The 72,089-nt window shown below is 37.0% G+C and overlaps 4 protein-coding genes and 1 pseudogene across 6 annotated transcripts; all 5 read right to left on the bottom strand.

The window, feature by feature from the left end:
• Nucleotides 1–11,529: 11,529 nt before the first annotated feature.
• On the bottom strand, nt 11,530–18,814 carry LOC145788838 (DUF21 domain-containing protein At4g14240-like). Its single transcript, XM_082877459.1, has 4 exons — nt 18,029–18,814; nt 17,209–17,290; nt 16,121–16,189; nt 11,530–12,281 (listed from the first exon to the last, which is right to left on the bottom strand). The coding sequence occupies exons 1-2, from the start codon at nt 18,377–18,379 to the stop codon at nt 17,216–17,218; spliced, it is 426 nt and encodes a 141-aa protein (XP_082733585.1). The 5' UTR covers nt 18,380–18,814; the 3' UTR covers nt 11,530–12,281; nt 16,121–16,189; nt 17,209–17,215.
• MEF18 (mitochondrial editing factor 18) lies at nt 17,762–23,637 on the bottom strand. Of its 2 annotated transcripts, XM_028214930.2 has the most exons (4): nt 19,488–23,622; nt 18,810–18,877; nt 18,454–18,527; nt 17,762–18,359 (listed from the first exon to the last, which is right to left on the bottom strand). In XM_028214930.2, exon 1 carries the CDS (start codon nt 22,456–22,458, stop codon nt 20,347–20,349), a length of 2,112 nt encoding a protein of 703 aa, XP_028070731.2. In that variant the 5' UTR covers nt 22,459–23,622; the 3' UTR covers nt 17,762–18,359; nt 18,454–18,527; nt 18,810–18,877; nt 19,488–20,346. The 2 variants fall into 2 exon arrangements, with proteins under 2 accessions (XP_028070731.2, XP_082733584.1); XM_082877458.1 differs by lacking the exons at nt 18,454–18,527; nt 18,810–18,877 and having other exon boundaries at nt 19,488–23,637.
• A 2,982-nt stretch (nt 23,638–26,619) lies between these two features.
• Nucleotides 26,620–33,142, bottom strand: LOC114273209 (uncharacterized protein At5g19025). 2 transcript variants are annotated; one of them, XM_028214984.2, is made up of 2 exons: nt 32,166–33,142; nt 26,620–26,910 (listed from the first exon to the last, which is right to left on the bottom strand). In XM_028214984.2, exons 1-2 carry the CDS (start codon nt 32,927–32,929, stop codon nt 26,874–26,876), a joined length of 801 nt encoding a protein of 266 aa, XP_028070785.1. In that variant the 5' UTR covers nt 32,930–33,142; the 3' UTR covers nt 26,620–26,873. The 2 variants fall into 2 exon arrangements, with proteins under 2 accessions (XP_028070785.1, XP_028070789.1); XM_028214988.2 differs by having other exon boundaries at nt 32,120–33,109.
• Nucleotides 33,143–38,335: 5,193 nt separating this feature from the next.
• On the bottom strand, nt 38,336–50,076 carry LOC114273197 (Serinc-domain containing serine and sphingolipid biosynthesis protein). The gene is made up of 6 exons (XM_028214975.2): nt 49,782–50,076; nt 47,906–48,142; nt 47,218–47,329; nt 46,959–47,133; nt 39,240–39,477; nt 38,336–39,024 (listed from the first exon to the last, which is right to left on the bottom strand). The coding sequence occupies exons 1-6, from the start codon at nt 49,954–49,956 to the stop codon at nt 38,729–38,731; spliced, it is 1,233 nt and encodes a 410-aa protein (XP_028070776.2). The 5' UTR covers nt 49,957–50,076; the 3' UTR covers nt 38,336–38,728.
• On the bottom strand, nt 42,651–43,761 carry LOC145794961 (pyrophosphate--fructose 6-phosphate 1-phosphotransferase subunit beta pseudogene; annotated as a pseudogene).
• Nucleotides 50,077–72,089: the final 22,013 nt, after the last annotated feature.

Consider the following 72,089-nt stretch of genomic DNA (forward strand, 5'->3'; position numbering starts at 1 on the left):
TGGAAGATTATTACAAAAAATAATAAATAAATAAAAAAAACAATCTGAAAGCAATCAAATTCAAGTCGCCAAACGCATCCAAAACTCTATTATACCACAACCTTCAACTTGAAATCTAAAGACCCCACTTCTACTGGTCAGGATGGAACATTGAGGTTAAGGTGGTTGCCCAATATATAACAAACATGTTAAACAGTATCGATTTCAAATTATGAGAAGATCTAAAACTAGATTTTAAAGTTTTGGACGCAAGGGTGAAAGTTTGGGTGCAAGCCAAACATCAGATTCAGAAGATTGGAAAAAGGGGAGACGATATCAATCCCGATGAGTAGAGGCAGATCTAAAAGAGATGAGGCAGATCTAGTGAGAGTGGATCCATAGAGGCGGGAAATGTGGCAGATCTAGTGGCGATGTGGTGGTGGTAACGCCGATAAAAAGGGTTGAAATGACAAGCTTATAATATTATTAAACAAAAAGACAAAGAAAATGAGAAAAATGATGTGGAATGAGGAGAGAAGAGGCCGGCGGTCGGAACCCGTCCCCACCCCTAATGGCACACTGTAGACACCTCATTTTTTACCGCCCTTAAGACTTGGGCGCCACCGATTGATCACTCGATGATAAAAGTTATGCTATGCAAACGTTCGATTTCTTCAACAAGAAGAGCTCTAAATCCCAACCTTACACCCTATTTTGGACCAAAACTTTTTTAGACCTTAAAACCCTCTCTTTAAAAATATTTTTGAAATGCTTCTACAATGTTCCGAAGCTCGCATTTCGTTAAAATTGCACTTTTCGGTAAACCGAGCAAGGACAAAGTGGAAATAAATGGATGAGAGGTGAACTCTTTCAAAAATATTTAAAATATATTATTTAGAGGCTTGGAGTTGAAGAAAATTGGAGGAAAGGGAAGAAACCTAGTTAGGGAAGAAGTTGGACATAAACCGTTAATAGAGAACCGGGCAGCCTTCACTAAATCAAGTCTATCCTTTTGTACACTTGGACTTAAGTTGTGAGGCCACTACCATTGGAAAATGGACTTCTGGGGCTTCATTTTAGACTCAAGAATCTCCTAAAGCCGAGTCCAGATAAGGGAAATATGGCTGATTAAAGTTAGGCATCCATCCGATTAAGCCAAAACTGAGCGACCTTCACTAAAATAGGCATACCTCTTAGCACACTTAGAATTATGATGTGAGGCCACTTCCATTGGAAAGTAGACTTCTGGGGCTTTAATTTAGGCTCAATAATGACCTACAAAAGAGTCTGGATTAAGGAGATATACTCATTTGAAGTTGGGCTTGGAAGCAGATTTTTGATGGCCGACCGGCCACCACTGAAACTTGTCGGCCAATGGTGAAAAAGCTAGATATTTTTGTGCCAGCTGTCCCCCAAAATCTCCAGCTGTCCAAGGGTTGATATTTTCTACCTAAGGGACTATTTTTCTATATATAAAAGGCTCTCGTCTTGCTTTCAAGGTTAGAAAACATTTAGGAGAGAAATATATTTTGAAAAATATCCTCTCTCTACAATTCTCTCTCTCTTTTGCAACTTGTATAGCCTATGCCCAACACACTAAACCAAACCTAGAGAGCTTCTTGTTGAGGTGATTTGAGCTTGGATTTGAGCTCTTGAAGCACTTGAGAGTGTGGAAATTGGTGGTTTATGGCTTAAGGGTTCACTCCTCTCCAAGAGGTATACTTTCTCTTGCCTTTGTACCATCTTTACACCATTTGTTTTTCATATTTTCTTGTTGTTTTTAAGCTCTTTAAAACCTGTTTTTATGGGTTGAAGCTTGTGGTTTAAGGCTTTTAAAGGTAGAGGGATTAATCACCCTTCTTTGAACCTTGCTCTCTAAGCCTTTCCACTTGTGTTTCCCATTCTTTCATCAACTTTTTTTGAGATTTTTACCATTGATTTCCAGAGGTTTTCAGAGGCCAAAAAAGTGGTTTTGAAGTCTCAAAAATAGAGGGGTTAGCCACCCCTCCTTTGGCTTGTTTACTAGCTTAAATTGCCATGTTTTAGCTTATTGTTTTAGCTACTTTTGTCTTCATTCCAGCATGTTTTCCAACTAATTTTGGGCTATAAAAACTCTGTGTTTTTGGGTTGAAGCTTGGGTCCTAAGGCCATTAAAGGTTAAGGGGTTGATAGCCCTTCTTTGTACCTTGTTATGGAGGCCTTTCCCTTCGTGTTTTCCACCCTTGCATCATCTTTCAGAGCTTTTAAACACTGTTTTTCAGAGCTATTTTAGTGGCTAAAATTTCATTTTGAAGTCCAAAATTGGAGGGGTTAGCCTCCTCTCCTTGTGTCTTGTTTGCATGCTTAGTTAGCCATACATGTTAGCATGTTTTTCTAACTTAACTTAGCTTAAGTCCAGCATGTTTTAGGCTCTGTTTTGACCTATTTTAGCTCTATTTTGGGCTGGTTAGCTTGTTTGAGTCTTGTTTTGCATAATTGTAGTGTTAATTCCTTCACTAGTTTAGTGTTTTAAGGCTTTAACCTTTATTGGTGTGAGTCGGTTGCATGTTTTTAGTGCTTTTATCATTCAATTTCAACACATACAATCTCTGCAACCTCCCTTATTTCTTCACTTTTCATTTGTTTTGAGGGTTGTTTCAACCTTAGGGTTGTTTAAGCTTGAAGTTGAGGCTCATGCTTAATAGTTTAATCCTCTTTTGAGGGTTCATTACCAACGGCATGAAGCTTCCCTCATGCCTTGAACTACCTCTTGATTGACACTTCTTTCACTTTAGAAGACACTTACCAATGGACAAATTGACTAATGAATGGTTTGGTATTTAAAATGAGTAAACAAAATTGGTAAGTAAAAGTGTGCAAGATAAGCATTCTTCGTGTTGCATTGCATATGTTCAAATCGGATGTTAATTTGAACACAAGGAGAATGGAACATTTCATACTCATAGTGATGAAATGTGTCATTTTCCTAGGTCACCATTGTCCTTGATCATGTATGATAGGGTGGTGGTCATTTTGGTTTTGTTTGTGCATTTATTAAACTTGTACAAACTTGGTCCTTTAGCCATCATGCATGGAAATTTCTTGATTAATGGTTTGAGGGCCAAGAGTTTCTCTGCTTTGAGCTTGTGTGATGATAAGGAGGATAAACAGTACAGACAACCTGTGAGAATACACTGTTTTGCTCTCTGTTGTAGCATGAAAATGTGAGCCAGCAGTGGCCAACAGCCACCATCAATGGCCGACCGGCCACCAATGGTAGCCGACCGGCCCTTTGTCCCTTTTGTCGGCCATCAGTGGTTTTTGCACAGTGTGTTCCTGAGGTGGAGCAAAGATGTTCTGGAAGTTAGCAGAATTTTCAGTGATCAAATGTGCAAACAAAGGCTTGCAGCAGCAAAGTAGTGGCTTTTTCGGGTGAAGGATCTAGCATGCATGCATTCCTTGCTTCCCAGGATTAGCTAATTAGTTTAATTAGCAATAGCTTAAATACTTCTTGTAATTAATTAGTTGTAGCTAATTAAGTGTTGTAAATAATTAGTTAGTTTAACTAGTTATTCAATTTCGTTTTGTAATTAGTTAACTAGAATAGTTAATTAGTTTCGAGTTTTGTAATAATTAGTTAGCTTAATTAGTGTAGCTAGTTAGTTAGCTTATTCATTTGGACCCTCCTTCGCAAGGGCGTAATGTTGTAATAAGTGTGCGTGCATATGTGTATGTCTTCCAACCCCACGTCTTTCTCCCTTTTATTTAATCGCTTTTGATGGTTAGATTAGGGTCATGTTTTAATTAGCATATCGCATGCATGCATCCATTCATTCATATTGCATGCACCAAGGCTCGGCGCATCATTCAAACTGCATCGTCATTTCAATACTTCTTTGAATACGTGTTTAATTGCATGTTGTTCAAATCGATTCATATGTCATATTAGTAGCCGAGCCTATTAATTGCATGTGTTGCATTAGGCATTTTGTGTAATGCCCCAACTTCCGGGCTGTTAAATACATACAATAATACAACACAAGTAGGATAGATAACCAAAACATCTTAATATATATATATATATATATACATATAACCAAAGTTAATATCACAGATAATTCGTTTATATTTCATTACAAGATTACCAAAACATTGCCAAACCAAAAGTCAAAAGGATAAAAAAAACTACTAGTTTAAGTCTTCATATAAACCACAGCTCCAACACTTCATCTTATTTGCCTTCGCAATAACCTTCACCATTGTAAACTGCTTCATCACTTGGCATGACATGCCATGAACTTGGAATGCCCAGTAAAAACACATATACCCCCATATCTTCTATCAACCAATCAACCATACACAGAACAAATTGGGTAACATAACATACAATAGTTCTATAAATTAGTAGTTAGACTAAACATCTAGAATCCCCCAAATAGATCCTTCTACCCAACCACAAGGATTGAACACCGGACTATTCAAAACTCTCCCTTTTACTGCTTTGCAGACCTTACCATCTATGTCCATCTCCCAGTTATTTACCGGTCAGTGACATTGATGGACCTCAAAAGGGACAGTCAAGCAAATGGGCTCACTTACACCCAAATCGTGCCTAGGGCTCGCTTACACCCTGAAACCACCACATAGAGTCTGAATACATCTGTGTCAACCTAGGGGCTCGCTTAGACCACTTGAGCAAGACTTAACTCATTTGGTTTTAATCACATCATAATTCATGTCATTCATATATATAAATTATTCCACAACACTAATGTGAACATCACCCATTGCCAACCCCTTATCATTTCCCGTTTATTAGATCTTTTGCCAAGCAAGATAGTCACATTCGGTAATTCGGTAATATAAGAGAGCATGAGAAAAACATAAGAGAGGAAATCTAGCCCATGATAATCATACATAAGTATGGTAAGGCAAGAAAACAACATTAGGCATGCTTTGAAATACTTGGAGACAAATAACACAATAAAACACCATTTTCAGCACTATTCAGTTATGCAGGGCTAACAAGAATTCTTTGGTAAAAATACTTCCAGGTCAAATTAGGGCTGAAATTGCACAGAAACAATAATCAACTTGTCTAGTTTTAGTTCCAATTCTCAGAATTTGCACAGCACCTCCAGAAATTCATTCACAAGCTATATTCGAAAACCTGTCCAGATTTGTCACCCTTTGGGAAAACTAGCTTTCCTCTCAATCTACCCGATGATTTTCACCCAAATAAATTCTGTTGGAAAGAGGATTCAGAATTCTAAATTTTGACAGAAGAACCCACATGAGATGATTTTTCTGGAATTTTATAAAATTGAAAGAAGTGGATTGTTTTTCACAGACTCAGGACCAGATTTTTAAACACAATATCCAAGCCCTAAAATCACACAAGGAGGGGCCAATAAAATTATCACAAGCTCTAAACACACCAAATATCCTACATTAAATTCAGATTTGAGAAATAAATAGGTTTGATATTTCTTTGAAATTAGAGAAGTTGCAGCAGTACATAATTTGACAAATTTGTAAGGCGAAGTCACTAAATCAAGCCTACACTTTTCATACACATCAAAAACCATATTTACCATTAATATGCAACACAAGAGGGAATCTAGACAATAGGATGAGATGGGTGAAAGAATTGGAGAAGACATGGATGGGGTGTATTCTTACCTTGACTCAAGAAGGCACATTTTCTTCCTTTTCTCTTTTTTTTTTTTTCTTCTTCTTTTTCTCTACTTCCCCTAATCACACTCTCCTTCTCTCACCCTCTCCCTAGGCTGCTGAAAATGTGGGTGTGGAATTAAGACAAGGCTCTCAATTTATAGGCCATAAATTCGGGTTAAAAAGACCATTTTACCATCTTGCTTAAAGACTAAGGAAAATAATAAATATCTAGATATTTTTTTTCCCACTAATTTGCTCAAATAAATAATAAAAATATTTATTTAAAGATATTTATTTGCTCAAATAAATAATAAAGGTGCAAAGAACTAATAAATATTCAAATAGGCTAAAACAAATAAAATGTATGAATTAATGTAGAGACTAAGGGTTAAAATAAATAAAAACTAACTGTTAAGGGTATTTTCAAATATAAAAATGGCATTCTAGGATTTAGTTATAATACAAAATAAATACAGAAAAATTATTCTTTCTTGGACCATTTTGTAAAATTTTATGAAATTTGGAACTAAAATGAAATAACCTAAGGCTTAGGGTTTCAAATGTAATTACCAAAAATTAGGGTCTCTACATCTTGTATAGTTAGGATCATGCATTTTTCTAACTAGTTTCTGTCTTGGCTTGGAGTACTCGGTGAATTTTTATGCTTTAGCATACTTGCATGAGTGTGATTGCCATGTTATCATGTCTAGCATGCTTGTCATGAGGCTATGTGCTTAAATGCTAAACTGTTTGAATGCCTGTGGATGAAGGCTTGTTGTTTGAATTGGAACGATTCAACGAATGCGCGTTTTAAGCCCACTTTGTTGTGGCAAATCATGTTTTAAACCCACTATGTTTGGTGGCAAAGCCGCATCTTTAAGCCCACTTGGGATGGCAAATTCAAATCATTTTCGCAAACAAACATGAGTTGAATTGTTCCAAGTTTTTCAAACTAGTCTATACTTGCTTGTGCGCATCACATAGTAAAGCTAGTTTAATAACCGGAACAAGAGCACATAATGTTTATAAAAATGTATATTATGATTAGTAGAGGCCAATCTTTGATCAGGCGGGCAGGGGATGCTCATTTCAGGACCTTCCCCTCTCATACCTAAGTTCCCGAGCCGAGGCAACTTTGGTGATGATGGATACGTGGCCTTTGGCACGAGTCAAGGTTTCCTAAATTTTCCCAAAAAACAAAATATTTAGGTGGCGACTCTGTATCTGACAAAGCAGTCAAATTTTGGCATTATTTGATTTAAAATTGATTTTTCAAAAAGGTTTGTCGGATTTGGACTCTTTGGTGTTTATCAGTTTCACATTGCACTTGTTAGACTAGATTCAGAACCGCGGGAGTCCGAACTGTGAGACCTTCTTTTCAAACCCTTTCCGAAAGGCGAGGCGCGAAAAAGGCGAGTCTACACACACCCAACAAAAAGCTTAGAAAGGGAAGCTTAGAGAGAGATGCCATTCATATTTTTTTAGTTATGATTCAAAAATTGAAATTATATCATTTTTTTAATTATAAAGTGCATATGGTGCACAAATTTTTCCTTTTACATACATACACTTTTGATCATGTTTAAGGTTTGGTTTGGGATAAATTAAAAAAGCCAATTTATTTAAATTACATCATTTACTTTTTAATTTTTTACACATCTATTTGTAATAAATAAAATAAAAATTAAAGAAAATTTTATTAATAACATAGTCATGACATAACGAATTAATAAAATTACAAATTAGACTCCCGAGTCAAGATTTTAACTAAAAAGCTAAAAAATCATATTTTATAATGATTTAAATATGATTTTACATGATGGATTAAGATAAAGAGTAAACGTTTATGATTATCATATTTTTAATCATACTTTATACACCTTTTATGGTGTGGTACATTTAAATTAATTGACATGTGGCACGCACATTAATGAAGCAAATAGGCTTAACATAAATATTTAGATATATTATAGTTACGTCATCTGAAATTTATATAAAATATGGTTTCTTCTTATAGTTTAAAAATTATATCGCATTCTTTTAAGTTTTTAATTGTATAATAATTTTTTTTATTAATAAATTATCAAATTAATTAATAATTTTTAATGATGTTAGAAATATATTTTAATCAACAATTCAAATAATTTTATTATTCTATAAGAGAGTAGTTAAGAATTTCATTATTTCTATTAAATAATTTTTTTGATAACTAAATATTTATCATTTTTAGAACCATAAAAAATTATCTATATTTTAAACAAATTTTAAAAAATATATTTATAATTTATCCAAAATATTATTAACATTCAGCTATCATATTTGTGAGATATCAAAAAATATATGAAATGTCATGAAAGAAGTAGTTATCCTAAGATAAGTTGTTGGTGTCATCCATATATGTACCACTCTGTTTGCACCTATTTTTGCCAGGTTCTGTCAATAGGTGGTCCAGTTAGTGGAGGACACGTGGCCAGAGTCTAGAGTGAATGTCCAGCATCAGAGGATCATGACTAACCGTTGAAAGTGGGTTTTTGCATACGGGTTGGCTATAAGTGATTGAGTAGTTACTAGTAGTGATCATGGAGTTAGTGGGCAGCCTCTCAGAAGGAAGCATGAGACAAAGTAGGAGCTTTTCTCTGTCGAGAGAAGGTTAAAAGAGTTTGTGGGCATGAAATAACTTGAAGAAGAGCCAGATCGACAGACAGAAGTGGAGGATTAATGTATTTGGAAGGCTTAAAAGTCAGGGAGCAGTTGCAGCAGTTACACAGCTGTAGTTGCAGATTGGGGAGATCATGGGGGCGTGTGGAAGAAGAAGTATAAAGGCCAAAGATTGGCAAAAATGTGAAGACATCAACAACAACATAACAACTTAACTTTTAGACTTAGGAGTAGTTGAGTTTGTAGTTTAGGAGTAATATCTATCATTGTAATCTGCACGTGTTAAGTGAGCATAGGTGATTTCAGTATGAAATTGCTTCTGTTTATTTAATCTACCTTGTTACCATCTGTTGATACAACAATTTGAAGTTGTTTCCTTTTATTCAATCTACCTTGTTAAGTTTGTTTTCCTTCTTGTTTACTTTCCTGTCACTGTTTGATCCAGAGAAGTCCTTAGTCTTTTGAGACATTTGAACCAGAATCACGGTTGCTTGATTGTTTCTATTTAAATTGTGTAGTTTGGATTATTGCTTGGTTGTTGTCGACCCAGTCCTAACAGAATTTTTACTAACGCAATCCTATTAATTTGAGAATATTATAACATGTTGAATTAATATTAAAAAATTACAACAATCTCACAGAAGTAATGAATGTATCAAGGAACATCATATCACATAAAGGGTAATGCTATATAAATAGAAATATGTGCAAAATAATATATATATATATATATATATATATGTATATATAGATATATTTTGTTTTGAGATTAAATGTTGACATTTCACTCTAAAACAAAAGAAAATTCTACTATGCACCCTGATAAAGACACATATGATATGCATTCTTATTTTTAGGTTGAATTTAAAATAAATAAATAAATAAATAAATAATGAAATATAAAAGAAAGAAAAATTCTATTATGCACCTTCATGAAATACATATTATATGTATTCTCATTTTTAGGTTGAATTTAAAAATAAAATATTAAATAGAGATATGTTAGGGCATAATTAATACTATTTTAAGTCATAAGAGAAAACTATTTTGATAGTAAACCAAACCATTATGATAGGTCCTAACTAATATTACTTTGCAAAATAACCAAACACCATAATGTGACATAATTAATTTTGATTTGATAATTTGTTAATATTGGACTTTTATCAAGTTTACTTTTGAACTTGAGAGAATTTAAGCAGCAGTAGAGTCCACAACAAGTTTTGTTTCAATAATCTAAATCATTCATTTTTTAGAACTATCCATGTATATTATTTATGAAAAAATTAAATTAATCTAATAATCATAATTTTTTTTTCTTCATTTTGTTGTGTTTGTTTAAAAAAACAAAATAGATAGTTTATTTTTAAAAACATACTTGTCATCTATTTTTTGGAGACAAATGCCATAAAATAAAAAAAAAAATTACAATTATCAAATATACATAAAGAATTTTAAACGGTGGTGCTACATGTACTAATTGGTATATCAATTAGTGTACCAATATATGTTATGATATTATTACTTCAAAATTATAACCTCACCTGTTATACAAATTACAAATACCCAAAACCTTTAAAATTACATCACATCATTTATTAATATACTAATTGATATATCAAGGAATAATGCTAGAGATCTCAAAAGTTTTATCAAATTTTTTACCAAATGTCTCGCATGGGTGTAGGACTCACACCATGTGAGTCTCACACCCATGTGAGATATTTAGTAAAAAAATTAATAAAACTTTTAGAGTCATTAGTATTTTTTTATATCAATTGATACATATAATATTGTTCAATTTTAAAAAATAAACGGTCCGGAAATATTACAAAACCTGCTCTATCTTCTTGAGTGTCTTTGCAGGCAAAATAAATATTGCAAACCAATATAGTTGCACTGAGAAGAGAGTATGATTTAGGGCTGGGCTTCCCTCCGATCCATGATTGGACTAGAGGGTACTATTAGACCCGTGGGGGCCTATTACGGGGCTCGTTTCGATAATTCGAACCATTCAATGTGTAGAACTCGTCGAGTAATATATGCTTGTAAAAAATCACGTTGATTAAATATCGATAGCTATCTTATTGGATCAGATTTTTGTCAACCGTTTATTTTTCACCGTCTATTTTTTTAATACAAAACTGATTTGATCACATAACTGTCGATATCCGATCAACATGATTCTTTATCGACATATAATATTCGACAAGTTCTACACATTCAGATTAGTAAAACAAGACCCATGATAGACCTCTACGAACCAAACAATACCCTCCAAGCCGTGATCAGAGTGGAGGAAGCCCGCCCCTCTAATTTATTAGTTGACCGTCTCTGCGTATGTCAAGGCTTTTTAACCCAAGTTCTATGTGCTAGGTGCAAATGTGAATGATTTCATTTATACTGGCCACATGTCTCACTTATACTTTTTTTTAATTTACAATTATTTTTCTCGTTTCCAATTTATCACATATTCTCTCAAAATCATTTTTGTAAAAGAAAAAATCAAAAACATCTGGGTGCAAAATAAACTACACATACAAGAAACACAATATATATTTACATGGTTTAGTAAGATTATCTACGCTCACACTAGTTCTAGTATATTGAAAGAAGAAAAAAGTACAATGACCCTATTCGATGCAGTTTGTTGGGTTGCTTGCAACCTCCCCCCCCCCCCCTCTCTCTCTCTCTCTCTCTCTAATTATTTTAAGAGTTTGTATCAAATGTTTAGTATAGTTTCACCTTATAACTTATTTTAAGAGTTTGTATCAAATGTTTAGTATAGTTTCACCTTATAACTTATGAGACAAAAATAACTTAAATAAATTAAAAAATTAATTATCTAAAAATTGGAAGAGATATGCTTATACCTACTTGTGTATATATAAGTTCGAATTTATATTAGCAAATTACTGAAATACCCTCAACACAATTTGCCTCTGGGGTACTAGTTCCCTCAGAAAACCCCTACCAACTCACAGCGGATTTGGATCCTTGACCAAGTGCTGAAGTGCACCGTACTAATTAGGCTCCAAAAACTCAACACAATTTTGTCATACCCACTTATGTCTTAAAGCCAAAAACATAATGGGAGAGCAACAACAGAAATTTCAAATGGGTAGGCTTGTACATGGCAATGTGCATAGCTCACCAACTGCTTGAAGCAGCTGAGGTGAAGAAATTGCAAGCCTCTCAAAAGCTGTAAGTAGTTCACTAGGATAGTCAAGCCCAACAAGAACAACAACAAATAGTGATTTTCATTGCAAATTCGTGATTGACGAAGAAGAATACAAGGGGGAAAAATAATTAAAAAAATCAAACAATATTTACTGTCAGTATATAGGACAATTATAGACTCTTTGCAGTAGTAGTGGAAGTTTGCTTCATTTTAACTACTAAAAGCTCTTCTTCTGTCGCGCTTTGTGCTTTTGAGCGCGTTTTTACCAACACTGCTCGGATAACTTCGCCAAAACCCCATCTTCACAGTTAGGGCTGATCTTGAGCTTAATTCTTGTGCCTTCACACACACAAATATAATACATATATATTAATTCAATTATGTTATTGTTTTTTTGATATCTCCTCGACTAAAATTCAATTTTTAACTGTGTTCTGTTTTTAAATGCCAATAAGGTCAAGAATCTAGCAACATTATACTTCTTCAAAGAATAATGTTACAGACCCCAAAAGTTCCATGAAAATTTTGGTAAAAATTTTAGTAGAATTTTTGGGATCATTAGCATTTTTGTTCTTTAAAACTCACTCTCTCTCTCTCTCTCTCTCTCTCCTATGTTGTTTCTTTAAAGGGAATGTTGTGATTCTGGTGTCTCAGTTAGTCACATCCACCACTACCAAGCCCCATTATTGTACTTCTAAAAAAACTTGAAACCTTGCCCTTCTTTCATAAATCACAACATTCCAATGGTTTTGATCTATGAGTTGTCTCCATGTCGCTTCCTCTCCTATCACTTTCCACCAGGCTTGTCCTGTGCCATTCAACAATAACCCTATCAATTCAAATAAAGCTACCGACTTAGAACTCATATATAGAAATCTATCCAGAAAAATAATACGCAATCTAGATTCAACTTTTATGTAATGCAGTCTAACCTTAGAATGAATCTAAATGGCACTTTATTTTTTACTAAATATATTTCTGTGCACGAATCAATCTCTGTCCATAGTGATTATCATATCAGTTAGGCTTCTGATATAACCTCCATCTAATCCATCAAATTAGGTTAGAACCCATACCAGCTGGGTATATATCAGCAGTTCATCCCACAGGTCCACATGGGATTCACACATGCTATAAAAGATCTTATCATTGATTCTAATGCTTTCAAGATAAGATATATATATATATACATTTCTATAGCTACCCCTTCATTGTCATTCTTTAGCATGGCATTGGGACATGGCTAAACCCATGAAGTGGGACCCTTTTGATTGACTTTAGGGCTCATGTAAGGCTCTTATTGAATGTAAAAAGGGGGTCACTCACTCCCCTTTGTGTTGTCCAAAGTTATCTTTGGGAAGAAAAGACGGTGCCCCCAGACAAGATGATGGTGTGGGGTTAGCAGCAATGGAGGGATAAGATTCATGTTTGAGACTGGGCCTGTTTGTTGTAGTTTTTCTTACGCTGAAAATTGATAATTAAAAAGCAGAAACTAAAAACACCCATCTCTTAACTTCTAGATAATCAACTATTTCTATTTAATAAGTTACAAATAGAAACTAAAACACAAAAATTTGATACATATTAAAAAAAAAATCTTAAAAGCAGCTCCAATAAGTTGTACCAAACAAGTACTTAAAATTGCTTTAACATGAGGCAACAATGATAAGTTGCTGGCATCTTGACTGATTGATAGGATATTTAGGTTGAACTTGGAGAGAGAAAATGCCACGTGACATCGAGGCATCGTGGAGATACAAGTGGAGCCCCTTGATAAGGCCTCTAGGTTCACATGTGGATCCAATGTGGCTTGGCAAGTAGAGTCCTTAATAAATTAAGGCTTGGTTCAAGCTAGACTGAAGTGGAATTAGGGACTAAATGGCAAGGATGGTGAGAGATATGCTAAGTGGAAGAGAAGGGTGAGACAACAGAGAGCAAAGCTCTATATCATGAGGGTGTGCATCTCTCTGCTCTTGTGTTGGCACAAGTACTCTTAGAAACTTGTAGTTCGGTTTAGTTTTCGAGTTTTTTATTTTTTGTTTTTAGTAAAGGATCTTTCATAAGTTCTATATTGTACTTACATTTTCATATGTTGGGTTTTGTTAGCTTTTTACATGGTTGTAACCGTACCATGTTTGTAAATTATTGGGGTTTTAGATCAAAACCCAAGGAATGAAAAAAAAAAAGAAGAAAAAAGTATATATATATATGCCTCTACCAATCAATCTCCCCCTCTCATCAATATGTTTTTTGTTTTACTAGCTTGTACACCGTAGTGTAGACATCCCCGCACTTCAAGTGTTTGCATGTAAAGCAAAATTCCATACAATGTTGCATATATGAATGTTAACTTGTTCCCCTCATTTAGCATTTAGAAGCACAAAGGATTTGTCTAGATACCATTAATGAAAAATTTCATAAAAAAAGGTATGCATATTATTATTATTATTAATCTTACTTTCTCTTCTTGTTGGTTAGTTGAATATTTATATTGGTAACAGAGTATTTACTCATGCATAGCAAATAGTTTATATAATAGTGACTCTTCGCAAGTAAGGGATGGACAATTACAGAAGGGTGATGAACAACTACAAAAAAGTGACATATTTGGAAGTCCTCACTTTCAGTTTATAACCCTTCTCTTCAATAAGTCTTAGGTTCAAATCTCAAGGGTTAGACTAATTGTAAAATTTTATTCCTCACTCCCCATAAGATTACCCTTAGGGCTTGGACCCGGTAATTACTTTGTATATGTGGAATGGGGGGACTGCATGTATTGAAGAATTAGTTGGAGAGAAACCTCAAACACCCCGTTAGCAAAAATAATATATATATATAACCCTACTTTGCATTCATGTAGGGTTTGTATTGAATTTCACAAATGGCATAAAATGCAACAAATGACATAAAATGCAACAAATGACAATTGGTTTTTTGTGTTGTGATTTTATATAACTAAAGCGTGTAGTATGATTTCCTAGTATGGTTAGCATTAAGCTTGCTTTTTCTAAATTCACATTGTGCAACCGTAACATAACCAACCTTACAAAAATAGGTGACCATGTCAGACAGCGGGGTCCCACCATGTGTTGAGCAATGGCAGGGCCCCACCATCATCCTATGTGTATGGCCACTTGTACTTTCTACTGTAAGTTTTTTTAACGATTTTTTATTTGTAGAATTACTCTTATACCTCACATCATAATGTCTCTCCAATCTTTCTTTCTCCCCATGTTTCACTAAAAACACGAATGAAGCTTGAAATTTAACAAGCAAATTTTTCTCATCCTCCAAATGCATCCAACATGTTTTTGTGGCATTGAACGTGTAAACCTGTTCTATGCCACTGTAACCCCCAATGGCATTGAACTTTGATATTTAACCATAGAGTCCAAAGCACCCACCGTGAAATTCAGGGGGGGTTAGTTTGCTATCTTCCACACAGTGGGACAAAACACAGGCCTCTAAGAGACAAGGGTGGCCTTCTACAATGTGATAATTTTAACAACTTTTTAAGTCTCTCACCATGGGAGTTTGGTAGGCAGACAAAGCTGATGTGTATGCCTAGTCATCTTTAACAAACTGTGGGACCAAGTCATGCTGTCCCTAGATCCCCCCAATCAGGGTCCAACATCTGTCACCCACCTCATGTTCTCTCTCTCTCTCTCTCTCTCTCTCTCACATAAAACCTCACCCTCCTCTTTCTCTGTATTTATAAGACTAGTGATCCTATGTGCCTTCCTATAGCAATACAACAGCACAACCACATTGAACATGGCCGGACACTCGCTCTCTACATGAATCAGAAAGTTCTGGTCATGGAAATGATGCTTGAGGTATATACGGGAGCTGAGAGCACGCGTCTATATCATATGGAGGTGCACAGTGATTCTTCTTCGTTGGAATGAATAAATTTTGTTAGAGTTGGGTATGATAATTTTCAGTTCTAAGTGTTTAATATAGGCTAGTGGTGCAGCATTCGAATTTTTAGCTGATATAACTAGGGTTTATAAATGTTGGAAAGTGGTAACTAAGGTCGATCCCTTTCTCGTATGTGATTTTTTTTTACATCTCAATTATTGTTCTTATTGTGAAAACAAATCCCTAGTACGAAATACACATTTAGCAACAAGTGTCAGATGTCACTGAGGTTCATCAGAAGATGTTTAAGATTAATGTATATCATCGAAAATAATGTAAATACGATACCTTCGGATTTGGACAAATCTCTCTCTCTCTCTCTCTCTCTCTCTCTCTCTCTCTCTCAATATTTTTCTTTAATCTATTTCTCACACAAGGTTTTATGCCCTCTAGTTCATGCAAACCAAGATCAAGAAGACGATTTCAGCAACATCGATGAGTAAATTTATTCAATATTTGATCAATATAACAACAGTGTGTGCATGCACTTAGGCAAGGAGAAGCTTGAGCACCCGAGATTTATGCTGAGAGACAATGTGAATAGATAAATTGCTCAACAAAATTCCAAAATTTACAACATATAGTACAAGCTTTATTTCATTTTTGCCACATAAAAGAAGTAAAACTCTCCTCAGGTTCATTGGAACCAATGTATTATAAATTAAAACTGTATTGCATATTCATCTCTTGTTATCAAGAAAAGGCTCACAAAGATTCTCTACAAACCTGGTTGGACTTCTATCTTTCCTCCGCAGACTTCTTTGGGGTGGTTAGTCCATGCTTACTTTGGCCTCCCTGAGAAATTTATTATTTGAAACAAAACAGTATTCAGCTACTAGAACTAGTTGACATTATTGAAACAAATTTCATTTGAGAGAAGGTATGGGGAGAGGGAAAAAAAAAAAACCAATCAGGAAACTTTACAAAAAAAAATTCATTCTTTGGAAATTTATTTATGTTTAATCACACTACATTTGTTGATTTTACTTACATGGAACTCACAAGAGTGAAAAGCTGAATTAAATCCCAAAATTTGTTGATTTTTCTAATGGCATATATGCTTGTTCATTTGATAATTGAATCCCAACAACTTAGCTATAAACTTTTCCAGACATTGCAATAACGGGCTTACATTTTTAACTTTTACTCCTGCCCTATTAGTTATAACATTCCACACCTAATAATGTCACTATCTTTATTTACAATTTCTAAACCAATTAATACACAATCCCAACAAGGATATCCTCCAGTCTGAAAAATTGCTGATCCATTCAGAAAACTGTTTAGACACTAAAATAAATTATTGAGGTTGTGTTTGAATCTTAGATTTGAATAGGGTTTTGTGAAGGGAAAAGAAAAGAGACGGAAAATGTGAATGAAATATAATGTAAAATTTATTTCCATTTCTTTTCCCTCCATAAATTCCTACCCAAATTCAAGATCCAAACACAGCCTAAGAGTGCATTTGGTTGCACAAGATTGGAATTGACTTTTAAATATTTGGATTTGAAATTCCATAGAATCAAGATATCATTGTTTGGTCTAACTTTGGAATTGCTTCTTACTTCTTTTTTTAGGTGTTGATGTTCTTGTGATCCTACATACCATCTGGATTTACTTTCTTGTACCAAATGACACCTTAGTTTCATCCCGCTGGGACAAATTAAGTTCTGAAATCCACATTTTACACTACCATATAGAAACTCCCCCATAGAGTTTCAATTTTCAACACTAACATGTATCACATTTTATATGACGATAAAGAACTGCACAAGGGAGATCAAATAAAAGAACTCATAACATAATCCACTTACCGGTCCCTTATGGCCAGTTAACCTCCGAATTGATGGGATACGTGCCATTGATGAAGCAGCCGCAGCTGCAGCCACACGTATCCTGCAACATATAAACAATGTCTCGTGATTCTTTACTTATATTTTCAGAAACTGCCTAAATTCATATTAAATCCTCAAAGGTTAAAATAACTTTTGTGTACATCAACAAATTCATCCATTTCGTCTACAATCTCCTCCTGCATTTGTGAAAAAACCATCACCATTCACTTCACTGTTAACTCAAGAAGCCACACGTGAGCAGAGGCAGCTCAAGCTTATCAGAGGCATTGGGCAAAATTTTTTAATTAGAGCTTTTATAATTTTTACACTGTAATTTTTATTTGTGTGATTATATAATTTTTATTTAAAATTCATAACATTCACAATTAAAACAATTTTATTTATTCTAACTTTTATTTATATGTTTGATCTAAATTACTCAATATCCCTCACAATCAAAATAATTTTGACAATCAATAAATCAAATCATGTAAAACTTCTTACTTTTATGGAAAATAAAAACACAACATACTAAAAAAATTAAATAAATGTATCTATTATTATAACTTTGGCCTTTGGTTTCCAAGAATTATTTGGTTTCTTTTATATACACTATATAGTAAAATTATAATAAGTGGGGACCCTCATATACTCGGGGCCATAGGCGAGCACCTAAATTGCCTACTGCTTGATCCTTGATCCACTACTGCACATGAGAGGAAGTGATGATTCATTGGACTATGATAATTTGCTGCAGAAGTTCTTCAAAGACATCTTCCAAGGTGATGATCCCAATTACCTCACCATCTTCAATATCTTCCGACATATGAGGCAGTCCATTTGTTGATGCATCATTATGGTGAAAAGTCGTATGCCTATTTCCAATGGGAGGCTTTGGAGCCTTCTCAATGTCAACAACAACGCTTGCTGGCTTCTGATCTTGCTTGGATAGCAAAGGAGTAGTTAATTGAGAGTCCCTGGTAGCAACTTTGTTCTCTTCAGCTTTTTCTTTAATAACAGTTGATGGGGAGATTTTATTTTTCCCTTTAGCCCTCACCACAGCTGCCAGATGACTGCCACCCTTTTGAAACTCATTCAATATGTCATATAGAGGCATATCAGCAAGAACCCTAGAGAAAACATTCCGCATATGAACGTGTCAGTTTCAATGCTTAAGTTCTGGAAAAGCATACAAAAGCATGTGTAAGGATGAATAAAGCACACCGTGGAATCCTTCGAATGGAAACAGCACTGACAAGGGTCTCTGTTTCCGGTCATACCGTAAGAAGACTCTTCACCTGATTTCAAAATATATGAAAAAAGTACTTGACAAATGAAACTTACTGATAGTTTTAGGTTACAAAAGCCACCAGTAAAAGTCCAATAATATTTTTTGGATTTCCAGAATAAACAGGAACTCGACTATGACCTCGAGCAAGAACTTTTCCCATTGCTTCCGTGAAATATTAGTTCGAAAAATATTAAAAATGTAATATGCATCTGTACTAGAATTCACTTCTACTGAAATCATGAACTTACGACAAAGGAACGCGACAACAATATCAAGGAGAAACACTAACCAATCCAATTTTGAGTTCACATCCAAGGAAAATGTTGACTCAGTGGGCATCATAGCCTCCTCAGCAGTCTGTTCAAGAAGTGATAGATGGAGTTTGAGTCCATCACTTTCTCAAGATTTCAGATCTAGTAGCAAATATTGTGAAAAAAAAAAATGAAAATGAAAAGGGAAAGGAAATTTGGAGCTTGATGTGCTCCAGAATCAATTGAGAAGCATTGAACAAATTTGAAAAATCATCAGTTTTTCCAAAATGCAGGGGTCAGCTCATTTAATTTGGAATGAAATGCCTGGGTTGAGTTGAGCACAAATTCTGAACACATTGCCTGAAGATTTGCCCCCCCAAAAAAAAAAAATAATAATAATAATAATAGAAAAAGAAAAGGGATACAATGAATTTCAGGGAAGGACTGAATAATAAAAATATTTAGTGAAGTTAGGCTACCAAAACTAGGCTACAAATTCAGTTCAGAAAGTTCATGTTCAGGCCAAAAGAATCACTAGGAAAGTCACTTATATTTTTGCTGATAAAAAAAAGAATAAAAGTCACTTAAATTTTTTAAGCTTTATACTTGACAGAAAATGAATCCAGATGCAATATGGATCATTGTAACTTTTACTACTCTTATTATCTTCATTTTTTGGTTGCAAAGTACTAGAAGACAACAAGGAAAATAATAACCTGACATTTTTCTTAGTTTGAAATGCTGCAATTGCTACTTCCTATGGAGCTTTTGCTTGGGGGGTGGACTCATCCTCGTTGGCATCAAAGCAGCGTCCAAAGATTCTTGGACCGCACATGGAATTTCTAGCAAGTGCCCTTGATGGGAAGATCTCACTTGGTTGTAATTGGGCCACTTGGCGTGCTTATGTGTCCGGGTTTCTGAGCCTGATGGTTGCTTGCACACGTAATTGGGTGTTGGAAGTTGATGTGGAGGTGTTAAAGAGACTGAGCAAAGGGCATAGGCAATGGAATGAGGAGGAGCTTGCACTCTCTTTGCTCGGGGTTGGTGCGTTGGTACAATGCCTGCAGCTGCTGAACTGATCATCGAAAGTGAAATATAGTTCATATTCATTTTTCTTTTAGGTTTTCCTGCCAAAATTTTTTGTAGGTTGGTGATTGTAATTTAGGATGTAGTTGTACATTAGATTTCATATAGGAAAATTTCTCACTTTAGGGAATCAAAAGCTCTGTACAAATGAGCTCCTCAGTTGATGTAATGTGGGGTCTAGTCGCAAATCGGGCATAGATAAGGTTGTAAAATGAATTAAGCTATTCGATAAGTTCATATGCATTATAAAAAATCAAGATTTCTATCATCAAAACATATCCTCCTAATAGTAATCAACAATGTTCAAGACTTTGCACCCATAGTTTAGTATTTGCATGAGAATTATGGACTCTGCACAGTGAAATAGAACTAACATATTGCAGAAGTCTTGTGTTTTCTTCAAAAAAATGTCAATTTTGGCTTTGCGCAAACTTTGAAGTGTGATACAAAACGCAACTGCTATGGTGATATTGGACCTGTTTTTAAGAATCATACGACACCACTGTACCCTAGTGACCGCGTCATTCTCTGGCTTTTCATAGCTTGTCTCACTAAAAATGCATCTTCCCACCTCCCAGCATCTGCATAAATATTGGACAGTAGAACTCTCCCTCCACCGTGCGATGGTTCCACCCTTGCCAAACTCTCTGCTGCCCGTACCCCTATTTCCGCATTGCCATGTGTTCGACATGCTGCCAACAATGTCCCCCATATCACGACATCAGCTTTCATGGGCATACTCCTAATTAATTCTTCAGCTTCTTCTAATCTGCCGGCTCTGCCTAAAAGATCGACCATACAACCATAATGCTTGATGGTTGGTTCTACATCATACAATCTCTTCATGCTCTGAAAATGTTGCTTCCCTGCTTCCACAAGACCAGCATGGCAACAAGCACACAAGACCCCTGTGAATGTGATCGCGTTGAGTTTGATGTTTCGGTTTTGCAAGTCAGAAAAGATTTTAAGAGACAACTCTGCGTGTCCGTGCATTGCCAATCCACCAATAATCGCGTTCCATGGTGAGACAGAAAAGGATTTGTCTCGGATTTGATGGAACACTTCTAGGGCGGTCTTAATGCTCCCACATTTGGCATACATGTCTATGATTGCTGCATTTAGATTGTCATTGAGAGGGATTGAGTTATTCCGTATGTATTCATGTGCCCATCTTCCCTCTTTCAATATGCCCAGAGTAGCAATTGCAGAGAGGACACACACCATTGTGATTTCGTTTGGCTTGACATTGCAAGCTACCATTTCATGAAAGAGTTCTAAAGCAAGATTAGGCTGCTTGCTCTGTGAGTAACCGGAAATCATGGAGCTCCACGAAACAACATCTCTTTCAGGCATGTCATTGAATAATTGTCTCGCCAGATCAATCATTCTGTTTCTTACAAGGCCTGCAATGAGTGCATTCCAAGATGGGACATGGTCCTTGCTGCTTAATTCAAATTGCAACCAAGCGAATTCCACTCTGTGGCAAGCTGCATAAAAATGGATGATCGTCGCCTGCATAAAGTCGTAGCAATCAAAGCCCGTTTTTATAGTTATCCCATGAAATTGTTGACCCTCACCAAATGCCATCAACTTTCCACAAGCCGATATCAAATCCACAATCATAACATCATTTGGACCCAAACCAGTACGTAGCATAGCACGATACAAAGTAAAAGCTTCATCCAACCTTCCTGCTCTAACATACCCGTCAATTATAGTACCCCAACAAACCACATCTCTTGTGGAAATCCTATCAAACAAATCTCGCGCCAAATCAACAAATCCCGCCTTAGAATATCCATTCATCATTACATTCCACGAAACTACATTTGGTTCAGCCATTTCATCAAACAACGTCCTCGCATCCCACAAACTCGAACAAACACAATACATGTGCACCAAGTTAGTCGAAACAAGAACAAACACTTCAAGCCCAAGTTTCTTCACCAATCCATGAAGCATTCGACAGTCCCAAATCCCACCCAAATGCGAATACGCAGAGATTACACTCGACATCATCACCTCATTCGGCATCACAACCTCAAACATCAAATCCCTAAAAACCCCAATTGCTTCACTCCAACAATCATTTTGGGCCAAACCAATGATCATACTCGTATATGAAACACACCCTTTGCAAGGCATTACATCAAACAGTTTACGGGCATCATGGAGGCGGCCAAATTTCACATACCCAACAATCATAATATTACAAGACACAGAATCCAACACAGGACAAGAATCAAACATGTACTGAGCATCAGTCAAGAACCCGAATTTCGCATACATATTGATCAAGCTGTTTTGAATGAACATATTGGAGTTTAGGCCAGATTTCAAGACAAGAGCATGAACTTGCTGGCCTTGAGAGATGGCTAAAAGGGTTGAGCAAGATTTGAGAGTCGATACGATTGCGAGCTCGTAATCGCGGGGTTTCTGGGTCTTTTGGCCATTGAAGAAGGGTCGGAGGTGGTTCTCAGGGTGTTGTGGAGGAGATTTGGGTGTTGCAGTGGAAACCCATTTGGGATTTTGGAGTGAAATTGATGGGAATGAGGTTGTTGAGAAGCGAAAGAGTGATTTGGATCTGATAGCAATGTTCATGAGACGATATCATGAGACCCGTTACGAGGATTGGAATTTGAGGTTCACAACAAACGAATTTTGGAGGGAAAGAAACATAAATAATTTTAATTTAATTGCACATTGCGAGTTTATCTAATGTGTAAATTCAAAGGATAATTGGAGGAACCATCATTTAAAAAGGGAAACGGACCTATAAATCCTAGAAGAGGAAGTCAATCCCATGTTTTATTTTATACACATAGGTGGTGTTTGAGAAGTTTGTGTCTTGGGTTTTTTTTTATTTTTTTTACTAAACGATAAATTTTTTGTAAAATTAAAAAAAAATAAATTCAAACAAAATATTACGTCCAATTCTATAATCATTTTACTTTTTCTCTCACAAACATTACATCCAACCACAAAAAAACCCAACTATCTTTCCAAATATTAAAAAAAATTTCTCCAATAATATCCTATAACTAAAAAACTTTACATAAAAACTCACTTTTCAAACAACCACATAGAAGTCCCATTTGACGTGGGGTGACGGTTTTGCCCATTTGTGGGTGGTGTTATAATTGAAATATTTTATTACTCTAATTTCTGTTTATGATACGTTTGGAAAAGGTGTTCTATAGAATTTTTTTGAGTTTACCACACTTGGTATGGTAGCCCACACTCGAAACCAACCACAACGTTTCAGCCTTCCAAAATTGAAGATTTCAGCACTCGGTATAGTAGCCCACATTCGGAACCAACCCAAACATTCAGCCTTCCAAAATTGAGGATTTCGATAGACCACATTCAAATCCAATCCAAACGTTTGAACCCCCAAAATAAAAAATTCCAAGCACACACCACTAATTTTGTGAGTTTGTTGATTGGGTTTTCATCGAAGCAACATTTTCTTCATTCTCATTTGGGGATTCTGTCAAACAGTTTAGCTCCCAAAGAGAGTGAGGACTCCGACCAGCGTCTTTGATTCAGTGTGTTTGCCGGAGAGGGTTTCTGAACAAGGATTTTCACCGTGGACGTTACATCTTTATGTGTTGACCACATCTACGAGATTCAATATTCTGAAATCATTCGCGTGGGTTTATGGTTTGTGTAAATCGTGTCGTATCGCGATTTTGTCGTCATTGGATCACATATTATGCAATGTACTTGAAGAAACAAATCAATCCCACATCCAAAAAAAAAAAAAAAAGAGCACAAAAATCCCCCTTGAATCCCATGAAATTCACAATGTATCATTGTTGTCATCGGAGCAATGTGTCATTGTTCTTATTTGGGTGTTCTACATTCGATTGGGTCACTATTTTCGTAAACTCTGACTGGGGTTTCTGTTGTCGACGTTGCATCTTAGTGTGGTGACCACAACTATAGGATTCAATATTTCGAAGTCATCCACGTGTGTTTAGGGTTTGTGTTGTATATTTCAATTTGTATATTGTGATTAAATGGTGGCTTTGATTTGTCTTGTTTATTTTGATTTTGCTTCATATTGAGTGTGTTATTGTTTGTGTACCAATGGTGTCACATTAGTCGACCTCCATGGTTGTTTTTCCCTTACATGATTGGTTTTGATGGCTGTGTAAATGTTTGTTATATGTTTGGTAATTTGTGTATTATTTCATGGATATTCATGTGTCACATTGTGCCCACCTGTGTGTGGGATGTGGGAGTGTGGATGGATGAGATTTTGGACGAAGTTGGATTTTATTTTATTTTTTTGATGTGTGTTTTTTGGAGGCAAGTGTGGTCAAGTTAGGTGGCTTTGTCCACATCATTATGATCTGAACAATAATATCGAGTCTAACCTAATCAATGGAATTTAGCCTTGGTTTGGTTTTCTTTCTAGACTAGCCTATGTTTGGCAAGGGCTTTTTCAGGCTTTTTTGGCTATTTTAGTCACAAAAAACAAAATAGGCTATTTTAGCCATAACAAACAAAACATCACATCCAACCTATAATCATTACATTCTTCTCTCACAAAAAAAGTCCAAAAAGCCAAAAAGCCCTTCCCAAACCAAGCTTTTTAGCCCAGGCTAAAATAACTAAAAAAGCTAAAAAGCCAAAAAGCCAACCCACTTCCCAAACGGAGGCTATATAATCATAAAAGGTTAAAAAAAAGTTACAAAATTACAAAAAGATAAAAAAATTACCAAAGTATCAAACTACCCCATATACAAACAAAAAGTCAAAAAAACACCATTCTATACTAAGGGCAATTTTGTCATTCTAAAGTTAAAAAGTCAAAAAAGCCAAACAAGAATACCAAACGACTAAAAAAGTCTCAAGCTAAAAAAGTCAAAAAAATCAAAAAGCCAACTAAAAAAGCCAAAATCAAACGACTCCTTAAAAAATTCTCCAAAACATTTCACCCACGAAGAAAGGGGTAAAAAGTCACTAAATCCACTCCACAAATAACAAATGGGATGTTACGGATCATATTGCCCAAAAAAAAAAAGAGGACTTACCAGTGTATTAAAAGAAAATGAGGATTTCCTTAGACTAAAACTCTCTCAAATGGGATTTTTTAATAATTTTCTCATTTAAATTAGTTTTTTTTTTTATATAAAAAAAATTAAAAATTTGTAATTATTCCATTTTTCAAAATAATCACATTTTTATTCCAATCACATTTTTTTTTTTTTTATCAATACAAATTGTCATTAAGGTAAGAATGCCAAATGACACGAAATTCATTCTAACAAAATAAAAGTTCACATCAAACAAAGAAAAAAAATCTCAAAAAAAAAGCATTAAGGAAAAATTATGAATATATCAAGATGTAAAGCCCGTACTATGAAGTAGACGTCAATCAAAAGAGTTTGACAATAGGACAAGTTTGAGATAAATACATAAACTACATATGCTAAGGGGATAAACAACAATCGAACATCAAAAGAGTTTGACAATAGGACAAGTTTGAGATAAATACATAAACTACATATGCTAAGGGGATAAACAACAATCGAACTACCGATAAAAACCTAACCACAACCAAATACTAAAAATAGAAAACAAAAAAAAAGCAAAAAAATAAAATAAAGTAAACCTTCAAAACGCAAGCAGTGGAAACGCGGCAACAAAAATGCCGGCCAGAGGCAAATTTGGTGGAGAGAGTCGTCGATTATTATACCCTTGACAGTAAAATCTCAATTGCATGGTGAATTCTATAAATTGTATAAAAGTCGGAGATGTGATTTCTACATGAAAAATACAAATTGGAGTCACAAAAAAATTAAAAAGTAAAGACTTGAAACATTTTTTTGTACCTTTTTGAGTTAGTAAATCCTGACAAAATGAGACTATGAGTGGCACCTTTTCTCATATAGCTATTAGCTGGTCATCAATGACTATAATTGAAGTTGACAAGATAATACGAAAATTATTTCCCTCTAAACATGGTATGTCTTTGTTCGTTTTGAATGGTTTTTTATTAAGGTTAAGAATCATGAAAAAAATATCATAATGATGATCATAAAAGATTCTCTACCTTTAGATTATCCATACAATAAAATATCACACACTAATCAAAGGATGAAAAATTATATTTTTCATGATCCCTATCATTATTGTAATTTTTTTTCCAATTTTTTTTTTCTTTTAAGCACACTTTCTGCAAAAAAAATAAAATAAATAATAAATAAATAAAAATTGCATTTGATCGTGACCAACAGGTGTGAATGGTTTTGTTTCATTGAGGTAAAGGTGAAGTGGTGGGTAAAATGGCAGTGGTGGGGGCAACAACAACCGTGGGCATGATGGTGGCACTATGGTTGTAGTGGTGACCACGGTGGCTGCAGCAGCAGTTGTCATAGTTGCAGTGTTGACGGTTGCGTGGTGGTAGTGGGAGATGATGGTTGTCTTGTTTAGGAAAACGTTTTTTACTTCGTAAAAAACATTCTGTCAAAGTTTACTCCTTTTTCATGACAACTGAAAATATTTTCAGCATTAGAATTTAGTCCCATACACCAAACAAATAACTGCCATTAAACAAGAAATTCTGTATTTGAGATCTGTGGGAAGAATATGATTCAAAGTTCAAACCATAAAATGTAATATATACGATGGTAGCACCTAAAAATATATAGAGGAAAAAAATATATGGGCACCGGTGGCGTTATTCCAGTGCAGACTCGGATTAGATCAAGCCTGGGTGCGTATGAAGCTAAAATTTATAACAACATCCAATTTGCTAATTCATATATTTATTTGCAACTAGTCTGGTATATCCTCCCAGAAAAGAGAGAGAATGTCCGATAATGATAAAATGTGATACAAGGACAGTTGTTTTAGACAAAGTTCAAGGATCTAAACTGGTATCTGTAAGATCAAAAGAATTGTTCTGATTAAGATTATAAGTTTTCCAGAAGAAAGAACGTCATGAAATTGAAAGGTAAATGAGACAGTAAAAGGAGAAACATATGTATGAGATCCCCAACAATTCAGCGATGATCACCTCCCCCATGTGGAGCCAGACCCCTGTAGATAAGAACACAATTGAAATGTTACAATCATGCAATGAAAATAAAAGAATTTGATAATATTAATGTTACTTGCTAATAGGATAAATTCATCCATGTACTATGCACAGAATATAATCCCAAGAAAGCATATTGACAGCGCAAATGGACACCAAGGTCTTTAGGAAACAATTTACGCACCAAACACTGTTTGATTGCTTATATAACTTAAAAGCTAATTCACATATTGGTAAGGTCCACACAAGCATTTGTTAGAATACACAACCAAAATATTGGTCAGGTAAGATTCTCCAGGAAGACTGTACTATGTTACATGGACTCAGGTACAAGTGTTGGGTGCCAGGTGTCGGGTGTGGGTGAGGGTGCGGGTGTGTATCTAAAGGTCATGCTCATCAAATTTTAAATTTAAAAGTACACAGACTTGGCAAAAAATAGTCATATTTGTATTATTTTAATCTATTATTTGAGCTAAAATAGTGTGATTTGTATCATACAATGTCAAAAAGACTTGTAGCAATTATATAACAATATGTACATATAATAATAGTTTTAAATAAAAATATATGAGAAATATTCGACACATATCACATACCCTTATCTAAGTATCATGTGTCTAACGCAGGTATTTTATTTATTTTGAAAAGTCCGTGTAACATAGACCATGTATAGTCAATGGCAGGCATGAGGGGTATTTTTCACTAGCAAACCCAACAAACGTATCAGAATAATGTCCAATATAATTCAAGGAATCGAATAGAATTAAGCCACAACAAGGGTCCTAAATGGGAGAAGTTCCCTTGTTCCATAAAACTCTTTCACACACACACACACACACACATGTAATGCCAAAACTCATTTTCCTTTTCATTTCATTTTTAGTTGATAATTTTATATACTAAACTACTCTAAACCGGGAAACAATGCATTGAAAGAAATGGTCATTGTCAACAGATAAGCAAAATCATTAAACTACATGATGCCTATAGATTTCAAAAGACAATTGTTGTACAATAACTAAGCAGATTGTGAACATGGCAACAAAATGTTTAACATCTTAAGGGTAGTTCTAGTAACATGGCCTAATAATCACAGGTATTACCAATAGGATGTCATGGTCCGTCGAAACTCACTATTAGCAACTCTGCCAGTATATAACACAATCAATCAATATTGCACAAAAACAGCATGAACCAACCTCCTCAATTATTTAGCCAATAAAATCTGGCCAGATGTTGAATTTTCACTTGATCATTTACGGGTGAATAATGAATCCACAAGTCGCCTCATTAATTTGATTCAGTGAGATTTTACCAATTAACCCAAATGCATCATGTTTTCCATAGTCACCATTTGCAAAAAGCTAAATAAAATAAAATAATTGCCACAGTAAACCCCAGTCCCAACCTGTTTGTCCTAATCTGCTAAGGTTGGGCCACAAATCCTTTAGATTTGTGGACGAGGAACAAATTTGTGGCCAACCTGCAAAATGCAATTCGAGTGATGGTTTTTCATACATTTCATGGTTTTTCATTGGAGTTATGGCTAAGTTAGGTAGGGATGCATACATATGATCAACTATATCTTCCATTCAATGTGAATCTGGAAACGACCAGAGATTAACCAAAATTCTATAAAGATAAAGGCAAGAGGACTCCAAAACATAACCAATCTAAAGCAAGAGGGGTTGCCAACTACTAGGTTAGGAAGGATCACTGCTGAGTGTGATGCTTCTTTTCACTTTATGCATTGCATATAAATTTTCAAACAACCAGTTTCACACTATTTTACAGAATCGGCAATCTCATGTTCACGCTCCCACTCCATGGTTTGGGCACCTAGGCCCCAACAGCTTTAACTCATCACTCTAAAGAACCATTGCAGTGCATTTGATCGAATGTACTGCCTAATGGCTGACATATTCTGATACCCAACAGGGTTCACACAATAATAGACCATGCACTATTTTCCTTGGCAACCCATGTATAGAAAAAATTACTCACGCATGTCTTCCAAGAAAAACACCTTCAAAATTAAAGTGAGCATTGGCTCGTAAATAAATAAAAAGTAAAAAAACAACCCAAGCCACAAGTGCATTTACAAGAATATGAAAGCTCACCAACTTACCAAAACATGAGGAAAATATTGGAGAAAATGACACTGATAACTTGATAGAGATTTACTCTCTCTCTCTCTCTCTCTCTCTCTCTCTCTCTCTCTCTCTCCATGAACCTCTTTTTTCTGTCACTTTCTTCCCCCTTATCAACTTTTCCAAACTCACCCCATCCCCACCATCAGGCTCTCTGTCAGCCACTCACATCTCTCTCTCTCTCTCTCAAATCCTATCACCGCACAACATCCATAGCCACTGCAACATAATTCCAACCACCTGATGGCTCCCTCTCAGCCATAGCCATTAATCCCAGCCACCATCACAGCCATCCAAACCCCCATTCCAGTTCCACCACCATCCATAACAACCATTACCACCACTCAACCACTCCAACTCTCTCTCCTCTATTCCAGAACCAATACACAACAACACCATCTTCACACAAACATACTATTCCCTCAACAAAGCCAGTTTTGGCAACAATTGAAAAGTGAAGAATAGAGCAAGGGGTAAGATGATGAAAGAGAGAGAGAGAGAGAGAGAGAGAGAGAGAGGGGGGGGAGGGAGGGAGGAGAAGACAGTGGTGGTGATCAAGAATTGACTGATGTCGGACCACTACAAGACCAAAGGGTCTGACAACTTTGATTCTAGGAAAAGGTGATGAACAACGTTGATTCCAATCACTAAAGGATTGTTTGGGATGATCTAAATAAGTGCACTTTTTGACTTTTATGAAATATGGGTTGGGTTTAAAGTGATGTGGTAGAGAGGTGATGTGACTTAAATAAGATGATGTGACTTAAATAGGATAGTAACTTTTTTGGCTTTTTAATTTTTTTAGGTTATGACAAACAAGACCTAAGGGTGTGCTTAGATTCTAGGTTCGGGTAAAGATTTGGAAAGAGAAAGGAAAAGGTGAGATAAAGCCCGTCCTTTAAAGCAATAACTACGATACCTTATTGTCTAATTGATGGTTATAAAAATTGGTCAATCCATTATATCATGTCATTGAGTTCAAGGCATCCTAAGCTCCCCTGCTAAGGAACCAATACAATAATTGGATGGTAACTCATAACCATATCAGCTATAAAGCATCCCCAATCCTAAGCTCCACTACTAAGGAACCAATACAACAATTAGACTGTAACTCATAGCTATATTAGCTATTAAAGCATCTCCAAACCCTCACCTTTAAATTTAATGAAAAAGTGTTAAAAAATCATCTCCTATGAAGCAGCGATACTTCAAAATAAGTGTCGTATCCGTGTCAAACATATCGACACTTCAGGGGCACGTGGACATTTTGGGGATATGTATGGGATACACCACATGACGTGTCTCATTATTTAATTAATTTATTTTTAGGGAACACACAGAGAATACACTAGAGACATGCTAAGTTGTCTTTTCTCCCATTTTATTTAGTGCTTTTGATGAGTATTGAATTTTTTTTTTTCCTTATATTTAAATGCTTAATAGATCATCCATAAATATATATATATATATATATAAACTGTAAGTGTTAACTTAAAAGTGTTTTTTTTTTTATAAAAAAATAAAATAAAATTAGAGTTAATTTTGTTAATATTAATTGTTTGTGGATTTAATATTAATCTAAATAGCAAATAAAAATATATAAAGACATATTTTATTGTCATATTCCCACTGCGTCTGTATCCCCATTTTTTTGAAATCACCGTGTCCGGTGTCCGCATTTGTGTCCGTGTCCACTTCTATGTCTGCATCCACATCCGTATCCGTATCCGTATCCGTATCCGTACTTCTTAGATCATCTCCAATCATTTCATCAAATGTTCATCAAATCAAGGGAGAGCTATTTTTTTCCATCTAATTCAGAAACTCATCAAATTTGAATTTGACGAAAATTTAAAAAGATGAAGCATTGAAGGTGATATTTTTTCATCAAATTTGATGAAAAGGAAACTTTGAGAGAAAAGTTGAATTTTTAAAAATATTTTCATACAAATTGATGAAGGAGTAGGTCATATCAAATCAAACTTTTTACTTAAAATTTAGAATCAAATTAGATGAAAAAATTGGTGAAGAGTTGGAGATACTTTTCTCCTTGTTTTAACCTATGCTTCCAATCAAAGACCAAGAAAATTGATTCTTGTTTTATAATAGCAACAACTATCTTCACATCTCTAGAAGGAGTCGTCTAAATATTTTGCCTATTTGTACAAAATCTCATACAATATTTTTTTATAAGAAACAAAAAAATCATTGTATAAATAAACAAAGGACAAAGTATCCTTCAAACATAGCGAACCTACAGAAACCACCTTGCAGTGCGACTGATAAAATGCAACCCCACAGATCACAAACACTTCATTCATCCCAAACCAAGCATGGTTAAAGGGACACATAAATACCTTTTTCAACTTTGGGAATGTTATGCCTACTCTTGGCTATCTCAATCAACAACTTCCATTTTCACAACTCAGATAACTGATTACTGTTCGGACGGACCTACCATACTCTGACAGAAGTCTGATATCCTTATTGTGACGAACAATGTAGTGTATTGTATATCCATGATTTAAATCTTGTCACAACATCATAAGGGAAAATAGAGAGAGGGCAGGGGGAGAAGAAAAAAAAAGGAAGCTTTTGCTACCCACGACGGACTACTTAGTCAGTGCCTAGTTGCCAAGAGAGCAGGCAAGTATCCGTGAAAGGTTTCCTAGATCAGTCAATAATGCGCAGTTTTTGGACAATCACACCCAATTAAATTAAGATCTGATTCTAGGATTGATCATTATAACAACCAATTAAACAGACCAGAAAAACACTATAAACAACCATGTGGTTGCATCAACTCAAACTGCCATAACCGTAAACATTAAACCCCTAAAATTACAATAAATTCACTCCATCTCAACTATATACAAAACCCAGATTCAATTATCCAGCAGTAATCCTACCAACAAAACCAAACATGCATTCCAAGTAAAGTATTTCCAGCTCTCATCCTTCCTGGGTCAATAATTTAAGCAGAATAGGTAGAAAACTAGCCTAAAACAAGTTAAATTAAAGACATGAAATCAATATATTTAATCAAATCAATTCAACATACATGCAAACATCCACAATTTCCCATATTCAATCAAAATTGAACTCACTTCTTGTGCCGACGCCCCCGTTTCGCCCCCCACCCCTCGAGCTTCGCAATTGGGCATCCACACGGGGCCCGAAACAGCAGCACCGCCCGCCCATTCGGCGGCGCCATCTTCCTCAGCTCAGCCCTCAAGCACTCATAATCAGGGTTCCCTTCACTGCCTCCTTTCCACGGCAGCTCATCGATCTCTCTCACTGCCGTCGCAGCCGATCTCAAACACTCCTCGGTCTGCAGCTGCAAATCGAATTCCATCGCCTTCTTCAACGCTTTACACCTAGGGTTCTCGCACTTCCTCGATCTGTACCCACAACAGATCTCGAAGAAAACAAAGACGAGAATGAAAAAGAGCAAAAACCCAATTAGGTAAATCACCGGAGAGTCGCCGAGGAGGAGGAGGAGGGTGGTGGTGGAGGAGTGAGAGAGAGGAGGGAGGAGGAGAGAGAGGGACTGGAAGATGTAGGAGAAGTAGGAGGTGATGAGAAAAGTTCCGGAGAAGAGGACGAGGATGAGGATGAGAATGTCGAGGGTTGCTGATGGAGAGTGTTTGCAGAGGAGAGAGGAGCAATGGTTGGTGGAGGAAGAGGAGGAGGGGGAGGAGTTAGGGTTAGGGTTTGAATGGTGGTGGGAGGGTTTTTTGTTGTGGTGGTGGTGGTGGTGGAGGGTGGTGTTGATGGTGGTGGGCTTAGAGAGAGAAAGTGAAGAGGAAGAGGAGGAGAGAGAGGAGGAGGGGGCCATGGTGAGAAAGGAGGAGAGGAGGTGATGGCGCATGTTAGTGGGCCTTGATTTGGAGGAGGAAGAGAAAAAAAGGTTGAGGTGTTGTGTGCTTCAGGTGCTATGTGGCTCTTTGACAAGGAAAAAGAGGGATGGGGATGGGATGCGCGTGTTAGCCGGCCAAGCAATGGTGGCGGCGCACGTTAGTGGGACATTTTCTTCTCACTTGAGTGTTAAACAAACCAAATTATTCATGCTTGACTCCACTCTAGTTAAAAACTGATTTGATATTTAATTGTTAGGTAAATAAATTAAATTTAAATTTAATTTTAAGTTCGGTATGTTTTTAAATTAAATTTAAATAATTTATTACTTAACTCAATAAATTTACATATATTATAAAAAAGTTAAATTATTCATTAAAAAATTATTTAAAATTAATTTATTATATAAATAAATTAAATTTAAACATAATTTTAAATTTATTAAGTTATCCAATCAAATTTGAAGTTGATTCACTGGACTGGTCTTTACCTCTATTTCTCACTCTATCTTAATGAAAAAGATAATTTTAGAGAGAAAACAAAAATAAAATAAAATAAAAAGCATAAAATATATGGACGGATTTCTTTATTCTTTATTCCATTTTTTTAATATTTTGTTTGAAATTCAAGGAAAGTGTATAAAGATTTATTCACTTGAGAATTTCACATGTTTTGATTTGTAATTTGATAATTATTCGGCAGTTTTAGAACATTAATCAATTTAACTTATTTAGCACAATAGATAATATATATATATATGAAAAATGTCTCGTAACTCAAATTTTGTGACTCAAAAATGGCTCAAATGGCCAAAACGACGTCGTTTTGGCCATTTGAGCCACTTTTGAGCCACAAAATTTGAGTTACGTGGCATTGTCGTATATATATATATATATATAAAGTTTAGAGTAATGATCCATCCCCCCTTTTTTCCCCCACCCCCTTTGACCCCCTCTCTCTCTCATTGGTCACCTTTGCTTTTTCTTTTTCTTTTTCTTTTTTTTCCTGCTCCACCAATCACCCCCTGCCACGTGGCAAAGGGGGGTGAGGGGGTGACCCCCAAAAGGGGGTCCCAAGCATTATTCTAAAGTTTATTTGTTCTCAATTTTTTCACTAAACTTTTAATTTTTTTTAATAAAAATATATATAACTTATTTAACACATGTCAAACAACCTTTAATAAGTTAATGAGGAACTCTAAATTAATAAAAAAAATTTATGTACTCGATTTAACTTGAAATAAGAGATAATTTAGGATTTTTGCAGACAGATAGCTAAAAATCAAAACTTATTTTGGATCACATCACTTTTTTATTTTTTTTACATATATTTTTCAAAAAAAATGAAAAGGTTAACTTTTAACCAATTCCTTAAAACAATCCTTAAGTTCTATTCCTTTCTTTTCATACCGTCTTAATAATTACCAGCATGGAAAATTTATCCATAAATCCTACTTTGTGGAAAGTTGAACCATTTAGTCCTAAGAGTTTTCTTATGCACCATTTAGTCCCTTTTGTTTAGTAATGTTTGTTGAGTTGATTTTGAGTCTTTTAGAATATACATTAATACCCTTTGTGTGATTCGTTATTCCTAAATGGGGGATTCAGTGTGTTGGATGGGGATTTGGTAGGTGAGTCGTGGTGTTGGAGAATTTATATGTTTCCTGAAAATGTTTTCGACTGATTCACTATTACAACACCCAAACAACTATTTTCACATCCCCACCCATATAATTCCATGTACACGCCATTAACGCCAAATATAAAACATCAACGATTAAATCCCACGCACGTTGACCGGTACGTTCCACAATACTCATTTTGAACATATTAACTGACTTACCATGTACATTATTGTCTGCAAATACACATACACTTGACCAATTTCAATGTTACTCAGTTAAAATTTCACAACACAGCCTTCAACACATTTCAAAACACCACTTTACATGTGTTAATCATTCCCAATATCGTACCAATAACGTTTACACAAAACTCTTAGCAGTCTACACACACAAACACATCAATAATTTTCAACACCAACATCAAACTTCCACATGTATCCCTTTCCCAAGCATACACAGTAACATCATACTCATTACTGTAAACCCTGCCTCCGTTTCGACATACAGTTCCAAACAACAACACATCACCCCCAACCATTTTTGTTACTATCAATCAAACAAGTTTGCAAATCAAAACATAAATATAACACAGCACATACCTCCATTTCGCATTGTCATGCTTAGACGTCTATAGAATTAACGCCTCCAACTATCGACGTTTAATCCATAATACATCTTCACGCATACAACTACGATGTCAATGTCAACAATCCCTCTGCGCTTTTGTCACGACCCAAACCCGCCCCTATGGGTTTAGCACCGTAACCGGCCAGTAATCCGAAATTACCAAAGGCCTGCTTAACAGTAAAACAGGAATACAGAGTACAGGGGCTAGCGAAAGCCAATACAATAAATAAACAATGTCCAATGAGCCTTTCTTCTCATACTTTGAATGGAGCTTATAAAAATGTTGAATTTAGGCAAATCCCTTTTCTTTTTCCCTTTTTTTTTTTTTTGTTTCTTTTTCTTTTTTCCACTAATCGTGCACAAAAGTGTGTTTTCTTCATAATTGACTTTGGTTTGGAAAGTAAGAAAAAAGTTAATTTTTTAACCTTTTTTTTTTTAAATATATATATATATGTAAAATATAATATAACTTAAATAAATTAATAAAGTAATAAATTATTATTTTTTTATTGTCAAAATATATCATTTTTTTTTTTATCAAAGAAAAATGATGTTCTGAAATATCAGCACGGCATCCGTGGGCCCAGGTCGTGGGATAACGGATTGTCAACCTCATTTAACCCTACTTCTGGGAGAGACCTATTATCAAGACACCAGAACTCAACCACACGCCACAAACAAGTCTAAGATTCATTCGGAGTACAAAGTCTAAGTATTAGTGAAACTCAACTACACACTCCTAAAACTTGATCAGAGTACAAAATAAGATCTCGACAAAGAAGCACTAAAATCATTCAATATTTCACTCCCTTTAAAAATTAAACCTGAATCACGCTTGTAATGAATGATACATACCTTCTCAATTGAACCATCAGCCCAGTGGTTGTCAGAATATACCTTCGTTTACTTCTTCCTCTTGTCAATCATCAATTTGGCAATTCTATCATTCCTCGTAGTCAGAATCAAAATTCAAAACGGTTGATTGCACTGGATAAGTACACGTTTATTCTAGAAACAAAAAAAAGCCATCATACCGCTTGTGATTAACCTTCGCAGAGCCTAAAACGACGGTGGTAGTTAAAATAAGAAAAAAAAAATTTAAATTAAAAAATTAATAAAATAAAATAATATATTTAAATTATAATTATTTTTTTTATAAAAATTAAAAAAATTCAATCCAAACGAAATTTTAACTCAAACAACTTCTCAAATGAATCTTTAACAAGTAATATTATGTGGTTGTTTAGAATATATTATATAAGTGTATTTTTTGATTTTTTAAAAAATAAAGAAAAAAGATTTATTTTTAAATAATTTTTTAACTTTTTATGAAAAGATGTGTAATAAAATATTGTAGTAAAATCAAAATGACTATTTCACCTTTTTGACTTTTTAACTTTTTAGATAGTTGAATTTAAAAGGCAAAATAATAATTTTGCTCTAGTGACTTCCCCCACAAGCTACCCTTAAATAGTATAAGATTTTTAACTTTTTAATTTTTTGTCTTTATTAGTTTATCCCAAACATTTAGGAGTGTTTTGAGAAGTTGGTAAAAAGTTAATTTTTTGACTTTTTAATTTTTTTTGTGACTTTTTTGGCAAAAAAAATTAGTTTTTTTGGTGACTTTTTTGGAAAAACTTGGTTTTTACCGAGGTCCCAAATTGCTCCTTAAAATTTTACTAATAATTTTTCTACAATATTTATGTCCGAATACTAGCTTATTTGGTTTTGTTTTTAGAAAATTCTACTATTTTATTTTCTGTATATATATTTTTTATTTTTAATGATTTTTTTAATATTTTAAACAATTTTTTTAATTTTTAGACACACTTAACATAAATACACTTAAAAAGTAAAATATTTGTAAAAAAAAATCTTTAAAAATTCTCTAAATACCAAAAATACAACAACAACAAAAAAAAAACCATAATTCAGTACATTTCTTTATATTTTTGTGTATTTATTAATTTTTTAAAATATTTTTCACAAATATTTTACTATTTAAATACATCTAAGTAAAGTACAGTAAAAAAATTGTTTAAAATTTTAAAAATATTCACTAAAAAAAAACTCGAAAACAAAAAACTCAATTTTTAAAAAACTGAATTCAGAAAATTAAAACCAAACACATTAATTGAAGGTTTAAATATTTTATTTTTTCAACTAATCACATTTGGCCATTTATATTTTTCATAAGATTGTTAATACGTGTAGAATTACTTTAAAATATTAAAGCAAAATCTTATTTTGTTAGGCTTTTAAAAATTCTTAATATTTAACAATAAACATATTTTCAAACTTTTTTTTAAAATTGGTTTGGGTATGTCTTATTTTTAAATTTTTTAATTTATTAAAAAAATAAAAAAAAATGATATGACCTAAATAAATCAATAAATTTTATTTTATTTTATTTTATTTTATTTTGTGTTAAAAAAACAAGCCTAAACCTTGACAATAAACTAAATACATTAATAATTGCGTGGTCTCTGCTCATGATGAGTCCTAGCATGTTGTTTTCAAGTTACGGTATTACCAAAATTTAACCCAATAGTTTATTACTATCTCTTACAGTGCAATTCATAAATAACATTTTATTAAATCTTTTGTGAAAAATATAAAAATGGCATTCATACTATTACAATAAGATAATCAAATTATAATATTTTAACACTTGTGGTGTGTTAAAATTTAATTTTTACATTGCCATTTTAACATCAACTAAGAAATACTTTAATTAATTCAAAATATTTTTCAAGAGACAAGACCTTTCTAGAAGCCCATAAAGTACCAAAATTCTTGAAGTTTATCACAAGTTAACCAGGTTCCTTTCATTATACACAATCTTTACCATATTGCTTAACTTGTGCTTAGGAAATACTCAGATAAACCTTAGAGCCAAGCAATTATTCAGTGTCACTAGTGACATTAACGTGACAATACCACAAACACATTTCTACTTTTGATTTATGTGCCAAACACATCTCCACTCTTTGATTATGTGAGTTCCACCAAAATCACAGATATTAAAGGTGAATCCCATGATGAAAGGCCCATAAAAAAAATGGGCATAAATAGATACCTTCCCTTTTCCAATTTTATGTAGTGCACATTGTCCAAAAAATAAAAAATCAGTTGTAAATAACAGAGAAAATACAAGAACCAAACAACTTGGAATAATTTTTTTGTAGCAGATGCTATTTTATATTCACATCACACCTGACTCATCCACAGAAGGAACCTCTTTTACAAACCAGCTTAATTGCTTCTCACACCATTACTGAAAGATAGAATATTCACACAAGCAAAGATGAGAAGTTCTTACATAACTCAATTTGGTGAAAGACCAAATACTAATAGCTTTTGAAACTACAAGATGTATTATAATCAAGTAATGCTAATAAGAACTCAAACACAGAAAAATATTTAGAAAAATAATATATGATCCAAATTAATTCCAAGTGAGTTGAATTTGGACCATATGCTATTTTTCTTGATATTTTTCTGTGTCTGAGTTCTTGACTTCTAGCATTATTGATGATAATAATCAGTGGTACAGAAAATTCAATTGAACTCACGGTCCGATAAGATCAGAGGAGCTATGAGGGTCCAGACATAGAGCACGGCGGTGACCCACTCGGATACGATACGAACCCAAACCGATGTCCAGCCAACATCGATCAGTTCTGAGCTCTCGTTAGAGCTGGTCCATCCGGAAAGAAGCATGGCTGAATACATGCTAGCCAGAGCAAATATCAAATGGAAGAATGTATATGAGTAACTAACTGGCCGCGACTCTGTCTCATCAGTCTTCTCTTTCCCTTCTTCCACTTCTGAATCAAGAAGGGGTTTCTTCCCACCTGAAGGTGAAGTTTATATTTAGAAACTTATTTCACGCTGTTAGCTTATGTTTTTAGAATCTGTTTTCTAAACTTTTTTTTTTCCATATGGTTTCTCTTCTTTTTTTTTAGTGAAAATAAACACCAGAAAGATATTTTCACCTTAGAAGGAGAAAAATTATATGAAAATGATGAACCTATAACAGACTACTAAGGTTTCTAGGTATTTCAAGTACCTGACTTGGGTGAAGAAGGTGGGGATAGAAAGGTTGTCGAAGATCCTGCACGAACTGCAGAGTAAAGAACTGAGAGAACTGTTGTCAGCATCCCGAGAAGAAGCGTACTTGTGGTTACTGCTGATTTGTTGTGGAGACCGTTGCACACATAATCTCGAGGTTCAGAAGAGAGACCCGTATAACACACATAAGCACAATAAACGGATATAACAGACGCAGGCAAGAGGCTTCCATTCACCTGTTTACAATCATCATCGTAACCCATGTGTAAGTTACAAATTCGAGTTCTATTTCTCAAAAATCAAGGGAAGGGCTTCTCTTTGTTATGAGCTTCTTAAATTTGTCAAATCACCAATTACTTTGCAGCACATCAAAAGCTATGACCATCTTTTAAAAAATGAGCGCTTTAGGAACTAACTGATTTTGTGTTCATGGTTAAAAAAAAAAAGGAAACCAGTGCCAGTTATACATGGTGACATGATGGTAGAGGTGCTTAAAGAAACCCAAAAAGACTTGTACGAGAGAATGCTCAATCTGTTAAGCAGAATCAGCAAACAAAATGAAAATAATAGGTACATACAAGGTCCTAACTGGGATTTATCAGCCAGGAGAGTAGCTTCTCAAAAATTCCACAAACATCGATCGTTACATCACAAACCCATATAATTAAAAAAGTGGCCGTTAATACCAAGAATGTATGAAATTGCATACTGAATATTTTCAGGTAGGGCAATCAATTAGAAATCTACACAAACAAAAGAATCCAAAAATAGTTATAAGCATTAAAAAAGCTATGAAACCCCATTGCATAAGTTCTTTGACAACCCATAATGCGAGCATCGGCACCCACGGGGGCCCAATCCCACCTCTCAAACTTCCTTACTCTTCTTACAGATCAACCACAATCCTTTCCAAGAAAGGAAGTGTACATTCTGCCTGTTTGATTCATATAAACTATCAATGTCTTTCTAAGTCGTCACTTGTCAGAACATATTCCAATCCTCACCTCACATGCAAAGGTAAAAGTAAAACAAAACATGCACCCGCACACCAAAAGAAAAAAGGGGGATAAATACTTAAGACATTACAGAGATCAGATTGTAATCTTATTAGAAAATATTTTGAGTAAACTGTAACAGAGGTTTCCAGTTTTGCAGCAGAGCACCAATTAAATGATATTCCAATAAGTATGGGTACTTCGAAAAACATGCCGTACCCATACCGGCTACTTACCGGCGTATGGTACCTCGTATGGTACTTCTGCACACGAAACATGTACTCAATTTTTTTCTTCTTAATTTTTGGCATACCTAGACGTACCTAGTATATACCTAAACCGTACCGTACCTCAATTAAAACAATATTTTCTTCTACTACAGAGATAAAACTCCTTTCACTAGACTCTTTTTTATTTTTAGTTTTATGCTTGGCATGATTTTAAAATTAAACTATGGTTTGTAAGTTATTTAATATATGTTGAAATATATGTATTATTGATTGCTTTGTTGATGTTTTACAAGATTGATATATTACAATTCCTATACAATCTATATATAGAAGAAAATGTGGTAGTAGGTGTAGTGGAGGTGATAGTGGGTTAGGTGAAGTGGAGTGTGTGGTGAAGTGGAGGTAGGTGAAGTGGAGTGTGTAGTGGAGTAGGTGAAGGTAAAGATGTAGTGGAGGTGATAGTGGGTTAGGTGAAGTGGAGTGTGTAGTGGAGTAGGTGAAGGTAAAGATGGGAAATTCTAACAGCCCCCCGCAAACTCAAGGAGGAGAGAAACTAACCAACTTGAGTTTGGAGAGAGTAACAAAACAAGAAAATACATAAAAATAAAAAAGGATAGGAGACACTGTATGGTCGTGTCAGACCGTTGGTGAAGACACTGTATGGGGTGTCATAACGTTGTAGAGGACACTGTATGGTGGTGTCAGACCGATGTAGAAGACAGTTTATGGGGTCATGTCGGACCGTTGTAGAAGACAGTTTATGGGGTCATGTCGGACCGTTTGTAGAAGACAGTTTATGGGGTCATGTCGGACCGTTGTAGAAGACAGTTTATGGGGTCATGTCGGACCGTTGTAGAAGACAGTTTATGGGGTCATGTCGGACCGTTTGTAGAAGACAGTTTATGGGGTCATGTCGGACCGTTGGAGAAGACAATGTTGTGACAGTTTACGGAGTCTTGCTGGACCCTTGTAGAAACTAACCGGAATCAATGTCGGGACAGTTTACAGAGTCTTGTCGGACCCTTGTAGAAACTAACCGGAATCTATGTCGGGACAGTTTACAGAGTCTTGTCGGACCCATAAAGTAGCTAACCGGAATCAATGTCGGGACAGTTTATAGAGTCTTGTCGGACCCATAAAGGAGCTAACCGGAATCAATGTCGGGACAGTTTACAGAGTCTTGTCGGACCCATAAAGGAGCTAACCGGAATCAATGTCGGGACAGTTTATAGGGTCATGTCGGACCGCTGTAAAAGTGGCACCCTCAAAAGGTGTGCCCAATTTTTTTTTTTTTTTTTTTTTTTTTCAAAAGGCGTGCCATCAAAAGGCGTGCCCACTTTATCAAAAGATGTGCCATGAAAAGGCGTGCCAGTTTGTCGGGCGGCAAGAGGCGCGCGATGCGCGTGGCTGGCCCTGGCTATTTAAAACAAGGTTGAGGCGAAGGCTGTGCATACGAGTCTGAAACCTCTGAACGCTCGGAGAGCTTGTCTCTGCAAATCTTGAAACACCCGGAAACCAACCCTTCTCTGAAACACTTAGCAACTCAAAAAACATGGCCTCTTCTTCCCGTCCAGTTACCCAGAACCTGCTCACGCTCTTTCCAGAACTGAACGAGCCCACAAGAGAAATAACTGGTGCGGTGGCCAGTGAACCGCAACCAAACACCTCTGGTTTTGCTCCATTGAACTTTCCGATGCGGTCGGTGGAGCAAAAAATGGCGATGCAAACTGATATTGAGGCTAATCAGTATACGCTGAAGTCATGCGTGGAAACCATGACGGCGGTCACAAATTTGTCGAACCGGCTGCAGAGTAGGACAAATGAGGTGCAGCATTTACACTCCCAGCTGGCTCTGCTCCAACGCATGTATAAGGATGCGCGAGCAGAGATAAGCGTGCTAAGGACAGAAAACAAGGAGCTGAAGCGGAAGGCCACCGTGATGTTCCGATTTGGAGGACCGCCATATGCGGCAGTGGAGGAGCAGGGAGTAAATGTGCTCGGTGGCGTGGGAAATCCGGAGGCAACACCGGCAAGGGCCGTCCAGGACGGAGGCAAGAAGAAGAGACCGGCGGCAGAGTAGGTCGGTGGGTGGCGGCCTGTAGAAAAGAAAACAAATCTGTTGTTGTTGTGATGGTGATCTTGTGTGGTCTTTTTTTTTTTTTTTTTTTTTTTTTTTTGTGTGTGTTTGTGTTTGTGGTTGTGGTGGAAAATGTGAACCGGGGTAAATTCCTGAGATGAATAAAATATGATTTGTTGTGCAAATTGGTAAAGGTTTTTTTTTTTTTTTTTTTTTTTTTGTGAAATATAAAAAAATAATAATAATAAGATAATGGAAAAAGAAAGATAGAAAAAATAAAATAAATAAAATAAAATAAAAGTAGGGATATGAGAAATATATTATAAAAAATATATATAGAGATATATCTTAAAATAAAAGAAAAGTGTAAAATAAAAGAAGAGTGGTGTTTGGTCAGATATGGGGGTGAGCAAAGAGAATAAAAAAAGAAAGGTTTATATAATATGAGCAAACAGCTTTTGCAGGTGCATCCATTAGTGGTGTCTCCCAAGCCATCATGATAGCCTTGCTATTGGAGTCCATGAGCTTATCCTCACTAAAATAATTCTATCTGCCAAGTAGTCACCATCAGTTGTCTTTGGACATCCAATAACCCGAGTTTTCATATTTTTATTCCTAAAGTTTGCAGCAAGGAGGCAAGCATTTGTGGTTGAGTCATCTCCACCGATGACAACAAACCCATCCTAATCAAGCTTCAATGCTGTTTCTTGAGCTTGCTGAAACTGCTCTGGAGTTTCAATCTTGCCTCTGCCACTGCAGATCATATCAAAGCCGCCCTGATTTCTGTACGGGTAAATGAACTCTGGAGTCAACACCACATATTTGCACTTCATGATTCCAGCTGGTCCACCCCTGAAGCCGTACACCGTGCTTCCTTTGCAACGATCCTGAGGGAAACTCGGACGATTCGCCTGGCACCAACATTGCCGATGGCTGCCCAAATAGGCCAGGAAAGAGCTTCGCGATCTCATCTGGATTGCCGGCGGCGGAGCTAGGGGGGCCATGGACGACCTTGAAGGAACTTTTGAGAACAGAAGGTAGAGGAAGAGAGTGATCGAGACGGCTGTTCTGGCAACGCGAGGAAGGAGTGGGTGCCGACGAAGCCGGCGGCGCCTGTGACGAGGATGGAGAAGCCGGTCTGTTTGAGATTTGATTATGTAACAGGTTAGGGTCCGGCGGGCGGTGAAGGCAAGGTTGCCGCCCGCCGGAAGGTGAAGCTCACCAAGAGCTAACCTATTGCTCTGATACCATGTTGAAATATATGTATTATTGATTGCTTTGTTGATGTTTTACAAGATTGATATATTACAATTCCTATACAATCTATATATAGAAGAAAATGTGGTAGTAGGTGTAGTGGAGGTGATAGTGGGTTAGGTGAAGTGGAGTGTGTGGTGAAGTGGAGGTAGGTGAAGTGGAGTGTGTAGTGGAGTAGGTGAAGGTAAAGATGTAGTGGAGGTGATAGTGGGTTAGGTGAAGTGGAGTGTGTAGTGGAGTAGGTGAAGGTAAAGATGGGAAATTCTAACAATATATTAACATTTAATTTTGATTTATACCTTTACTTTTAGCATTATATATTAATTATAGGTTGGATCTTAACAAATTAAACAATTTAATTAATTTTTGCATTACTCAAAATTAAAAATAAATATTTTTTTACAAGCCGTACCTGTACTCTACTTTTTTTGAATTTTACCGTATGAACGTACCCGTATCGTACCAATACAAGTACTCATACTCGTACCCGTACTTCATAGGATAAGATATCCTTATTTGTGAAATCAGTTCCACACCATACTTTCTGTGTTCTTGTTTTAAAGTATAAAAATAAAACATTTCCATGACACATAAGACATCAAGATAGTTTTTTTTTTTTTTTTTGGATCAACAACAAAGGACTTCATTGATAAATTAAAAAAGTAAGCGAGGATAAAGCATCCTCTTACAAAACCCTAACAAGAAACTCTTAAGCAAAAACCTACATATCACACACTGCCAACCAATCTCTAGCTAACAAAAAAAAGTTTAAATAAAGGATTCCTTGAAACCCAAAAAGAAGTTAAATGGCAAACACTATCCCACAAAGAGTCCATCTCCCGGAACTTATCTTCAAACACCCTCGAGTTTCTTCCCATCCATAGAACCCAAAAAGTTGCAAAGACCGCACAAGACCATAGCATTTTGGCTCTGTTTGATCCTCCAAAAGAGCGAAAGTCAACTTAGAGCATATGCGCACTCCCTTTAGAAGCTACCCACATAACATTCCCCAACAAAAACAATTTGTGCCATAAATTCAAAGCAATTGGGCAATGCAGAAATAAATGATTCACGAATTCCCCATTCTTACAACACAGAATGCACCACTGAGGATTTAGAAAGCAATTAGGCCTCCTTTTCTGCAATGTATCATTTGTCAAAATGCCTCCATGAACCAAGGCCCACATGAACACTTTCATCTTAAGAGGAACACAACCCTTCCAAATTCTTTTATAAAAAGAAAACTGAGGAACATGAGGAATATCGATGATTTTATCAAAAAAAGGCTTACAAGAAAAAATCCCAAATGAATGAAGAGCTCAAACCCTCTTATCCTCCAAAAGAGGAGCCAAAGAGAAATTATCGATTATGGACAACAAAGATGCCAACTGTGAAGTCTCCTTATCATTAAGATTCCTAGAAAAATCAAAATTCTAGGAAATTGGAGCTAAAAGTGAACAGGCCATGGAAGCAATAGAAGAATTATGAGATCGAGTCACTCTATAGAGATGTGAAAAATCAAAAGCAAAAGAAGATTGACCCATCCAAATCCAAACATCCTCCCAAAAACGAACAAGTTTCCCATTGCCCACCCTTACAGAAAGATGACAAGACCAACATGTGTAGATATGAGAAATTAATTTCCAAGGAGCACGACAATTACCCCTCAAAACCACCCATGAATCCCTACCATTGTTTTAAGTCCCATACTTGCTTCTAATAACTGAATGCCATAGTGAATCACTCTCAAGTGGAAATCTCCATAACCATTTACCAAGAAGGGCCATGTTCCTAGTCAAAATATTACCAATGGCCAGACTCCCCTTTTCCTTAGGCAACGAAACTAAGGCCTCGTTTGGGAACAGACTAATTTAGTAACTTTTTGGCTATTTGGCTAAAATAAGAGCTAAAAAAAAACTAATATGCTTGGGATGACTTTTTGATTTTTTACGAAAAGATGTGCAAAAAGTAGAGAGAAAAGAGAATCTTTGACTTTTTGGCATGGGTTGTTGGCTTTTTGACCTTTTTAGTAACTTTTTGACTTTTTGGCTAAATGGGAGGGTTCCCAAACGAGGCCTAAATCTCAATTCACCAGGTGATCCTAAAATCCCTCATCAACTTTTCTAATGCCCTTACCACCTTAACCGGTATCTTGAATAAAGATAAGAAATAAATAAAAATACCACTCAAAACCGTCTAAACCAAAATGTATCTACCCCCGCGTGACAATAAAGCCTTACTCCACCCTTCCAACCTCTTACCAATCTTCTCCACAACAGGATTTCAAAAAGCTTCACTTCTAGGATTACCCCCCAATGGAAGACTTAAATATTTAAACAGAAGTACCTCTATACCACATCCTAAAAGTGATGCCCTATTCTGAAGCAGGTCTTGCTACATATTAATGGCCACCACGCTACTTTTCTCCAAATTAACCTTAAGCCCTGAGATTATCCCAAAAAGTCTCAAAATAGAATAAGACATCAAGATACTAATTAGAGACGAAACATTTGTCAAGGCAAAGCTGGTAACACAAAGGAGAAAGACTATGATAACTCATTCCCTTAGTGATTAAATTACACAGTTCCTATAATTAAGTCCTCATAAAATCTAAAAAACGTGTGACATTTGGGATGCATGAACAACCCATGAGCCTCATGCCAACGCATTGGGATACTAAGCATAGTACACATACCTAAAGAATGATTGTCATCCCATTCACTGTCGTCTTTTAAGTTTTTTGTGCTTCCTTCTTGTCTGACTTGCTATTCATTTCAAAAGTTTATTCAGTTCAGTCATACGGCTCATACCATATCCCTTGGTTTAATTTTTTTTTTTTTTTGGATAAGTATAGCCCTTGGTTTAATCCAACCAAGATCCCTTTAATTCAAAAGAGGAAATTAACAAAAGCAACCCCCCACCAAAAACTAAACATGGTTATGCATCATAGAATTGTTATCAATATTTCGGTCATTTTTCCTTAAGTTTGAGTGGTTGGTTCCTTCAACGGCAACAAGGCAACAAGGCAACAGGATAGTAGAAGACAAACATAATATACACGAAGACATAAAGATCAAAAGCACTAGTTAAATAATGGTTTACAATAATGTCAAGAAATGAAAGCATTGGACCACCAACGAAACAGATGTTTCCATTACCTGTGGATGCAACGCAATAACAGCAAATGCAAACGCAAGAATCATGGTCATGACAAGAAAGAAGACGTTGAGACCACAGTCTTGGCCAGAAGGATCGAACCAAATAAACAGAATTCCTGATAACGTAAATGCTATAATATAGCAAACAACTGATATAGCAAGTAAAGCATAATACCTGAAAGCAAACAAAAGACGGTTATAATAAGTCAAACAAAATCTAGGATAGGGATATTGGTGACATATAACTACTACAACCAACCATTTCTGCTCATTTTTAGCGACCCAAGCATCGTTCCACGAGTGTGTGGCATCTAATAATATGATCACTTGGACCAATAGAAATAAACCCGCTCCAAACTTTGATAGAATGCCTGCAAATAGGGTGATTTTGTAACAACCAATTATGAATTAGTCTTCTGGAAAACAAGTACAATTTTTTACAGTTTCAAATAGAGTTGGAGGAGATGGGTGGGATAGTAAAAAATGAAAATGAGGACAGGACATCATGTGAAAAAGTGAGAGCCAACTGTAGCCACTGATTAAACTATACTTATGGTGAATTATAAGACTTCTAAGATGCCCCAAGCATGTTGCACAAACCATAAGAGGCTACTCCATTCTAGACAGAAATTCCTCCTATGCACAATGACAATCACAACATTGGGTCTCATTTTCCCAATAATCCAATTATCCAATTCTTCCAAAGGGCAATTCCGAATAATAACATGGGAACACTTTTTTTTGTTACTTTGCTAATGCTACATGTGACATACATATATCAAAGATAGTGTCAAAAATGCTCCAACTATCAAGCTTGGAACCAACACAAAAAAAAACAAAAACAAAAACAAAAACAAAAACAAAAACAAAAACAAAAAACAAAAAACAAAAAACCAAAACAATTAAATGCTCCAAAACAAAATGCCATATATGGAGGTAAAGCTGACCATAAATTGTTATGACTTCATTTGGCATGAAAAACATGAGGACGGCGAGCAAAGCCCAAATCACAAGCTTAGCAGTCCATCCACCATGGTGCCAGGAATCACGTCTGTCATTTTGATCCTTCACGCCTATCATCACAAGGGCAAGTATTGCAAAAAACAAAAAATTCCCCAAGCTGACACGAAGAACTGCTTGTATCTGATACCATTCCTTTGATGCAGTTTCGGAAGTGCTTATCCCTGTAAATCAAAACCAAACAAGTTCTTATCTCTAAGCTAGTAGTCATATCTTATTAAATCTAGACAATGTAGTGAATTTTTATTTTTATTTTATGATGTGTAACAAAGTGGACAATTAGATATCTGAAACCTAGAAAAAATTCAAATACAATAAAAACTTATGAAGTGATACAAAAAACGAGATGAGTTAAGTGTCAATAATTTTAAAAGCAGTACTCTTAATTATTTCTTGAAAGACAAATTACACATTTTTGAAACATTTTCCTTTTTGGATCAATAAGGATTTATAAGAGACATCATATATGCGGGTGTATTATTATAATTTTTTTCACTTCTCCCCTTCTTTGTTTCCATATACTCTACTTTGACTGCACATCAACTTTCTTAAGAAAAAAAAAAAAAAAAAGGCTACAAAGGTATCCTGAGACATGTCTAAACATGTGACAAGCATGTCTGTGGAGTGCCCTCAATGTGTCCTGTCAAAAAAGATTCAAAAATTGACACATGGACACGCGTGTCTATGACTTTCAATGTTTAATACATGTTGGATATAGACACATCACCCATTTTGAAGTATTTGTGCATCCTTGGCATTAGAAATTCGAGGACCATGGCCCAGTTTTAACATCCAACCGATAGCGAGCCTTCTCTCTCTCTCTCTCTCTCTCTCTATATATATATATATACACACACACACAAATATAATAGAAATTTGGGGTTTTGATAATTTGTTGACACCCTAATCAATGTTGAGATTTATTATTTATTATTTTTTATTTTTTACGGTTTAAAATTTTGGATATTTAATTTAGGGTTTGAATGGTATGAAATTAGATTTTGAAATAGGGTCACACCGTTGGGGCTTAGTTTTGTTAAATTGTATCTGTGGACTGAACTATTGAGTTTGATGATTTGGGTCTATGTTGTATCAAATTGTGTGTTTATTTTGCCTAATTGTGGTTTCACTTCCATTATCACTTCAAAATATTATACTTTCTTTGATTGTCAATTCGTGGAAAAAATTGGCATATGGTCCTAGGTTTTTCCCACACTAGACAAAAATCAGCTATGTTCTTAATAAAACAAACAGTACAAGCATTGAAGGATAACTTAAACCTTTGGCCCCTGTTTGATTAGCAAGATTAATAGTGAGGGGATTAACAATCCATGAGATTAATGTAAGATTGATTATCCAGTTGGATTAGTGAGATACATATTTCCCTCTGGTCCACGTTTGTTTTGCAATAAATATGGAAATATATAATCACAATTATATGTAAGTTTTGCCGTATTAGGATTAAAAAAATCCGTCAATTTGTTAGATAGAATGATCACTGAAATTTAATCCGAATAATAAAATTTGCAACCAAACAAAAGAATATGAGTCCGGAGATAAATAATCCCAATCCTATGCTATAATTTGCCCAATCAAACAGCCCTTGAATTCTAAGCACTCACAGGGAATACATACACATGAATTGACCAAATGTGAAAAAAAAGATTTAATTTTTCCCCTTGGACAAGAGCCCAAATGATAAAAATACTACTAAATTACAATAAACAGAAGAAACCCAGATCAGAAAACTTATGGCAATCAATCAAATCACACAAGCAATTGAGAAAATGTGAAGAAACTGACATGGGATTTTCTCCAATAGAGGAGCTCCAACTTCTCTGAGGATCCATGAAACGATTAAGGAGAGGCCGAAGACGCCGCAATAAGCGATTCGAGCTGATCGTTTGGAGAGCCCAGAGGCCACCGATGAACAAAGACCGCACGTCAGAGACGCACAGCAAGAACACAAGCACGACATCTCTCTCTGTCTCTCTCTCTCTCTCTAAACTGAAGAACAGAACGAGGTTACTGATGATGATGACAAGAGGAATTGTTGCGTCCTTGTTTGGGTTAATCTAGAAGAAGACTAGAGCCAGTTGATACGTCGTCGTCTACCAAACAATGCCATTTAAATTTTTTATTTTTTATTTTTTATTTTTTTTGTAAATTATACAAATAGCCCATGGAAAATTTTTGAAAAATTCAAATACATACTCCGTGCACGGGTCGGGTTTGACCTTTACTCCCAACCTAACCAAACATGATCTGATTACAATTTTGCAAACCGATCTCAATCGTTTGAAATTTTGAAATCAACTACTCATGTTAATTGACCCTCCGTTTGAAAAGTGGATTGACTTTTTAATTTTTTAATTTTTTGAATTATTTTAACTTGGGCTAAAAAATTTGATTTGGAGAGGATTTTTTGACTTTTTAGCTTTTTTGACTTTTTTTATGAGAGAATAGTGTAATGATTATGGGTTGGATGTGATATTTTATTTGTTGTACCTAAAATAACCTATTTTGTCTTTTGTGACTATTTAACCACAAACTAACTTGCCAAACAACACCTGAGTTGACGGATGAGTTCAGGCCAGTTTCCGAATTGGTGAAACTCAAGGATTTAACATATATATATATAGGCATAATTTTTTTTTAGAGGGTATATACGCTCAGAAATTAAAAATAAAAATTACATATCATATCTGAAGCAAGATCTCAAAAGGAAATCACCAATTGAGATATTAGATTTTGATGAAACCTTCGTTGATATCATTGTTGTCATTATATTGCTTTGTAAAGGAAGATCGGTCCATACTCTTTCACCGTCATTGTTAAGAGTTGGATTCACTTGAATGCAAATGAGTATGGCCAGTTAAGGCGTAAGGGTGAGACAAATGAGATGGAGAAAGGAAGGGAGGGGTGAGAGAAGTCAGAGGGTTGATTGAAGGTAGACAGAGATAGAGAAGGGTTAAAGGTAGGGGTGAGCAGCGAATATATTGATCTGTCAAAACCGATCGAACTAAACCGATCCGCCGCATTTTGGACGGATGCGTGATGACGAGCGGACGGTTGCGGATTGATTTTCTCCAATCCGCCAATTTGGTAGACGAATGGCGGATTTGAGATTCCTTTGGCCGCAACCAAACCGCTAAACCACGAGTATCCTTAATAATTTATAAGACTTTGTGTTTTCAATTTGTTTAAATATTTTGTTTGTGTTTTCAATTGAAAAGGAGTTTAAATATTTTGTTGAAAACAAATTTTCAACTTGAATATATTTTTTGAATTGAAAAAAATAAACGTATTATTTATTTATATTTTTTGGTTTTTAAATCTAACTCTAAAGTAATAAATAGAAAATATGATATATGCTGGTTGGTTTTTGTTTTCAAAAACATATATAAATGTAACAACAGAGATATACAATCTCTACTACTGCTCTGTTCATGGTTTTGGTGGTTTGAATTGTTTTTATATTTTAAGAACCACATATTGTAATACTTTATGTGGATAAGGCATGTTGTGATTGTAATATGTGGATAAGGCATGCAGTGATTGTGATATTCTAAATTTTCAAACTTTCTTTCTTTGGATGAGACATGTAGTAATTGTAATACTTTTTTAAGTCATTGACTGTAATACTTTTTTTTTTTTTTGAGAAAGTGCACAAGTTGAACTATGTTGAAAATTTATAAAATTTCAAACTGCCAAACCGATTCGCATCCATCCGCCAAACCGCCAATCCGCTCAATCCACATCCGCCGGATTGGCGGACGGATGCGGATTGATTTTCTCCAATCTGCCAATCTGGCAGACAGATGGCAGATTGGAGGTTCCGTGGCCGCAACCGACCCGCGCCCACCCCTAGTAAAAGGCGAGAGATAAGAGAAACAAAGTTTTTTATTTTTATTTTTTATGAAAGAAACGAAGAGTTGAGAGTTGTAAAGAGTTAGGAATCTCTCTCTGTGGAGCAATATTACACTTATTTCAATGGCATAGATGAATATTAATAATAGCAATTACAACAACCAATGTCATAAAACCCACTGAGACATGAATGTTAATAATTACAATCACATCAACCAAGATAATGAAACCAACTGTGCCTGTCTTATCTTTTGCTTTATAAAAAACGGTCAGGTCGGTTTCGATAGATGAATACAATCCAAAACGGCCACCGACCATGAACTCGAAAATTTTGATTTGCGTAAACCACTTCCGATCGTTTTGTGAATCAAAATCGACCACAAGCTGTTGAGCTCGGATGGGTCGGACAGGTATGTCGAGTTGTCGTCCACACACAGGCTTACTATTTTCCCGTTGAAAGGATATATCATATACATTTTTAGTTATGTTATTTTTTTCTTTAGTTATAATTAGTTTTTTATTATTTATTTTATAATTATGACATTATTTTAGTTATGAGTTATGAGTTCTTTAGTTATGCCTTATGTTGTGTTTATTTATGAGATTTTTTTTAGTTTTAATTTTTTTTAGATAGGGTAGAAAAATTTTATTGCAAATTTGATAAAAAAAATCAGATCAATCTTGTATAGCGGTACTCAAAGATCTCATAAAGAGATAACAAACTCTCATAAAAGGAAGAATTCTAACCTCCATACAGGAGGAGAAAAACCCTCACATGGGACGGACATAACCTCCACACATAAAGGATTATTATAGCAAATAATAAAAAAATGAAAAAAACAAACTAAAAGCAATCAGATGCAAGTCGCCAATTGCATCCAAAACTCCATTATACCGCAACCTTCAACTTGAAATCTAAAAACCCCACTTCTGCTGGTCAAGATGAAACATTGAGGTTAAGGTGGTTGCCTAATGTGAAACGAACAAGTTAAACAGTAATGATTTTCAGATTGTGAGAAGATCTGAAATCAGATTTTAAAGTTTCGGGCTTGTTGGCTTTTTTGGCTTTCGAAGGTTATTTTTGTAATTGTGAGCATGCCAGCAAGGATCAATCAGTCCTTACAGAATGTTAATTGCCAACCAATTATCAGACGACTGTATTTTAGTTCTTTCAGCCTCAATGAGGAGGACTTTTACTGATAGCTTTATTTAGGAGAATTAAGCAAACAATGATTAAATAAAGAACAATTGTAGCATTTCATTAAGCAAAATGAAAGACTTACAAAGATCTGAATCAGTCTCGTAGAGGTTTACAACAACAAGCTACTTGAAAACTACTCCTATGAACGAAATGCAGTGCAGGAATTTGAAGTACAGAAATGTAAAGAACAAGAAATGTAAAAACTGGAAAAGAAATGAAATAGAATAAAACTGGTTTTCTGGATCTGAGTCTGGGGTTTTTTCTGGGGCCTTCTCTACTATTTATACTTCTCAAGGATAAGTATCGAACTGCACTTCTAATCATCGAACTGCTCCTCCATGATCGCTGATCATATTGCTTTATAGTTAGCTCTACTATGCCAATACTTGCAGTTAGGCTTCCTTCCTGATTTTGAATTTAAATGTGAGTAACTGTTGAGGCCACATCACTTTGCATCTCTTTGCTGATTCAGAACTACGCAGATCTTATGAAAACCAATATTAACTGCCACATGTACGATCACGATCGAAGGTTTGGGTTGTCTTCCCGTATTACCCTCAACATGTCACGTGTTGAATTATAATTGGCTTATACAAAATATGTAGCCAACATTACCCCCCGCACTAATATACCCAATACTTGGTGATATTAGTGGATCAACGTGCATGGGCTTTGCATTCTTCCAGAAATGCAACTGTCATTCATCATTTGCATTAAATTCTCTTTTAATCCTTTGAACATCCTCACCATCCTAGTATTCGAACAGTCTGATACATCTTTTATGACCAAATCAATTCTCTCTTCTATTGATCGATTATACAAAGAGTCATCTGATGATGTTGTTCTTCCTTGAAAGAACCTTCATGCATTGATTAGCCACCTTTACCCACCTCCTTATATTCAAGTCATGGAAGCTTTTGCAAACTATCAACCTTTGGATTACGCACTTGCTACTCATAATTCTCTAACCCAAAGTTTTGCAAAAATGGACATTGGAAGTTCTTCTTCTAACCCACAATCTTCTGCATGGGATGAGGCTGTGGCTTCTTCTTCCTCTAGGGCTTCTGGTTGGAGAAGCTGGTCAAAATCTGAGGCATGTGAGTTAAGGGAGCGAGTTAATCATCACTTTGTCGAGTTCACTGATCCTCTAGAATTCCCTTATGATGCTCGAAGTTCGGTGGTTTATCCTTACGCGCCCATCGACCGTCGACGCAGTTTAGAGGATAATCTACTTATAGCATGGTACACATCCTCCATGCCTACAAAGATAGCACAAGCTACCTGACGCCCAGAAGAAGCACAAGGGTATAACCCATCGTTCTTAGCCCAGAAGGCGAAGCTATGTTCTTCTGACTGGCTTGATTGTGTTAATGCCCCTCAGTTTCCTCCTTCTTTCGAAATGGAAGCTTCTATACCTCCTCCCCCACAAAATCCCGCTGGATGGAGAGACTGAGGCTTACCCTCTCTGCGGACAAGGTTTTTCCTTCTTATAAGCCTCCACCTCCCCTTACTCCAGCTCAGCGAAAGCAAGCCCAACTTCTGCTCGCGGTCTTTTCTCACTTGCCTTTCAATGTTTTTGAAGATGATGCTCATCTTAAGAACTTTCGATGGGCTTGTGATGTTATGACTCGGGGTCACGTTCTCAACCCCATCACCTAAGCAGAACTCTAAATGTTTTTGGACCAACTCCCGTTGCTTCTCCATTGGCACCGAACTTCTGTGGCCACCACCCAATCTTTGAACCAACTTTCATCCCTTCGAGTTCATACCCAGTATAAAGCAGAGAACCTCATCGAAGAATATGACGACTTCAAGAATAAAGACTCTGCGTACTAGGATGACTTGGATATGGACGAGCTAGAACAAGGGTTAAAAGAAACAGCGTTCGAAATAAAGACTAAAGAACTCTTTTATCAAGTGAGAGCACATCAACTTCAGCAGCCAAGCCTGGAGAAAATAGAGGATAGAATAAAAAAAGAACATAAATTTATTGACCATAACTGGACTGAATTCTATGATCTTGTTATTTATTCTATTCCTTACTTTTATGAACTCGAATTTGTACCTAAAGAGGGCCTTTTGATGTAATTGCTTTTGGTTCAATACAGCTAAGACTTTTTTCTTTGTTTGGCATGGTTTGACTTTATCTCTATTTGTCTTTATAAGCAATTTAGGGCTTCGAACTCAACAATCTCATCATTCGAATCTGGATTCAATCATCTCAAATGAAACATTGAAAAACCAATATGAACTTTTTCAATTCATGGAATACAGTTGACAACTTTTGCTAATTTCTATTTAGAATCAGTGCTTCGAATTTAACAATCTTACCCTTTAAAGCTTGTTTAAATCATATCCAACATATGGTCATATGGTTAGTACGATCAATCAGTTTTAAATTGACCATTTTTGCTTCAAACAACAGTCTATACTTTCAAAAATATGGAAGCCCCTCTCAAGGGCTGCACTATTTTAATTCGAAAAAGCAATCTCTTTTTTATTTTACCAAACCAACTATTGGTTTTGATACTTCGAACAACAATTTCTATCCTTAAGGGATCTCAAGTTTTGCTTCGAAGGATTTATTCTCACTAAGAAACCATAAAACAGGTTCTTAATCCTTTTGAAGTAAACAAATATCTAAACATTCTTTCACCGTGAGGCATGGAATGTGCTTCGAAGTAAGCTTTCGACATTCGAAGTCGTTTGTCATTTCATTTTGGCGCCAAAAATTGGCTTCAAAGCCAAATAGTTTATTTCGAAGCTGACATTAGTATTTAAGATGTGTTTCCCTCCAGAAATTATCAATATTCAGGGAAACTCTTCGCATCCGTACTTTTAGTACTTCTTTACGAATTCCATGATATATTTTCAGACACAAAGGTTTTAAAACCCTTTTATTTCGTGCTTTGAATTCACCTATTTGCCTATCACATAAACCCTTCGTCTCTATTGACCTTCATTTTCCTCCTACTCTCTCACGACTTTGTCTTCTGAGAAAATTCTTTTATCAATAGCTTCTTCTTCTCAAAAAATACCGGTTATGGAGTGTGTGAGTTCGTCTGTGACCTTGAAAAGGATTATTGCCGAAGAGTGTGAGAAGTATAAGGCCGGTGAGAAAAGTGCCATTGACGGACGCATCTTCATTCCCCGCCGTCATGAGCAGCAAGAGTATGTGTTTGGGCCTATCTTCAAAGAGATTCATATTGAGCTTCTAGCTCTATATCCACGTCTAGAAGACCATTGTCTCCTTTACGAAAGTGGTCTTGACTGGAGAAACTGGAGGATGAACCGCCCTCATCGTTGCTGGCCCACGGTGAGACCAGAGTGGTAGGAATGGTATGATCAGGTTGTCCCTGATAGGATTCTGGACCTTCAAGAGCTCTGCCTTTTCAACGCCCTCTAATTATCCAGGTTCACTATCTCAGAGGACCCTTTCTTAATACTTGCTGCCCTTTGCTTTTGGAATTCTGCCTTTAATTTCTTTCAATTTAGATGTGGGATGATGGCCCCTACTGTTCTTGATATTTGTCATCTATTAGGATTGTCCCCCATTGGAACCCCCTTTGGACCAGATTATCCTGACCTACCAACCCCTTTTTCCCTCCTCTCTCTTAACTCATCCTATAGTGACTTTGTCAAGGTTGAGAATAAAAGGGAGGGCCCTGTGACTGATAGGGAATTCTTTTGTTTCATATTGTATTGGCTTTGCAAATTCCTTTTCTGCACCTCTTCTCAAAGAATTATATCTAGATTTGCCCCTCTTGCCAAAACCCTTGTTTTACAGAAAAATGTGGCCTTAGCTCCATACGTTCTAGGTCACGTATACAGAGTCTGTTATCTTTTTTGTGAGAAACCTTTGGATGCTAAGAAAGAAGGTCCATTTTGGATACTTTAGCTTTGGCTTTTTGCATATTTTACTAAACTACAATCGAAATGCCTTAAGTTTTTTGAGCCAAATCCTACTACTCATGGCATGAGGCTAGCCAGCGTTTCATTCTATCCTTCTACCTTTGTTTTTTACTTCTCTTTCTTCCACCAACTTGCAACTTCCTTTCCTTCCCATAACTTTCGTCTTTTCGAACCTACTACCATTGGCCCATCTTGGTTGAAAACCTTTCTAAGTGATAGGTTCTGCTCTTCACCCCAACACAAGAACATATGGGCCTCTATTCTGATCCCTAGAGAGTTATTCATTGGGACTATGAACCTCAGAGCTTACAAGTGCATTGCTAAGCCCTACTGTCCTGCTCAATTTGCTAGGCAATTTGGCCTCACACAAGCGGTCCCAATACCTCTCTGCAGCCAGACCAATTTAAGTCTTACCAACAGGGACTTAAAGGTTCAAAGATCCAGATTAGAAGAAGCAACTTCTAAATTTATCCAAGACTTGATTGAGTTTGAGTATTTCCCTTTCATTCTTCAGAGTAACCTATTAAAAATGTGCCAAAACTGGTGGGTGACCAATATGGAAGTATACTTAGCCATTCCTCCCCAAGACCTATTAATGGCATTGGATGTGCCCCAAGCCAAGCCCAAAAGAGCTGGAGTTGTCATCTCTTCCACTGCTCCTACCACTTCAGTTCCTATGCCTGCCACCACACAATCTATTCCTACTGCCTCAACTTCTCCTAGAGTTACTTGAGCTGCCTTGAAGAAATGTATATACCCTTGTTTCTTTTCTCTTCTTCTTCTTTATAATGCTTTTAGCCTTACCTCTAGTTCTTCTTTTTGGTGAAGGTGGTGCGGGTGCCTCACAGGGAGATTCTCCCCTAAAAGGTCCAAGCTTTAAATCTTCTCAGGAGCAAACAGCAACAAAAGAAAAGGAAGCTTTTACTTGATCCTGAAGAGGAAACACCTAGGGTTCAAGCAGCAGAAGAAGAAGAGGCAGAAGAAGAAGAGGTAGAACAAGAGCAAGAAACACCCTTAAAAAGAAGAAAGAAGATGACTGTCTTTCTTGCTGACTTCACTGGAGATCCTATCCACGAAGCATCTGCTAAAGCAGTGCAAGCAGAGCATTCCAAAGAGCTTATTGTTTTCCAAAGGGCTGAGAAGAGGAAGCAACAACAAATGCTCAGGGATGAAGCCGCCGCCGCCGATGCACTCCAGAAAGAGGTTGCAAGAAAACAGCAAGCTGCTGGACACTATACTCTTCGTAGCTTCCCAATCATAGCCATTACTTCTGAAACCAGTAAGCTCCTTTGTACTTCTATTCATCTTTCTCAAATTCTCAATGCTGAGGCTTGACATTATTTTGTATTTCTTCTTTTACAGCCACAACTACTTTGCCTATTCTTCCAATAAGGACTCCATCAGTTTTAGTCGAAGTTGAACAGCCTCAAGATGTGGAGCCCATTCAAATAATTCTCCCACTTCCTGGCCCTATATTTTCCATACCCTTCTTGAGGCCAAGTATTCCTGCTTTTTTTCCCTTTGGCTTAACTCCATACCTCCCTCATTTGTTTTTTGATTTTACTCAATTTGATTCTCCCTCGAGCCTTGTTTCTCCTCCTTTTCCTAAGGAAATTCCAGGTGCTACTTCATCTTTGATGGTAGTTGACTCTCACATTGAGGGTACTGGTAACTCTCCAATCCATCATTCATTACATTTGCCTAGCTCCAGTCCTTCTTCTCTTGACCAACTGGTAGCAAAAACTATAGAGACTGCTAAGGATACTCCACCTTCTTCTCCAATTCCTATGCAGTCATTTCTTCCTTCTACCAGAGCTCTTTCTGCACCTTCCATGTCAATGGATGAGGTGGATATTTTTTAGGCTAGACTGGCTAGTCTTTTTGACATACCTTCCACCTCTCCAATGACTAGCAATGAGACTGAGCCATTGGTTCTAGCTGATTCTTTGCTAGAAATTTTTGCGAGCTCTTCCTCCAGTGGTAAGACTTCCTTGCCTTCGATAGACTTGGACAGCTGTCTGGAGCTACTGGTATCTTTTTCGAGGATTCCTTTCAAAGCCTTGCAAAGGCCTATAATCAAATATGGCTTCCTCCAGTGCTGCAAGATTATTGAACAATCCGGCATGACTGTTTCAAGTCATTTATCTCATGCAGCAGCCACTATAGATTTTTACATCAACATCTGTCATGCCGCTAAGGCTGTAGAGGAGAAGTTGCTGAGAGATTAGAGTTTTGTTTCTAAAGTTCATGCTGAAGTGTCAGAACTGAAAGAACAACATTCCTCTGTCTCCTAATTTCAAGCTCAACTGTTGGAAAAGAAGGCTCAACTTGAGGAAGAATTATCAGTAGTTAACCAAGCTTTGGATCGGACTACTACCAAGCTGCAAATCACTATCAAGAGCTAGCTGATCGAAAGCAAGAGATGACTACAACCATTCAATTGTTTCCATCTCTCAAGAATATAGCATCTATTGTAAAAGAACAATTTAAACACTGTACTGACTTTTGGGCCAATCTATGGCTACATGTATTTGACTCTTTATGAAATAAATTCTTATTTATCATTGAAGTGTTCTTATGTTCTTTTATTTAGCACTTATTCTATTCGTTGTGTTTCCCACACGGTTGGAGAATAAGGCTTCAAATATCTGCCATTAATCTTTTTGGGATGTACATATCCATTTAAATTTCTCAAATGGTATGCTCCAAAAGACAGGACTCTATGAACTTGTTATGGTCCTTCCCAGTTAGGTGACCATTTGCTAAACTTATGATTTTTAATCCCTATTGGGAGTATTGTCTTCCATACCAAATCACCTTCATCAAAGCCAATATGTTTGACATTCTTATTATAGTTTTTGGCTGCTTTCTTCTTTTGGAAAAGAATGCTATTTAATGCTAGAATTCTAGCTCCATCTATACTTTCTAACTCCAAGCACATACTCTAATGATATTGCTCAAGATCTAAATGATCCTGGCATCTCACCCTCAAGGATTTAACATTAATTTTCACAGGTAGCACTGCATCATGCCCATACACTAAGGCATATGGAGTGATTCCTGTACTTGATCTTGGAGAAGGCCTATAAGCCCACAATACATCCAACAGCAAGTTATGTCAATCCTTGAGATTATCTTCCACAACTTTCTGAATTCCTTTTTTCAAAGACTTATTGGATGATTCAGCTTGACCATTGACTTGTGCATAATAGAGTGAAGAATTAACAAGACTAATCCCAAACTCTGCTACAAAAGACTTTACCATTTTCCCATCAAATACAATCCCATTATCAACAGTTATAGTCTGTGGGATACCAAATCTATGGATCAAATCTTTGATGAATCCAATGACTTCAGTCTGGTCTACAGCCTTATATGACTTAGCCTCGACCCATTTAGTGAAGTAATCTGTGGCCACTAAGATGAAACAATGATGCTTCGAAGAGGGTGGGTATATTTTCCCTATCACGTCCATAGCCCATCCTCTAAATGGCCAAGGCTTCATAACTGCATGCAGGTCAGTTATAGGCACGTGCCTTATTGTGCCATGTTTTTGGAATGCTTGGCAACCTCTTGCATATTCTATGCAGTCTTTAAGGATAGTTGGCCAATAGTAGGAATGCCTTCGAAGCAGCCATCTCATCTTCACACCAGGTTGATGAGCTCCACAAATGCCTTCATGAACCTCAGCCATAGCTGTCAATGCTCCCTTTGGGCCTAAACATTCCAACAATAACCCATCTCCCCCTCTTTTATAAAGAGCATTACCATACATTATGTATTGCATTTACTGCAATTTAATTTTTCTGCTGGCTTTCGAAGATAGGCTAGCCAGATACTGCATTATTGGATGCCTCCAATCTTGTTCTTGCAAGTCATTATGATTGACCTCCAGGACCACATTCCTTTTAGTCAAGGGTGGTATTATTTTCTGATATGTTGTTTGGCTTATATCTCTTCCAGTATTATCCCTTCTCTTGAAATTTGAAGCTTTCTGAGCCACATCATTAGCTTTATTATTCAAAAATCTTGAGACATGAGTTACATTTGCTATCTGAAATTGAGAAAGCAGATGTAATGCAACAACATAATATGGCAACATGCTTATATTTTGACATTTGAATATCCCTTTCACCTAGTTAACTACCAATTGAGAATCTCCAAATATGTCAATTGCATGAGCTTGTAATCCAATAAGTATTTTCAGTCCCATTATTAAGGCTTTATATTCAGCTTGATTATTGGAACAAGTAATTTCATCCACTCTGAAACCATGCGTGGTTTCTACTCCTTGTGGTGACTTAATTACTACACTAATTCCAATTAAACCATTGGCTTTTGATCCATCGAACCACATTTGCCATGGTTCAACACTAGCCATACCAAGTTCCATTATCTCTTGGCTTTCTGTTTGACATGGATGGTCTGCCAAAAAATTAGCTAAAACTTGTCCTTTTACTGCCTTTTGGGGAGACATATTCTAGATAAAATTCTAATAAAGCTAGTATCCATTTGCCAATTCTTCCCCTCAACATGGGTCTAGATAACATATATTTAACCAAATCTGTGGTTGCAATTACCAGGACAGTTGTAGGCAAAAGATAGTATCTTAATTTCATTGTAGCAAAATACAATGTAAGGCACAACTTTTCTACAGCTGAGTATTTACGTTCACAAGCATTTAGAAACCTACTAAGGTAATAAACAGCTTGCTCCTTGCCTTCTCTATTGTCTTGAGCTAAGAAAGCTTCCAATGAATCTTCTGCTACAGCTATGTACAACTTCAAGGGCTTATCACTTTTTGGTGGCATCAACACTGGAGGGTTGGCCAAGTAGGCTTTGATTCCTTCGAAAGCAGTTTGATGCTCTGCTGTCCACACAAACACCTCTTTATCTTTTAGCCTTAACAAGGAAGCAAATACTTTAGTTTTCTCTGCAGTATTAGAAATGAATCTTCAAAGAAAATTAACCTGTCCATGAAACTTTTGTGATTCTTTCTTACTTGATGGAGGTCTGGCTTCAATGATGGCTTTGGCTTTATTCTGGTCAATCTATATTCCTTTCTTGTATACTACATAGCCCAAGAAGTTTCCAGATGATACGCCAAAAGCACACTTAAGAGAATTGAGTTTCAACTTAAACTTTCTCATTCTTTCAAAAGCTGCTTCTAAGTGAAACAAATGTTCCTCCATGGATTGGGATTTCACTACAATATTATCAATATAACACTCTAAATACCTTCCAATGAGGTCATGAAAGATAGTATTCATAGCCCTCTAATATGTAGCCCCAGTATTCTTCAGGCCAAATGGCATTTTAACCCATTCGAAGGTGCCAATATTCCTAGGACATCTGAATGCTGTCTTATGGACATCTTCCTCTGCAATGCAGATTTGGTTATAACCAGAGTGTCCATCCATCATTGATAAAATTTGATGCCCTGCTGAACTATTTACCAACAAATCTACTATAGGCATAGGATACTCATCTTTTAGAGTTGCTAGATTTAAGTTTCTGAAATCGATACATATCCTCATTTTACTATTCTTCTTAACTACAGGCACAATATTAGATAACCATTCAACGTACCTGGCTGTCCTAATAAAGCCTACCTTGAGAAGTCTAAGAATTTCCTTCTTAACTTTCTGAATCACTTGTGGACTCATTCTTCTTGGTTTTTGCTTGTATGGCTTGAAATTAGACCTCATAGGGAGCCTATGTTCTACTAATGACCTATCCAATCCTGATAGTTTATTATAAGACCATGCAAAATAATCTTTATATTTCTTCAAAACAACCAACAACTGGTCCTTGTCAAGAGCATTCAACCAAGCACTTATATAGGTAGGCTGTTGTATAGAACCTTCCCCTAAATTTACTTCTTCCAAGGGGTCTTGTATTTGAGAACTTGCTGATGCTCCTTCTTTAATTCCTTCTGACTTCGAAGCAATCTCCTTGCTTTGTTCTGCTCCCAGCTTCTTTGATTCAACATCTTTACCCTCCTTCTCATAGACAAAGTCTGTCCACAAGGCTTCTTCCCCCTGTATCACTTGGACTTTTGTTTCAATGTCCAAAGCACAATATTTATCTAAGGCCAAAAATCTGACCTATTGTTGTTCCTTCTTACAACCAATCATCATGGTTTCTTTCTCTTGCTCTTGCATTTTCTAGACTATTGATTTTACATCCAATACTGAGAACTTAATTAGAGCCAAAGACCTGGCTTCTTGGGTTTCATCTCTTTGCCTACAACCAAGCATCATTCTCATCCTTAACGACAAACTTTTCATCAGCACTCTCCTGGACCAAGTGCTTTAGATGTGCAAATTCTTCATCAGCCGTCACATCGGCTGATCCATAAGGTTTTCTCAGTATACTGAGTGGTGCCACTCATTCAGTATATAATTTGGCTTCTGCAAAATCTGCACAAGCTATGAAGGGTTGAGGATCTGCATTGATCTCCTCTGTCTCTCCATTGCACAAGGCCATCATGATTTTCTGATGTAAAGAAGAAGGCACACATTTGTTGGTGTGAATCCAATCTCTTCCAAGTAAAGCATTATACTTAGCATTGCTATCGATAACGAAGAATGCTGTCATGCAGTCCCTGGTTCCCACACTCAGGTTGATGGGCAAAATACCTTGGGCCATCTGTTTGTCTCCAGCGAAACCAGCAATGGCTGTACTGGTAGGGATTAGTCTGGGGTTCTTCTTTCCTAGTTTCTTCAACGAAGATTTTGGAAGCAGGTTTACTCCTGCCTCGTTATCCACCAGCACCCGATTCATTTGTATTCCATCGAAGAAGGCCTTGATATACAAGGGTTTGACATGCTGTGTCGTAGGCATCGTGGGATACTCAAAATGGTATGAGAGGTTAATACTTACCTCTTCCTCACTCTCGTCTTCAGTTTCCATTGATGTGGCTACTTCGGATTCGTCTTGCACCATACTTACTTGTGAGTTTTCACTGGAGACTGGAATTGGGTCAACCTCGTGACCTTGGTTTTCATCTTCAGCCTGAAACTCCTGTGGCAATATAAGCACCATATTCACTGACACTAGAGGAAACGAGCCAAATTGGACGACTGGCTGTGCCTACTTTCCCTCTTGGTCAACTTGTTTAATTACTTCAGAAGCGTTCTCCATGCTGCATTCTGGCACTTCTGTATTAGTAACTCCTTTCGAATGGTCTGTTTCTATTGATTTTTCGACCAAAAATGTTTGTTCAGCCATGAAGGCTTCAAACATTTCTTCCTCAACCATCCCCTTTTTTTTGGCCTGGGACGACTTCAACTTCTATCTCACTATGACTTTCCATCAAAGCTTTTTCCAATCCTACCAAGCTAGATCTTTCCTTGGCCTTTAGTTTGGAATGAAATTTAGCCAACTGCTCCTTACTACAACTCCTTTTGTCTGGAAGAGTCGATTTCAGACTATGGTCTAACTTTGAATCTTCTTCTCCTTCTGCCTAGCTCTTTAGCTGAACTAATGAAGAACTTTCTCCACCTTCTTTCAGATCCTTCTGGTACTAAATCTACCTTCATTGGATCTTCCTTCTTTGGGACCTAGAAATCACTGGGACCATGCTTGGTTCTTTTCGTTTTCGGGTTTAAGCAATACCCAATTGTTTGAAGCCACCAAAGGAGGTTTGACCATTTTACCTTGGTTTCCAACAAAATTTCTTTTGGTAGACATCTCCCTAGGTTTGTTCTGCATGACAAACCAATCTGGAACTCCAGGTACCCACGAACCTACTAGCCCAGCTGTTGAACTGTTTCTTTCTTCCTTCGAAGCCATCTTCGAAGTTGGCTGTGAAGGCCACTGTTTGGCCCAGACTCCCTGTTTTGGGCCTAACTCAGGCCTTTGATGAAGGTGGCCACTTTCCGTCCTGCGTGAGGCTGGTCTAGGAGGACAATCTCTGGCTTTGATCCCATAAACTAAACCCTTCTCTGGCATCTTTTCAGGATGACTGCTCTCCATTTTGTAATAATTAGGTGGTCTGGACTCATATAAAGGCCTCTTGCCTTTAGAATGCATTCTAGCGGCTGTTGGCTCAACCATTAATGGCTGCTGCCTAATACTAGTTGGATATGGCCTTTTGTTATAACCATTAGTTGGTTTAGGACGCCTCTGCACATCCTTGTAATATTGCTTCCCATCAATTGGAAGCCCTTTTAACCACTTGTAACTCAGCCTGCATCTGGGACACATTCATTGCATGATAACTGTTTCTTCAGAATCGTCATCCAGTGCTTCTTCATCAGAGTCTTTCCTCTGGTCTGAGAAACCTTGACCAATAGCTGGTAGATTTTCAGTGTCTTCCTTGACAGTTGTCTGGCTGGCAACATGCATCTGTACATTGACTTCTTCCAATTCTTTCAAGGACAAGTTCTGGAAGTTTGGCATAATAACATTGGCTGCCACCTCTCCAATTTCTGGGAATGAATTAGTAAAAATTCCCATGGCCTTTTCTGCTTTAGTTGGAAATTTTAAACTCCCATTTCGAATCTGCTCTTGGATCCTGTCTCGAAAAACAATACAGTTTTTAGTTGAGTGAGACTAAGAATTATGCCATTTACAATACACTTTTCCTTTAAGTTCCTCTAGAGACGAAATTTTGACTTATTTTGGTAACTTCAGGAAATTTACAGCAAGCAAACGATCAAAAATGTCATCTGCCTTTGTTAAGTCGAAAGAGTATTTTCTATGAAGGTCTTTCCTTTTAAACTGCTGGTCAATTGTTGTGTCTTTATGAATTAATGCTTCACAGATCACAGGTTCTTTTCCCATAATCTCTGCTACATCAATCTCATAATTAGGATCTCTATAATACGTCTTGTATGATGTATTACTTCGATCTTGTTCTTCTTCTAGTAATGCTTTATACCTAGACACCTTATAGGTTAATTCCACTAAGTCTCTAAACTCAGTTGAGTCAAACTTCTTTCGAAGCCTAAACTCTAGACCATTTTGAGCCAATCTCACAAATTCAGGCTCTGGTAAGATGATCCTACATTTATTTCGTGCTCTTTTAAATCTAGTAATAAACTGAGTAGCCTTCTCATCAGGCCTTTGACTCAATTTTGCCAAGTCTGCCATGGAAACTTCTGGCTCTGTTTGGAAAAATTGGGCATGAAATGCCTCTCCCATTTGCTGCCAAGTTTGGATAGAGCCAGGTGTAAGGTTAATATACCATGCAAATGCTCCCCCAGTTAGAGAATTTGGGAATAATCTTAACTTCATATAGTCATTATTGGCAAATTCACCGCATTGAGCTGCAAACCTAGCAATATGTTCAACCGTTGATTGGTTTCCATTCCCATAAAAAATAGTAAAATCTGGTATCCTGAAACCTCTTGGGTATTCATGTACCCTATCTACCCATTCTGGGTACGGTTTCCTGTATATAGGAGTCTGAACACCCCAAGCCATTGGTCCACACATCTCTCTAACAATGTCAACAATTTGGTCCCTAGGGACCATATTTTGTGCCTGTTGAACCACTACTAGAGGAACAAACACAAGATTTGGTGGACAACCTTGTGCTTGGGGTCCTCTTAGTCCATAGGGTAGCATATTTGGGACTAGTTGTCCCTGTGGTGTTGGCTGCTATTGAGAGTATAGATGACTTCTTTGAGCCTGTCCTGCAAAAGGACCTGCGAAAGGTGCTAAAACAGGTGTTGTGTCTCTTCCTGTTGTAGGAAAACTTTCCAACCCCCCGGGTATAAATTCGAATAAAGGGTTAGTGAACCCCCTCGTGCCAGGTATGGCTTCGAACATGGGATTTGGAACCATCCTTATGCCATTTTCTTGTACTGGGCCAGATCCACCAATTTGCATGGCTTCACTGTTAAGTAATGAGGCATTTTGACTTGTCATAGGCCTCAAAATAGGTTTATACCAAGACTAAGGTGATGGTCTTTCATAGTTTTGATTACTAGTTTGACCATTAGAATGTCCATTAATTTGCATAGGTTGTTTATCTCTAGCCAATCTTTGTTGAGGGACATTTGAAATTTCTTTCATGTGTCTTGTGTTTGTTGGTTGGTGGGTATTCATTCGATCCAAAAATGATGTTGCCCACCTTTCCATTGTGTTCATTAATTGCTGTCCCATAGTATCTACCAGGCCACCCCATGGATTCATTGGTTGAGTAGATGGAACAGTGATGGTCCAATTCCTTGACCTCGTCCAATATTATGAACATGTGGTACTTGTTCCGAAGTGCTGGTCTGTTCGACCATAGGTTCTGATAAAATGGGTGTTTCCACAAGATGTATTATCACATTATCCTCTGAATTAGGTATTTCTGCCTCTCATTCCACACCTTCTTCCAAGCGTTCATTTTCTCCTTGTCTCCTACGTCTAGCCATTTGAATTAGTCTCACCGGGCGTGCCAAAAATATATGTTGGCTTTTTTGGCTTTCAAAGGTTATTTTTGTAATTGTGAGTGTGTCAACAAGGATCAATCAGTCCTGACAGAATGTTAATTGCCAACCAATTATCAGACGACTGTGTTTTAGTTCTTTCAGCCTCAATGAAGAGGACTTTTACTGGTGGCTTTATTTAGGAGAATTAAGCAAACAATGATTAAATGAAGAACAGTTGTAGCATTTCATTAAGCAAAATGAAAGACTTATAAAGATCTGAATCAGCCTCGTAGAGGTTTACAGCAACAAGCTACTTGAAAACTACTCCTATGAACGAAATGCAGTGCAGGAATTTGAAGTACAGAAATGTAAAGAACAAGAAATGTAAAAACTGAAAAAGAAATGAAGTAGAATAAAACTGGTTTTTCTGGATCTGAGTTTGGGATTTTTTCTGGGGCCTTCTCTGCTATTTATACTTCTCAAGGATAACCATCGAACTGCACTTCTAACCGTCGAACTGCTCCTCCATGATCACTGATCATGTTGCCTTATAGTTAGCTCCACAATGCCAATACCTGTAGTAAGGCTTCCCTCCTGATTTTGAGTTTAAATGTGAGTAACCGTTGAGGCCACATCACTTTGCATCTCTTTGTTGATCTAGTACTATGCAGATCTTATGAAAACCAATATTAACTGCCACGTGTACGATCATGATTGAAGGTTTGGGTTGTCTTCCCGTATTACCCTTAACCTACCATGTGTTGAATTATAATTGGCTTATACAAAATATGTAGCCAACAAGACTCGAGGGTGAAAGTTTGGGCATAAGCTAAACATCAGATTCAGAAGATTGAAAAAAGAGAAGGGGACGTCAATCCCAATAGATAGAAGCAGATCTAAAAGAGATGAGACAGATCTAGTGAGAGTAGATCCATGGAGGCGGAAAGGTGATAGATCTGGTAGTGATGTGGTGGTGGTAGCGCTGCTGAAAAGGGTTGAAACGACAAGCTTATCATATTATTAAACAAAAAGACAAAGAAAATGAGAAAAATGAGATGAAAGGAGGAAAGAAGCCGGCGGTCAAAACCCCTTCCCATCCCTGACAGTACACCCAACAAAAGGCTTAGAGAGGGAAGCTTAGGGAGAGATGTCATTCATTTTTTTCTAGTTACGATTCAAAAAATTAAAATTATATATATTTTTTTTAATTATATGGTACATGTACGGGGAGCAAATATTTCGGCAAGCTTGTACTCCTTTCTTCCAAGCTCCTGCCTGTCCGATCGACCTGCGAGCACAACGGCGGTGAGCTACCTGGCAGTGTGTGGCCGAAATACCTCTCCGATGATCAAGTTAGACACACACAGGGATAGAGAGAGAGAGAGAGAGGATTGAGTGTTTAGTGTAAATCCCACCAAAATGTTTATCTGCCCAAGCATGGGGGGCGCAGACATGCTTATATACGTTATGCGCCCCAAATCTACCCCCATTAGTCTCTCGACACGTGGTGCTGCTATCCCATCTGTCACCACAAATCCAGTTGAACATTACCTACCTAAACTGCCAGCCCACTCTACTGGGAGCTTGGCAGCTGGGATGTAGTATCTCGGCTTCCTACGGCCATGCTGCACTTCACACCCGAATGCTCTAATAACCGAGCTCCGTAAAAGCCGAGCTTGGGTGCATTCCAGCAAAGTCGAGCTTGAAGTAGGGCATGCCGGTTAACCAAAGGCCTTTATGCCGAGCCACGGGTGCGCGCCTTCTAACCGAGCAACGCACGAACCGTGGAACCCTGTGAGGCTGCGGACATCTCAGCCGAACCCTTACTTGACCGGCTTCCGTACCAACAAGTCTAAGTAGCTTGGTTCCATACGCCCTTTGCCATTACCGAGCAAAATTCCCTTCTGGGTAGGCCCAGGCTACCACGACCCAAATGTATTTGGCCCACAATTTGTCTAGCATCACCACGGCCCAATCCAGATCATAAATCTCCCTCTCAATTGCCCCTTAATTCCGTCTGCGCAAGCATGATTGGGATTACCTGTTCTGACCGGGGTAACACTTCATCGGTTCTCAGTTTGCAAGATGGTGACCGGGTTAGTTGATATACTTGTCTTCAAAACTTGTCGGGTCGACGCCTTGATTCACCATCCTGTCTCTTCAATACTGACGCCGCCGTCAATAGGGACACATGTCGTGCATTGATTGGCCTCGAGCAACCAACCCTGACGTCCCCTCGTATTCAAAATTTTTGACGGTTTCTTGGGCCTATATACATGCCCAGTCTGTCTTCATTTCGTTCTTACTGACTCTCTTCCATTCTAAGCGTCTTGAAGCTACAGTGCCCTCGCCAAGCCTCCATTCTCGCCCTTTCTCTGTGTTTGTGCTTGAAGGAACTGCATCTGCCTCTACTCTGGTAAGTCCTTCGAGCTCTTTGTTGCTATTTCATTTGTTATTCCACGCTTTAAGTCACATAATCCATAGATTTTAGGGTATAGGGCCCCAAAACCCTTCCATGCCCCTTGCACTCGTTGCTGTTCTTCATCCTCCCTGATGAACACCTGAAGATCTGGGGTGAACCAAGCTCCAGGTCTTCTTTTGATCCCAAAAAACATTAAGACCGAGCAACTTACAAGTTTGCCCAAAACCTTAGTACAAATCGGGGTAGGCAGAGAACTTGGTCGCTTGACCGGGCTAACATCTGGTCTGCTTGAGCAACTGAGCTCCCTGCGACCGGGGTGGTCTGGCACTCTTCATGACCGAGCTAAAGTCAAGCTCGTTGGCGCGACCGCGCTTCCACTTACAATTACCCTCCTTTTCCTGCAGAGTCCAAGGGGACCACAGACCAGTACTGAGGCTCTCAAAGACCGAGCAGCCATTAAACACCAGTCTTTGCCAAACCACCTCAGCCGAGCTAAATCAGCCGGCTACACATGGCGCGCTTCCGCTTCCTTGTCGATACTCTGGCTGCCCTGGCCGTATTCCGGGAAGAGTATGGTATCCCGGCCGACGTCCACCTAGAGCTCGGCGAGATTGAGACAACCCCTTGGGGCAGATTAGACCAGTGCCCTTTCACCGTGCTATCCATCATTGAAGGAGGCCTCCTCTTCCCGGTCAACCCACTGATGACTGAATTCTTGGGCCGCACTGGGTTGGCACCCACTCAAGTCTCAACAAACACTTACCGAATAATCAACGGGGTCCACGAGTTGAACAACCGACTAGGAACCAACTTAGATTTAGCCGAGATACGCCGTCAACACACCCTTGGGCACACGGACGATGGCTTTGCCTATTACTTAAAAATTTGACCGGGAAAAAAAAAAATAGTGACCGGCACCCCAGACAAGGACTTACACGATGACGATTTCTTCTGGGTGTCTGGTAACTATGAAACAGCCGACGTACCGGGCTGGTTCATTAGCAAGAACTTCAATGAGACATGTAAGTCGTGCTAACTGCTCGGTCAATTTATCTTTCTTTAATATTCTGTACTTGACACTTTTCTTTTCTTTGCAGCGATCCAAGCCTTGCAAGCCAACTACCACTACTCCAACAAAGCAGCCATAAGGACCGTGCTCCGTTACCACAACCGGGATTGTAACGAGCTCCTCGGCTACACTCCAACATACTGGCACTCAGCTCCACGCCGGAGTAAGGTCACAGACTTTCTCCGTGTTCCATCACTTCCTCCAGATCCCACCTTCTAGACGTCCCCTTCATTCGTTTAATTGAGGCAGAAAAAATGGTGAAGAGAAGCCGTATCAAGAACCTACTCACCCCAACATCCACCGAGATACCGAGCATACCAACCTGCTCTCCTGCTGCCGGTCAATCCAGCGGGGCCGCAGCGGCGTTGGCATTTACCGTAACTAGGCAAGCAAGCCAAGACATCCGCCCTGCTGGGAAAAGGCCTCGTGCAGACCCATCTGCCGAGCTGGTTGCGGAGCTCAATACCGAGCAACCTGCTGTCACGGTCGACCCAACGCCCGCGTGGAAACTGCAGCTCAGGTACCGGGGCAAGGAGATCCCGGCAACAGCTTCTGTCAAAGGCGACAAAGAGCATCTGCTCGCCTTTGACCTCACCAAAGCACTCCTGCTACCGAGCTACGTGGTTGGCAGTGATCATGTGCCAGACACCCGGTTGGTGAAGTCGTTGGTCAAATCCATGACCAGGGTAAGAATCTCAAACTTCCCTCAAAATTTCTCAAGTGTTTGTTCGGTTTCCTTTCTAACCAAACTTTCTTCTTGTAGGCCATCCAGAAGCAGCACTTGGTCATGGAGCGCATTCATCGACTCTGGCAGAAGGCCAATGATTCTGCCAGCTAGGTTGCAAGCCTCCAAACCGAGCTCAGGCAGGCCAAGTGTTCTCTGCAAATCGCAAATGCGAACAACGACAAATTGCTCGGCCAGCTTGGTGCCACCGAGTAGGAAAGAGATGCCATAAAGGCTGAGCTGGAGGCCTTGAAATAGTCAAGGGAGAAAGATTTGGAGGACCGGCTTCAAGGAGGCCGAGGAGAGCTACACAAAGCAGGTTCATGCCACCCAAGATATCTACTTCTAGGCGGGTTGGAAGACTGCTTATGAGCAGCTCGGCCAAGGACTTGGGACCGACATATTTGCCTCTCCTCCAGCTGTCTTCTTGCCGACTTACCTAGTGTCATACGCCAACGATATCTTCGCTGCATTGCAGGCTGAGGCCGAGGAAGAAGGAGAAAAAGAAGCTGAGGGTAATGCTCAACAAGAAAACCATCTAGA

The sequence above is a fragment of the Camellia sinensis genome, chromosome 7 (genome assembly GCF_055761805.1).
Source record: "Camellia sinensis isolate YWXY chromosome 7, ASM5576180v1, whole genome shotgun sequence".
NCBI lineage: Eukaryota > Viridiplantae > Streptophyta > Magnoliopsida > Ericales > Theaceae > Camellia > Camellia sinensis.

Coding starts and splice junctions, on each gene's coding strand:
- LOC145788838 (XM_082877459.1), bottom strand. CDS start 18,379: ATGCGGAATGTTTTCTCTAGGGTTCTTGCTGATATGCCTCTATATGAC. Junction 17,291..18,028: donor AAGATATTGAAGATGGTGAG/GTAATTGGGATC, acceptor TATATGTTGCAG/GATACGTGTGGCTGCAGCTG.
- MEF18 (XM_082877458.1), bottom strand. CDS start 22,458: ATGAACATTGCTATCAGATCCAAATCACTCTTTCGCTTCTCAACAACC.
- LOC114273209 (XM_028214984.2), bottom strand. CDS start 32,929: ATGCGCCATCACCTCCTCTCCTCCTTTCTCACCATGGCCCCCTCCTCC. Junction 26,911..32,165: donor CGGGGGCGTCGGCACAAGAA/GTGAGTTCAATT, acceptor TCTTATCTACAG/GGGTCTGGCTCCACATGGGG.
- LOC114273197 (XM_028214975.2), bottom strand. CDS start 49,956: ATGTCGTGCTTGTGTTCTTGCTGTGCGTCTCTGACGTGCGGTCTTTGT. Junction 47,330..47,905: donor TGAAGTCATAACAATTTATG/GTCAGCTTTACC, acceptor CCCTATTTGCAG/GCATTCTATCAAAGTTTGGA. Junction 39,478..46,958: donor TTATTGCGTTGCATCCACAG/GTAATGGAAACA, acceptor GATTGTAAACAG/GTGAATGGAAGCCTCTTGCC.